A 72,089-nucleotide genomic window follows, 5' to 3' on the forward strand; every position below is an offset into this window, starting at 1 on the left:
TAAAATATATATTTGGTGATATTGCTAACAATTTCATGTGCTAATGATGTTGCTGATATCATATATTAAAAATCTCATTCTCGTCACACCATTCAAAATAATCACATGTGGCTTTGTCCCTATGAAAATAATATATTAGAAGTTCAATATTCCAACATCAATACTTAATAAAATTGACGGTGAAAATTTTTCACACTTGACATCTATAATATTGTCTTAATGATCTTTTCGACAAAGATGTTGAGTATTTTTCAATCATAACGGTATGTTTGATGGCACGTCTTGTGCCTCAAAATAATGCTTTTTAGCAAACGCTGGACGTGATGGACGCACGAAACCATATACGTATGTTATTTTCGTTCCACCCCTGTTACAAAAAGAACAGGGACGGAAAGAACGAAGATGGACGTGCCTCTCTCTCTCCTGGGAGGAGCGAAAGCCCATCCTAAGGACAAAGGTCCCCCTGAGCTTCCTCGGTCGCCCCTTCCTTTACTCGGAGATCGACCTGTGGCAAGCCGGTGATGGAGATCAAGCCCTCCGGCCAGCGACGACATTCAGACGAGTATAAGAGGTGGGTGGTCGGACGATGCATGCTGCATGTACCTCTCTCTCTCTCTCTCTCTGCGGCGGAAGACCAAAAGGGAAAGAAGGAGGGTTGCTCATCTCAGTCTCTCTTTCTCCCTCAATACCTCTTTCTTTAGTCACTCTGACTGTGAGGAGTGAGGACCGAAAAGGAGAAGGAAGGTTGATCCTTCAAAATTGTGAAGTGTGAATCATGTGGCATGTGCTTGTGAAATTTTTAATTTGTTGTGAGTTGTGACTTGTAAGTATAAGCAGCAAGGGGAAAAATACACAAAGGGCGTTCAAGTTCTAGACTTGTTAGTTGATGATTGTTACTTAAGATTAAAGCATGATAAGTTAGAATTTGTTAAAACATGCAAAAATGGTGGATGGATCCGGTCACGATCCAAAATAAAATAATCCAACCCATTATCTATGACCGTTGAAGTTGTCCGCACATTGTTATCAAACAACAAACATTTGGAATACAGTATCTGAGTACAGTCCAAATAAAAGTTGAACTTGGTACACTTGTTACAGAACGAACAGACAAATGTTTTGTTTCTTTTTTGTTCATTTCGTCCAATCATTAACAAGCCATCAAACATACCTTAAAAGGCTGTTGTATTAAAGCTATTGTTCCAGATTTTATGAAAACATAAAAAAACCACCAAATTTTTTAGCGATTGGTTGGAAGACAGTTTTACAGCACCGCAAGAAATAAAATTGGGGTTTTTTTCAAGCAAGCATCATTAAATGGATTAAAGCCTTAAATACCAATATACAATCATGAGAACAGATCTAATAACTTCATTTTTATATAATTTGATTGAACACAAACATGGAAATAACAGACATGTCCGATATGAGATAAGAGTTTTGTAAAACCATGCACACAGATAACAAGAAAACTGGATATTACTTCATAGTTCATAAACGACTTCAATAGCACATGAACTGGTTGGCATGTACAATGAAAACAATTCATATGATTGTCAAGCAACTGTCATATCAAAAGGATCCTGAAGACAAAAAATCCACTAATACACTAAGATCAGCCACATGCCCAACCAAACAAACAGGTGTGTGCATGTCATTGGGTCGTCCGATCTGAGTTGATCGAACGGCCCTCCATGGTCCAATCCTTAAACAAGGTTCCCTGGTTTACCATCTTATCAAATGGGAGAATGAGAAAGCAAAGGAAAAAAGATTAAAAACCTAACAAAATTTATAAGCAAATTGAAAAACAACAAAATAAGAAGATATCAACCAAAGAAAGAATAGAACAAAAAAGACCTATTTCTACTCCTCACCAGACGCAAAGGCCATTCATAAACCAGATAAAATACACACCCAATAATCGAATAATTGAAAAGAAACATGAGTTCAAGTAAATTCCAACAATGAATCCTTCTCTAGTTGACCCCGACAGAGAAATCTGAAGCTATAACTAGCACCATTGCTATTAGTATTGAACACTCAAAACATTGACGCCCACACACCATCTTCAAAGAAACTCCCTATAAAGGTCATGCTGCGAGAAGAACTAAGAATCCTAACCCTAAGAACAAGTTCAGAGAAATAAAGGAACAAGAAGACATTTTTCTATCCCATGATCATCCCAGCGACATAACCCAAAAATAAATCATCAAAAAATTTAAACATGCAAAACATAAATTTAATCCTAACCCTACTTCTTGACGAACGAAATAGAGAAGTAAAATCAAAATCACCAAAAGAATCACAAAGAGGAAGCTTAGGATTAAATTTGAAAGCTCTATTGGAAAAAATCACCAAAACAATCAAAATTACTAAAGAATCACAAACCTAGCTTGGAAAAGAGAGAGAGCTCAGTGACGGAGGTGTTGTGAAGGGTAGGGACGACAATGGTGGTTGCCGACGAATTAATCTAATGCATGAAATTGAATTTGAAATACACAAAAAACCATTTAGTCCAAAGATAAGCTCTTGTACACCAAAATAAATATCGGAAAATATAAATAAATTATGAATTGAATATTAATCATGCGCATGTATATCATAATGAACAAAATATAGGTTGATCATGAATAAATCAAATACATATCACAAATACAACAATATAAATTATATTTTTTTGAAAAAAGTTCTCATAAACCCTAATCGATAAGATCTACATAATTTTATTTATGATATTTAATTTTAGCCAACATAAAATCATGAATCACACATGAATATGGTTCAAATCATTCACTACATGAATCATAACATGCATTATAACATCAATAAACCATTAAAACCTATTTTTTCAAAAAGAAACCCTAAACCCCCAAAACAATTTTCACTATTCAGGTTCTTTCCTTCTTTTTCAGATTTTTTTTTAATTAAAACTACAAATATCAATTTAAATCGGGTTTATGCATGTTGATCATGTTAAATACACATCCATCATGATTTTAAAATATCGAATAAGATTTTTACGAAGAACAAAGTGATTTAGGCTTCTTCTTTTCAAAAACATTTTTGGTAAAAATCCATCTAGAACCTCGTAGCCTTCCGAAGTCACGAGATATCAGTCTAAACATGTTTTTAGGATTGTCATCTTCCAATATACATGTCTGAAAATTTAGTGCGGCATGTGTATACACCCTTGGTGCTATCCACACACAAGTCAATAAGATCCTACCTCAAAAAGGCAAAAATATGATACCGAACACCGAAATTAATTAGATTTCAACACCATAGAGGATCTCTCCTTTTGTTGTATACTATGGAGGTACAACTACACCATCTATAGACCTTCAAGCACCTTCAATAGAGGTTTGGACCTATGAAAAATTGAGGTAAGAAGAGGGAAGAGAGAGATTGTCAAATTCATATGATGAAAGGGGTTTCTTCCCCTCTATTTATAATGTTTTAAAAGAATCTATTTCTATATGGGTCTCCTCCCTCACCTCAAACTCTCATTTCAACTTTATAGGTTTCCTAATTAGATATATAGAATTTCTTATAATTAAGTTTTTAATTAATGAAATAAAAAGGAATGCCACTTGGCATCCTCACATGAAGTCCTACATGTGGTTTGGTGACAAGGTGACCTTCTGGGAGGCCTACAAACATGAAGACTCAACCAAATTCGATGTTTCAATAGTTGATTTGATATCCCTCAAAACATAAATCATCGTGATGATCTTAGATTTAATCATACTTGAACGGATTAGCAAAAAAATATTAGTTGATGTCGAAAAATATAGATTTCTAACCTACAATTAGTCATGAACTTCGGTCAATAATAAAATGCTCAAATCAACACCAATTTGGTTGTGCAGATATTCAATTTTGATGCCTTCAAAATAAGAAACGTCAAGATCAACTCTGATTTAATTGGTGAGCTATTGATCGACAAAAAATTTTGTTGAAACAGTAATGATGTTGTTTAGGGCATCCCACACTTAGTTCCCCACTGAGTCCAAATACTATATTAGACCCAATTAAGTTTCAAACAGGTATTTAAACCTAAATTAAAATTAAATACTAATTTAAATATCTAATAGAATTTCAAACCATCATTAAAATAAAATTATATTTTTATTTATTTAATAATCATGGAAAATTAATAAAAAATTATCGGGTATTATAGTATATCCTACAAAAAGTTTATGGAGATGGTGCATTGGCCTTCATAGGGAAGACCGATCTAGAGATCATAGAAAATTAGGTTCGAAAGATCAAACATATCTTTCAGGTTTTTGAGGTTCTCGAGGATCGCAAGGTTGATTACAGGATGTACTATCTAAAGGATCAGGTGGAGAAATGGTGGGAGACCACTCATCCTATGACGTTCCAAAACAGGTCAGTGACTTAGGCTCGGTTTTTGGAAGTATTCAATGTGACATACTTTCTAAAGCACGCCCGTGATAAGAAGTTACATGAATTCTTAGATCTGCAACATAAGGAGACCCTGGCGAAGTATATACCCGCTATCACGACTTAGAGCAGTATTGCCCCAACCTTTACACGATAGACCAGGAACGAGTCATGAAGTTTTCCCATGGGTTGAAGTCACTTATGTGCACAAAGGTTTACACACATAGACTGAGGACCTTGGATGAGGCCATTGAGGTGACTACTCTACTAGAGAATGACTGGTTTGAGAATCAGAGGACTCCATGGAAGAAGTGAGGACATCAACAGTTTGGCGACTAGAAGAATGATGATAAGAAGAGATCCGACAAGAAGAAATTCATGCCACCAGCCAAGAGGGGTCAGCAGTAGAAGGATATTCAGTTCCCAAAGTTCCACTGGGGTCATGAAGGAAAGCCATGTCTACAGGACACAGGAGTCTGCTTGTAGTGCCACGAGATGAGTCAATTCATCAAGGAGTGCCCACAAAAAAAGAATAATGGAGAAAAGTGTAGCATTGGAGACCAGCCTCAACAGCGTCAACCTCAGGGACATAGAAAGACTATGAGTCACATATATGCTACTATGACAGTCGAGATTGAGTAGGACGTAGATGTTAATGAAGGTACTATCCATATCTCAGGCTACAGTGTTAGAGTGTTGTTTGATATTGCAGCAACATGTTCTTTAATTGCTATATGGGACTTGTCTTCTATCACATTGGGTTATCTATTAGAAATTCTTACACTCTTGAGGGATAGGACCATCACTCATAGATATTTGTCAGATGTAGAAGTAATAATATCAGCGTAGAATTTATCGGCCAACTTGATTATTTTAGAGATGATCAGGTATGACATAATTTTGGGAATAGATTGGTTATACAAGCATTATGCCTGTATGGCATGCTGCGAGAGGTGGATCCACATTGTCCTCCCAAATCAGTCTGTCCTAGAGTAACGGGTAGGTAAACCTATAGAGAAAATTAAATTGATTGCAGCTCTGAAGGCTTAGAGAAAAGTTGAGAGTGATTGTGTCACCATGTCTTTATGGCTAGTGTCTATTTGCTTGAGCCCAAAATAACCTCATTGGAGGAGTTAGATATGGTGAGAGAGTTCCATGATGTATTTTCTAATAAGCTACCTGAACTTAGGGGTGGCAATCGGGTCGGGTTGGCGTGTCAGCATACCTCAACCCGAACCTGACCCGTTTATTAAACGGGTCGGCTGTGGCAAACACGAACCCGACCCGTTTAATAAACGGGTAACTCGACACGACCCGCCAACCCATTTAATAAATGGGTTGGGTTGGGTAAACGGGTTTTCAGGTTGGCGGGTTGACGGATCGGGTTGGCAGGTAGGTCAGGTTGACGGGTTGGCAGGTTGGCAGACGAGTTGGCGGGTCGGCAGGTCGACCCACCCGCCTAACCTGTTTATTAAATGGGTCAGGAGGGTTGGCATACCCCTAACACGAACCCGACCCGTTTAATAAACGAGTTAGGCAGGTCGACCCGTTTATTAAACGGGTTCATTTTTTCCAAACCCGCCTAAGAGGCGGGTTGGCGGGTCGTTTCAGGTTTTGCCACCCCTACCTGAACTACCCTGTGTGCAAAAAGTTGATTTTACTATTTTGTTGGTGCCTAAGATTACTGCAATCTCGAAATCCCTATATCGGATGGCACCAGCTAAACTCAAGGAGCTCAACAAGCATTTGCAAAGATTGACAGACAAAGGATTTATCTGATTGAGTGTGTCACCATGGAGAGCACTAGTTTTGTTTATAAAAAAGAAAGACAGTTCTATGAGACTTTGCATCAATTACAGGATATTAAACCAAGTCACGATCAAGAATAAATATCCTTTGTCACCGATCGATGATTTATTTGATCAACTACAAAATGCTAAAGTAAATTCTAATTTGAAATTTCTAAATTTGATCTTCTGAGTTATACCTTAAGGAAAACAAGAATCATTAAGTTAGAGATTTTAATTGTTGATTGTTTTAAAGGTGTTTTGTAAGATTGACATGGGATCGGGCTATCACCAGCTCAAGATTAAGAATGATGGTATCCTTAAGGTGATACGGGTATTTTGAGTTCGTGGTCATGCTATTTGGACTCACAAATGCTCCAACAACATTCGTGGATCTCATGAACAAGATTTTCACACTGTACTTGGATCAATTTGTGATTGTCTTCATATATAATATTATGATCTATTTTGAGAGTGTGGAAGAGTATGAAGAACACTTGAGGATCATTCTAGGGAACCTAAGAGAACATGAGCTTTATGCAGAGTTCTCTACGTGCAAGTTCTGGCTCGAGAAGATTCAATTATTGGGCCATGTGATCTTGAAGGATGGAGTATTCATAGATCCATCTAATTTGAGAAATTCTTTCTATTAATTTATAGATGATTGCATGATATTTGGGAATCCTTAAAAGTGAATCTTGATTTTTTTTGTTAGGTGGAGGTTGTGCTAGATTGATGTCAACTCAAAAATGACAGTGATATTTGCAATTTTCTTGAATTGGTGGGCTATTGTAAGCATTTTATTTATAATTTTTAATGTATTTATCTGCCAAAGACCAATCTCCTTCGAAATGGAGTGAAATTTGTTTGGAACACCAAGTGTGATGAGAGCTTTTAGTTGTTAAAATAAAAGTTCACATATGTGCAAGTATTGACCTTGCCATCAAGGCAAGGTGGGTTTGTTGTGTATACATATGCCTTTAAAAGTGCATGAGCATAACTATCCTACGAACAACCTAGAGTTGGCAGAAGTGGTGTTTGCTTTAAAATTTTAGAGGCACTACTTGTATAGTGAGCCGTTTAAGATGTTCACTGACCACAAGAGCCTCAAGTATTTGTTTACACAGAAGAAGTTGAACATATGTCAGAGGAGATTATTCAAATTTGTAAAGGATTATAAGTTCACTATTGCATACCACTCAGGAAAGGCAAATACAATGGTAGATGTCTTAAGCAAAAAAATGAGCAGTATGTTGGTTAGTCTTTAGAGTTTGATTGAGGATTTTATTGAGTGAAATCCTTTTGAATCAGATTAAGAAAGGATTAACATATCCAGTATGACCATGAAGATCGAACTAATGGATCAGATCATCAAGAAATAGAAAGAAGATCCGCAGTTCATACAAATATTGGATGCATACAAGCAGGATGAGTTGACCCTTTATCTGGAAGAAGACAAGAACATATGGTTTGGTCACAGGCTATGGGTGTCTAGTGACCTCTAAGCAAATTTGAGATGAGCTTCTGAATGAAGCCCACATGAGCAAGTATGCCATCCACTCTAGTAGTACCAAGATGTACAAGGATCTGCAATGGAGAAGAATATTTTATACATATTTAATTAAATTTATACCTACGTAATGAAAGTTGAGCATTTACCTGTACCAGTTTAACTTTTCAGTTACTGGTGGATGAGTATGAAAAGAGAATTGGCTGAGTACGTGTCAAAATGCTTGATCTGTCAGCAGATCAAAATAGAGCACCAAAGACCTAACAGTTTAATGCAGTAGATTGAGATCCCTCAATGTAAGTGAGAAGAAATCACAATGAACTTCATGGTGGGTTTACCCAAGACCCATAGGGGTAAAGATACTATTTGAGTGATAGTTGATCGACTCACCAAGTCAGCTCATTTCTCTCCTATCAAATTCAATCAGTCCTTAGAGAGCCTGACGAACTTATATGTAAAAGAGATCATTCGGTTATATGATGGGTTACTATCAATCATATCAGACAAGGATTTGAAGTTTACATCAAGTTTTGGGGTTAGTTGAAGATTGCCTATTTTGAAAGTACAATATTCTTATCTCAGTATTAATGTGATGAAAACAAATTCTATATATTATGTATTTTTATTCATGTGTTTATATATACATATATATTTTATAATATTTTCTTGAGAAAAAACATAACTGCCAAAATATTACGAGATTTTCTCGCCAAAATTTGTGACATTGGTAAGAACCACCAGTAGAAGACTAAGAGGGAAATAGGGCTTTTACTTGTGAGTTGTTTGTAGTAAATGGTACCCTTAAAATTGTACCATTTGTCAGTTCCTAGATGCTAGTCAAGAGGCAAAAAAAAAGAAAAAAGAAAAGAAAAATCACTACCTATCCTTTTGAGAAAACCATGTTCACCGTTTGAAAGGTGTGGCCTAAACTCCAAGGAATTTTCTATTAAAAGAAAACTCTCGCAAGCAATTTGATTTCTCCACTCCAAGTAGTTGTTTTTCTTCAAGCAAGTTTGAAAGGATAGTGAGTTAATGACCAAAGGCGACATGAGCCCCTCCTGGCACGTGGACACGTGTTACAAACTTCTCAAGTGTGGGGTCCATGTCACTGTAGATGCAACAAGGTTGGAAAAAGCATGACGTGGCCTAATATTTGCTTGTCATTGAAAGCTAAGAAAGACATCCATGTTGTTTCTTGCACCTGCCCATGCACTCAGTCAAGTTCCCACACCGATACTCATTGTCCATGAAGTATAAGGACAAGGTGGGTCCCACAGACGTGGGACGTTTATGAGTATATTTTTAGCTGGTATCTCTTACTCTCTCCCGTTCAAATGAGAACTTGAGGGGCTTTCATGTGTCAGAAATCATAGCTATAATTAAAGTCAGCGTTGAGATAGGTCACCTTCAACCGTTACATGTCTGTAATAAAAAAATTAAGTTATTCATATAAATAATTAAGATCCATAAACTTATAATATAGCCTATTAAAGTTCAAAGGGTGAGATGAAGGGGCGTTTCTCCATAGGACATGATCATTCCGGCCTTTATTTTATTACATAAGTCCTTGTGTGATGAATGATGACACCAGAAAAACCTCTAAGCATATAAGAATGAAGGGTTAGAGGCCATGAGCATATTACTGTCTTTCAGGCTGGCCCGCTTCCCTAGTTCCTTCACATAAGACCATATACCATAGAAAATATCTAGGCAATAATTGATCCATAGCAGCTTTATCTAGCCTTAATTGGGCTGAAAAGTTCATACACTAGTAAGTATAGTAACACTTTAAACATATCATAAAGTTATAGCTCATTTCACCAAAGATATTTGATGGTACTTCCAGTTTGCAAACCTTTACATAGTTGCAGAAAAAAAAATCTGCCATCTAAGTGGCTGGAGTTGAGAATATGCATCAGATACGATATGTTCATCTTTCAATTGCTTGTGAAATGAAAGAAATAAATTGTTTTAGATATTACAAGCATAACTTTCAATTTTCACTAAATGATCAGTTTGGTTGTGTGCACGTGCATATGTACTTGTTAATATTCATGTCTTTTGTAGGATCATGGCACGTTTGTACTGACTTTTTGTAAGGGTACTTGGAATATGATGGTGGTTTCACTTATTGATTGGAACCACTATGAACAAGCATATTCATAAAAGGTTATATATAGTCAATTAGTTGTTTGTGTGTGTGTGTGTGTGTATGTGGTTTCACTTATCGATTAGAACCACTATCAACAAGCATATTCATAAAGGTTATATAGTCAATTAGTTGTTTTTTTGTGTGTGTTTGTGCGCGCGTGTGCGTGTGCGTGTGCTAGAAACCTTCAGTACACTTGAGTGTACAAATGTTTAACGTGGCTTAATGTCTTAAACATCAGCATTTTTGCACTTTGAGAAGCCATTTTAACTTTTAAATTACTTAATATGAAATTTGCAGTGAATAAATAGATCATGGAATATTATACCTTATGGAGTTCGATCCCTGATTGAGTTTCACAATCAAGTGGTATATATAGTTCCTGACGTGCACAGTTATTGTAGATGTTAACAAAATTCTTCAACTTTTACTACCTTTAACATATTTTAAAAATTCATTATAGCATTTTATACGATAATATAAGCAAAAGTGTTCCTTATAGTTTTATATTATGTGCGTTCTTAAGGAAGTAATCATGCATTACAAGCTACAAGAACGCCTTTTGGGCTACTATCCAAGACAAAACGCTACCATGATGTTAATTTTGAAAATGATTAGCAATTTTGAAAATCGACCAACTCACTAATGTCAGCTATACATAAAGGAATTTTGACATACGGAGATGGTATTTAATGTGGCTTGATTAATGCCACCTACCTCATAGGCGTTTGGGGACCCTGTTTTGGGAGATGAGATAGTGTTGAGAGGGGGAGAAGCAGGTGGAGATGAGCCATTTTCAACTACATCCTCACATGTAGTTGATAACCCCAGCCGCGTCTCTCATTTTCTTCTCAACCCCCATCACACCTCTCCAACATCTGCTCCCAAACAGAGCCTAAATATCTCACAAATTTTTGGCTATTATATGACCTTGGTGCCACCCAACTTGAAGGTCAAGGATTAGTTGGCATCAGTGTCTAGAGTTGCAGTGCCCAATTTCTAAACGATAGAACACCCTCAATGTACCCATAGATGACTCATAGCTTCACATTATCTTCAAATTATTCAAAACCATATATGGTCCACCATGAACACCAAGTATGAGATGCACATTGTTGTGCTGGTCTACTTCAATAGGGTAGATAAGGACGGGCAATCCAACTGTTCCAGCCGAATTATCAACTCCAGAATCCAGATATAATGTGACTTCTTGCCAATGCATTAATTAATCTTCAGCCATTTTCATGTGGCCAGGGCATCCAAAGAGAGCATTTGTTGGTATAAAGGTGCAAGTGCAAGCACCTGTAACATAAAAGTCGGACATTATTTCGGAAGTAGATGATACCCATTTGCAATAGACTGTTGAAAATAAAGAAACTCGACCACACCATTGAAAGGAATAGCAGTCTGGATTAAGCACAGAACTGCAGATATTTGTGGCTGCAAAAGAAAGATCGCCAATTAAAGCCGTCCATCTTAAGATGGTATATTATGTTAAACCATGAAAGATGCTTATGCTCTCTCTCTCATACCAATAATAATAACACTTGACACCAGATTTTCAATTACCCTCGGAGGCCTTGGGATTACCTGATCAACCATCAGTGTGCAGCTTGATCAACAATTGACAGTCAACTAAAATTTCCAACAGATTAGGCATTTCAAGAGATGCATTGTTCATACCTTAAGCAACATGTTAACAATCATCATCATCATAGTCAACAAAGTTTACATGATATGTCATCACCGCATGCCTCGACCAAAACTGGATGCTTTCATTTGCAATTTACAGTTTTTGTAGAAAATAACCCTTTCACCAATCTTGGGCATTCCTATATGTGCACTACTCATACATGGTAAGCAACAACACCCATCAAGTGCCATTCTTCCCGTGATAAATAGAAAGCACTCTCTCTCAGTAAAAATAAGGGGAAAAAAGGTAGCAGCAGTCATTCGAGACACTACCACCTGTATGGAACAAAAATTGTTTCCTGGAGGCCTACAAGGAAGCTGCATAGTTATTTTAAAAGTTCTATTTGCTGAGGTTGACAACCTCCTTCAGTAATTTAGAGACCGACTCCTTTGTCTCTTCTGATACAGGGAGCTGCGGGTGGACTGAATTCAAGGCATAGATGGTCAGTACTCTGAGCACGTTCAATAACACCAAGTTTTCCTCTGTTTGCACTCCCTGGTTCCTGAAACTGCACAACTCTTTCAACTTGCAGGCTTCACAAACCTGAAAACCAAGGAAAAAAGAAACGGACAATTCATACAACTGAATGTGACATCAGAGAGGGTCAAGTTATGAACGACTCGTACAACTTGAACAGACAAAACCCTGAAACTTGATCCAACAAAATCAGCACGTCCAAAACTTCTCTAGTTATTACATGCACAAAGCTATGAACTGCCAAAGCAGGCAGTGTGATTTATATCTGTCAACAACATTAATACTAACTATAGTGTTAAAACAGGGATCCGGATCGGAAAGCAGTACACAAATCAGAACCAGGAAGAGAGAAGAAAGAAGCAGAATGAGAAATCATTTAGGAAGTGATTCGTGAAAATGAACAATAAACATCAGGATTTATGAACATAGAAATCGGGATTCTCATGTAAGGGATTGGGACTCCTTGTAAAAAAAAAATATCAAGATTCTTGAGAGAATCTGAATTCCCATGTTTGATAATAAGGATTCCAGGCAGCTTCTCGTCCCACTTCTTAAGAATTGAGACTCCTACTTTAAAGGCTTTCAGCAACTATGCTAATAAGATGCATGACCAGAAGAGCCTGCGGGAACAAGCAATTCAAACGTAGGTCAAGTCCTACAGAGCCCATTGATGCGAACACAGGCATCCTGTGACAAAGAGACTTGGTGACTGGCAGCCATATGAACTTGAGGATTCTTGGATCCTGGGACAAATGTAATTTCAGAACTTGAAACTCAGATGCACCTTTCTGACAAAAAGACAACACAGACTCAATGGGCCTGCCCTGAAGAACATGTCATTGAAGAAGAAAGACGATGCTTACACTATCTTCTTGAATCTCGAAGAATGAACGAAGCCTTTTAGCAGAAAATGCAGTTCTTTTATCAATATGGGGACAGCCAGCAAGAGCAACCTTTTTCAGCTCACTTCCTGATAACCACCTGAAAAAAGTTAAAAGAAAATGTCAGCAGAGAGATGCACAAACGAGAATGACTTGAAAAAACCTACTCTAAGCCAGACCCGTATTTGAAATAATTTTCCAAACATACCACTATAGTAGATGGTTAATGTGATGAACCTACTCTAAGCCAGACCCGTATTTGAAATAATGTTTCTAAACATACCACTATAGCAGATGGTTAATGTGATGAAAAATCACCAACAGATGGAGAAAAAATTACTAGCACGGACTGCTTTGACAAAACATTCGATGGTCATACAAACACCACTTAGTCTCAGAATGGGCAATAATAACAATAGAAATTGGGAAAGAAAAACTGAAAGACAGAAAATCAGGAAAATCTTACATAGACTCAAATTCTACACCATGATACATGCAATACAGAAAAAACCAATCATTAGAAACAGGATCACATCCCTAACTTTTGGAACAAAATCCACATTACCCTGAATCACAGTTGGCAAACCCGTCGAGTCGACTCGGGAATCGCCCGAGTCAACCCGGATCGGACCCCAACTGGGTTACTATTCAGGACTGCCGATCCAACCCATTAAATAAATTTTTTATCATGTGTTTTATTATTTTAATGCATAATTCATACATAAAGTGACTTGTTATGAAGAATCTAATATTGTTCAATGAAAAAAGTTAATAATCATGTATAATTATATGTTTTTATAACTTAGCTATTGACATATTAGCTTGAAGTTTAGTTATTTTCATGTGCTTACACTATAAAATATAGAATCCTGACTTGTCTGAGTCACCGAGTCATCCCACTGACTCAGTGACCCAGTAAGGGTCCGATCCGAGCCCGAGTCACGAGTTTGCCAACTATGCCCGGAATTGTAAATGCAGTATAACTGTAATGAAGTATGCGAAGATATAACCCAAGGATGCAAAAGCTTCAACAAAGTCCAATAATGGACAAGCAAAATGGCATAAGAAAAATACAATAAAAAAGTCCATGATAGGACAATACAAAAGCCTTAAAAAGGCAACATAAACAAGTAAAGAATATAAAGTCTTTATTGAAGAGAGCTTGAGAAGCTTAGAAATAACAAGGGGAGACATCCCCTATTTATACACAACAATAAGGAAGTGAAAGGCCATTGCGAGTTCCCACATAGAGTCGTTGGGAGCTCCCAACGGTCATATTTATGACCGTTGGGGCCCCAATGACTCTATGGTGGGGCCTCCAATGTAATTCAAAAAAGAAAACACAAAAAGCAAAAATTACATTTAAATAAAACTAAAAATCTAACCTAGTAAAATAGTTGTTTTTAGAAACAACTATGTGAAAAGACAAAAATATCCCTATCGGGCAATCTAGACAAAAACATATATATATATATATATATATATTAGCACCACCCCCTCAAACTTTAGGGGAAAATAACAGAAAGTTTGTTAAAAAGAAAAAAAAAGCGAGGAGTTGGAAGAGCTTTGGTGAAGAAATCCGTCAACGAGTACTCTGATGTGACATACAGAAAAGTAATAGTTTCTCTTAGATATTCATCACGTACATAGTGACAGTCGATCTCAATATGTTTAGTACACTCACGAAAGGTGTGGTTGCTTGCAATGTAAATTGCACTGTTATTGTCGCAGCACATCTTCGAAGGTGTAAAGATGACTATGCCCGTATCACTGAAAAGACTTCAAAGCCACATAAGCTTCATGCTATGTCAGAGGGATTCGGCTAGCAAGGTGTCGCACCCGCGTCGACGCGGGTCCAGGTGCGGCACTGGGTGCGGTCAACCCGACCCTGGGTGCGTTGACCGCACCCAGGATCATTTTTGTCCATTTTTTTTTTGGATTTTTTAAAAAAAATGCCCTATGAAATGGGCTTCGGAATTTAAAAAAATTCTTTGGGGGGGGGGGGGCGCTGCCCCCCTATAACCCCCCCGCCAGGGGGAGCCTCCGGACCCCCCTTCCTGCAAGGGCAAAAACAATGAATCAGGCTCCACAACTCATCACTTTCATCTTTGGGGACAACCATATAAGATAAAAAAAATGGTAAAAAGTAAGTTGGGCATAAAGGTCATGGACCTTAACAGCTATCATACATTCATACATATACACTATACATGTAAAATATATATATATATTACATTTTTTCCCCTGCCGCACCCCCGCACCCAGTTTTTTTGGAAGTGCCGAATCCCCGCACCCACGCCCGCACCCATGTGACATAGGCTTCATGGTTGTAGTGGCCATTGCACGATATTCGATTTCAGTTGAGGATAGAGACATTTTGTCCTTGTCTTGCATCTCCTCCATGAAATCATAGAATCACCAAAAACACACAAAACCATGTAGTTGAAACTATCATTGGGATTTTCACCCCAATCAGCATCAGTATAGGCATATAAATCAAATGAAAAGGATGAGGAAAGAAAAACCCCTTTTGTTATAGTATTCTTGATATATCTGATAATTATTAAAACAACACTTGTGTGCACAGTGGTAAGAGCATGTTAAAACTGACTGACGAAATGAACTGCATAAGCTACGTCTGGCCGAGTGATGGATAAGTATGTGAGTGACCCAACAAGTTGGCAGTAAGGGGTAGGATCTTCAAGTAGAGTCCTATCTTTGAGCCTCAATTTGACATTAATGACTTATGGGGTTTCTATCTTCTTAGCGTTTGAAATGCCAGACTTAGTACAAATGTCAGCAACAATTTTCATTTGAGAAAAATTGTACCATCTGAGAGAGTACGCAACTTCAATACCTAAGAAGTATCTTAAGAAACCTAAATCAAACATGTCAAAATTTTCTTTTAAAATATTCTTAATGTCATTGATTCCTTGCTTATCGCATTCAATGACAATCATTATCATCTATATAAAGTACAAGAATAACAACCATAGAACATGTACTTTTAACAAAAAAGAGCAATGTCATTATAACATGAATGAAAACCCAGATGAGTCATCACATTACTAAATTTATCATGCCAAGCTTTTAGAGCTTGTTTTAGACCATATAAGGTTTTTTTAAGTTTAAGATTTTTTTTTCCAATACAAACCCTCGATGGAGGATCCATGTAAACTTCTTCATTTAATTCACCATTTAAAAATGTATTTTTCACATCTAGTTGATAAATGGACCATTGTTTAATAGATACAACGGCTATGAAGATCCTAACACTAGTTATCCTATCAACCAAGATGAATGTTTCTTAGTAGTCAATTACATACTCTTGAGAGTATCCCTTGGCCACTAGTCTAGCTTTATAACGTTCTAAAGACCCATCACTTTTGGTTTTAACTTTGAAAACCCATCTCCATCCTATAGATTTTTTTCTTATAGGTAATAAAGTTATCTCCCAAATTTTAGCTTTTTCAAGAGTACTAAGTTCTAAATGCATAGCTTCAACCCATTGTGAAAGATTTTTTGTTGCATTATAATGAGATGGTTCATGAAATGAATGTAATGCAATTAAACATGACCTATATTTTGGTGTTAATGTGTCATAGGATACAAATCTATTTGATGGTTTTGAAATACGATTTGATCTCCTAAGAGAGTTTTACTCTAAGGTTGAATTTTGAGAATATTTTTCTAAAGCATTTAGAGGATTTCTTTGATCACGTTAGGTATAAGTTTGTATGGGTCTATCAAAAATATCATTATCTATGTCACACGGACTCGGCTCCAAGGTCGACGTACTCGCGTCGATACGCACCAACACGGGTGTTGCTCGGTCAATCCGACCGTGGGTGCGGTCAATGCACCCATGATCATTTTGGTCCATTTTTTGGATTTTTTTTTTAATTCTGAGCTACTGAATTTTAAAAAAAAAATCTTTGAGGGGGGGGGGGGGACGTCACCCAAGGAATCACAAGAGTTCAACTCTTCTTGTGGCAAAAGATCAAACAAAAACATATATTCAACTTCAGAGTTGTCTTTGGTCTTCTCAAAACCATTTTCATTTTCTAAAAAGTTTACATCTTTAGAAACATATAGTTTGTTGTTTTCATAATCAAAACATCTATATCCTTTTTTGTTTTCTCAATAACCCGAGAATACACATTCAATGGCTTTTGGAGACAATTTATCTCTTTTATGAAAAAGGATAAAGCACTTACAACCAAAGACCCGCAACCTATTGAAGTCGGGTGTTCTTTTAAATAATTTTTCATAGGAAGATATATTTTGTAAGGATGATGAGACCATTCTATTTATTAAGTAGGTTGACCTTAGAGCAGCATCAGCCCAATAACTTTTTGTAATGTCTTTATAAATAAGTAATGTCCTAGTGGTTTCTAAGATGTTCCTATGTTTTCTTTCGGCCAATCTATTTTGTTGGAGAGTTCTAGGACATAACCTTTAGTGACATTCCATTTGATTCTAAATAATTTTGAAATTCATTTGATAAATATTCACCATCTGAATCAGATCTAAGAATAAAGATGCTTGAAAATTGATTTTTGACAATCATATGAAATTTTTTAAAGGAGAAGACATTGGATTTGAAATTAAGAAAGTATCTCTATACATATTGATGCAGGGCAGGACCCGATTGGGTCCATCGTGCCACCCGATCCGCCACAAAGGCCAGATGAAGGACCCCGCGCATATGACTCACTTGCAGAGACAGAGCCACGACGCAGGGAGGTACCCCTGCGCACTATGTCACACGGACTCGGCTAGGGAGGTGCCGCACCCGAGTCGACACGCCCCGACACGGGTGCAGACACGGGTGCGGCCTCGGACACGGCATGGACTCGGTCAACGCCGAGTCGGACTCGGTCAACGAGTCCAGGCCGAGTCCGTCTTAATTTTGGACTCAGTCAACGTTGACCGAGTCCAAAAATGTCCATTTTTAGTACAAAAAAAAAAGATCTTTTTATATATTTTTTAAAAATATATATATATATAGCATGAGTCTTAAACATTAGGCCCAGAAAAAAAATTTATTCTTAAATATTATCATTTAATTCTCTCTCTCAATCTTAAAAGCTAATAAATTCTCATCCACGAGTACCAACACTTTTCATCCACCAAGTTCTCTCTCTTATAAAAGCTAATAAATTCTCATCCACGAGTAGCAACACTTTCTCATCCACCGAGATCTCTCTCTCTCTCTCTCTTTTTCAAATCTAGCTTTGAAAAATTAAAAGCTTTTAATGCTTTTAATTAATGTTATGAATTTTAGCAAAAGATATTTAATGCATTTACCAGAACATGCTTTTAGTTAATGCTTTTAATTAATACCTTGATGATGTTTTATTCCCATGGTAGCTAAGACTCGGCTGAGTCAATGATAAACTCAGCCTAGTTTGGTTCTAACCCAGTTATACTACTATTTTAACTCAGTTAGTTCAGGATCTGAGACAACTTGGAAGAGTCACGAGCCGAGTCCAAAATTTATATAGACATAGCCGAGTCCCCGTGTCCAAAATTTTTAAAATTGCGCCGCACCCGTGTCGCACCCGCACCCGCACCCATGTGACATAGCCTGCGCACCTACGTCAGGCGTGGTGGAGCTCGCAGGCCCCAGAACCAGCTGCAAAGAGAGACTGACCCGGATCGTGGGTCGGATCCAAATCTGGACCCACGACCCGGTCCAGTAAACAACCTTTAAAAGGCCCTGCCTAGGGTTGCGTGAAGGCAGAGAAGATTGAAACTCCAGCCGTCTTTACCTTCTTTCAGTTTATTCCTGTTTTCTTTCTGCCTACTATTTTCCTTTACATTCTTTATTGCTTATTGCATTTTCTCATTGTTCATTGAAACATTTGTTGAGTTTAAATAAAGAGTTCAGCCACCGATTCACGGTGGCCATTGTCTTGACTCCTCCTCCACGCGGCTGCATCAAAGTGGTATCAGAGCCGCACCCATCTTCATCAGCGAGATGGCTCTTGAAGCAGGGAGCGATCCGGTGCGAGGCGAGGAACGTGAAGAGGCCGGCAGCGAGGACCCATTATTGTGTCATGGATGTACTGACGAAAATCCAAGAAAACATGATGCGAATGAGTAGGGATATCGCCGGCCTGTCAAAGAGGATGGACGGGTTTGAAGATCGCGTGTCAACACTCGAGAAACCCCAAGAGCCGTCTGCAACAGTGTGCGCAGGCCTCGTCGAGGGCGCAGCAGGAGATCCACTTCCCAGCTTTACCGCATCCCTGCAGCCGGCGCAACACCAGCAGGGTCGAAGCACCGCGTTCCTGCCGGAGACAGCCCTCGCCCCTGATTTAAATAACGCGCAGCAACACCAGGGAGCCCCGATGAGCAGCAACCCTTTGGTAACAGCCCCACCATCTAAACCGCGCCTCCCTGCGTTGGGATCGCAGGTAGGGCCGAACCTGCAGGGACCTAGCAGTGTGCAGGGGACACCTGCCAGTCCCGGCGAATGGTCGCGCGTACCTGGGACTACGCTACAGGTCGACCCAAACCTGCAGGGTCACAGCCTTGCGCTGGGCCCACCTGCAGGTCCGGCCTCGTGGCAGGGCACCACGCGCGATGCGCAACAACTGGACCTGGGTCGGCAGGGCCCCAGCGTCACGCTGGGCCCAGTTGTAGACCCAGTTTCGTCTGTCCGAATCAGGGGAGAGCCATCTCTCCCTCCCGATCCCGCACGGGGAGGCTCCGAAATGGTACCTCTACGAGCGGGAGCGGGCCAGACCCATTTGGGGGGACCTGACATCAGAGGGTCCAACTCGGTTTTTGTTCCAGCAGGGCACAGGCCCGTTTCGTTGGAACCAACCCTTGGGTCCCAGAGAGCGGGTTTGGGTCTAGACACCCTCTACCCAGCCTACCTAGTTGGTTTCGGTTCGCGGGCAGCCCCGAACCAGAACCAACCCATTAATTCCGACCCTCAAAATATACCCCAGGCCAACCATAACCCATATCGGACCCGGACGGAGCTCCAGTTTGGATTTGAGCCGGGTCAAAACCAGACTCATCATCTTATGGATCGAGGATCGAGTTCAAACCAAGCTTATTATCCCCACAACGCGAACCCCGATCCAACCCATCCCTATCTGGGTCCGACGAGTAGTGTAGGAATGGGCCCGATCCACATCCCATCGGGTGAGTCAACCCATCCATATACCCACCCATACCCATACCCAAACCCAAACCCACCTGTTTACCCAACCCTGACCCAAAACCCAACTCAACCTCCAGCCCAACACCATACTCCTCACCCACAACCATATTATACCAATTCTACCTGCCAGGAACCAGAAACTCACCCGAACCCTCCCCCTTACATTGGCCTTCCCGTCATTCCAGTACCACAATACCGGCCGCAGATGGTGCTTGCCCCCGGGCAAACCAGACCGAGGCAATGTCAGTAGGAACTGGCGCGCCCTGACCGCCGACCCCGCATAGGGAGAGTTCGACATCACCAACATCCCGGCGAGCACTACCGCCCTACGGACAATGAGGCAGCATGGGACGACGACCTTTTCTGGAACGAGCATCCTACCGGAATGGTGGAGCTGCGACAACAGCGAGTACCAGACCACTCCTCCACTTATGGCGTGAAACTGGACCTTCCAGAGTTTGCGGGACGATTCGACGCGGAGCAGTTTTTCGACTGGTCTTATGCAGTGCAGTTCTTCTTCGATTATCACACAGTTGTTGAACATTGTCGTGTCTCGCTAGCTTCTACGCGATTGAGAGGCCTAGCACAGACATGGTGGGTGGAGCTACAACGATCAAGGGAGCGGCAGGGATTAGAGCGCATACAGTCGTGGGAGGAAATGCAAAGCCTGATGCAGGCAAAGTTCGTGCCTTCGGATCACGTCGAGCAAGCCTACAAGGAATACCTGACCCTGCGCCAAGGTTCCCGAACTATAGCAGAGTACACCGCGGAGTTCCATCGTCTTTCCCTGCGTGTGCAGATCGAGGAAACAGCTCGTCAGCAGGTCACGAGGTACATTTCGGGTCTCCGCCCTGTTATCTCTGATGATTTTAGTTGTGTCACAGTGGAGACATTAGATCAAGCCAGCAGTTATGCCATGAACATCGAGGACAAGCTGAAGCGGCGGCAGGAATATCGGACGACCCGTAGTGAGCCCACCAGCCGACCCAAGCCGAGTTTCCCAACCAGGGGAGCAAGCTCCCCTAGTGATTCAAAACCTAGAACAGACCTTAGCAAACCTGACCAGTCAGGCCCAGCTTTCCACACCCGGTCCAAAGCCAAACCTAGTGAGTCGACCCTTCGTTGTTTTAGGTGTCAAGAGTTAGGACATGTTGCATCCAAGTATCCGACCGTGAGCAGGAACACCCATCTTGTTGAAGGAATTGTCGAGTCCGCAAGTGAGAGTGATAGTGATGACAATTCATTAGTTGAGGTTGAGGATGAGAGGGGAGTTATAGAGTTCGACGGCAACGTCGAAAGTTTGTTGTCCATCCGTCATGTGTTGACCACACCCCGAGAATCGACTCCATCGAAATGGCTAAGGAATAACATTTTTAGGACCCGGTGCAACTGTGAGGGGCACGCTTGTGATGTCATCATTGATACTGGAGCTTGTGAGAACATGGTGTCTGAGAGTGTGGTGTCTACCTTGAAACTTAACACCGAAAAGTTGTCCCAACCCTATAAGATGGCCTGGTTCAAGAAAGGAAATGAGGTTTCCATCACTCAGCGATGCCTAGTCCGGTTTTCCATGGGGGAACACTACCACGATGAGGTGTGGTGTGATGTAGCCCCTATGCACGCGTGTCATATTCTCTTGGGACGTCCCTGGCAGTTCGATCGCCAGACAACTCACGATGGCCGCAAGAACACATACTCCTTTGTCTTTAATGGCCATAGAATAGTCCTTCTACCTATCAAGGAGACTGGTTTCCCCACTGTAGACAAACCTGAGCGAGTTCCCCGAATCGCAGGCCTCTCGTACCGGCTCTTCCTGGACCACTGTCAGGAAGATGGCTATTGTTATGCCCTAGTGGCAAAGCCAGCGATGAGTTCGTCCGTGTCCATTCCCGCGGACGTTGTCCCTCTTCTAGAGGAGTTCCGCGACATTATGCCGGATGAACTACCTGATGGATTACCTTCGGCAAGGGTAGTTCAGCATGCCATTGACTTTGTGCCAGGGTCGAGTCTACCCAACCTGCCCGCATATCGCATAAACCCCACTGAGCATACTGAGTTATTAAGACAGGTTCAGCAATTGCTGCAAAAGGGTTTCATCCGCGAGAGTGTTAGTCCTTGTGTCGTTCCCGCCTTACTTACTCCTAAGAAAGATGGGTCCATGCGCATGTGTGTCGATAGTCGTGCGATCAATCGCATCACAGTCAAATACCGTTTTCCCATTCCTCGTTTGGACGATATGTTTGATATGTTATCTGGTGCCTCCATTTTCTCTAAAATAGATCTAAAAAGCAGGTATAACCAGATTCGTATACGCGAAGGGGACGAGTGGAAAACAGCATTCAAGACGCGTGATGGATTGTACGAATGGTTAGTCATGCCGTTTGGGTTATCTAATGCCCCAAGTACCTTTATGAACATGATGACCCAGGTCTTGCGTCCGTGTATTGGGAAGTTTGTTGTTGTCTACTTTGACGACATTTTGATCTATAGTTCCTTATTGTCCGAGCATTTGAGTCACCTGCGTCAAGTCTTAGATATTTTGAGAAAGGAAAAATTGTATGCCAATGCCAAGAAGTGTGAGTTTATGACGTCCAGTGTCGTGTTCTTAGGGTTTATTGTGTCATCTGATGGCGTCAAGGCCGACCCTGCAAAAGTCCGCGTTATTGTCGATTGGCCTACCCCCAAAGACTATAGAAGAGATCCGTAGTTTCCACGGGTTAGCCACTTTTTACCGACGTTTCGTGAGAAATTTTAGTACCCTTATGGCCCCCATCACGGAGTGCCTAAAAGGTACTAGTTTTCATTGGACGGCAGCGGCTAGCAAAGCCTTTACGATCATCAAGGACAAAATGATCAGTGCTCCTGTCTTAGCCCTCCCAGATTTTAGTGCTGCCTTTGAGGTTGAATGTGATGCCTCTAAAGTGGGGATTGGCGCCGTCTTGAGTCAGAATCGTAGGCCCGTTGTTTTCTTTAGCGAGAAGCTGACTCAGGCCAGGTGCCAATACTCCACTTACGATGTTGAGTTTTATGCCGTTGTACAAGCCCTTCGTTATTGGAGACATTATCTCATTTATAAAGAATTTGTCTTGTACACGGACCATGAGGCATTGAAGTATCTGAACAGTCAAAAGAAGTTGAGTGCTCGTCATGCCAAGTGGGTCAGCTTCTTGCAAGAGTACATCTTTTCGCTTCGACATCAATCGGGTACCCTGAACAAGGTGGCTGACGCTCTAAGTAGGAAGAACAACCTTCTGATGACTATGTCAGTGCAGGTCATTGGTTTTGAGCAATGCAAAGAGTTATACCCTACGGACCCTGATTTTCACAAAGTCTGGGAAAGGTGCACTTCTTCAGATCGCAACCTCGACCCCCGTTTTTGTATTCATAATGGTTACCTCTTCCGTGGTAACCAATTATGTGTGCCCAATTTCTCCCTTAGACTTCAGTTGATTTCTGAATTACATGAAGGAGGGTTAGCAGGGCATTTCGGGCATGATAAGACATTCGCTCTCTTAGATGAACGATACTTTTGGCCCAAAATGCGCAAAGATGTTGTCAAGTTTATTCAAGGCTGTCATGTGTGTCAAGTGTCCAAGGGTCATCGTCAGAATAGTGGTTTGTACACCCCGTTACCCATTCATGAACGGCCGTGGGAGCATGTATCCATGGATTTTATCGTGGGCCTTCCCCGCACACCACGTCGTTTTGATTCAATTTTAGTAGTTGTTGACCGGTTCTCCAAAATGGCTATCTTTGTTCCGTGCAAGCGCACCACCGATGCCTCTTTAGTCGCCTCATATTATTTCAAGGATGTTGCCCGTTTCCACGGTCTACCTCACACAATCACTTCCGATCGCGACACGCATTTTATGAGCCACTTTTGGAAATCGTTATGGGCCCTGTTGAAAACTAAGCTTCAGTTCAGTAGTGCGTATCACCCCCAGACTGATGGCCAAACCAAAGTTGTGAACCGCACCTTAGGAAATTTGTTACGGAGCCTCGTGGGCGAAAATGTCAAAACTTGGGATCTCGTATTGCCCCAAGCCGAGTTCGCCTATAACAACTCCATTAACTGTTCTACTGGTAAATCTCCGTTCCAAGTAGTGTATGGTCGGTCTCCCACCCATGTTGTTGACCTAGCCCCTGTGTCAGATCTCTCAGCTCCAGCTCCGGATGCCTTTGATGCCGCTGAATATATGCGTGACGTTCACAGAGAAGTCCGGGCCAAACTTGTTGAAAGCTATGAGACCTACAAAGCTTTCGTAGATCAGGGTCGTCGTGATGTCCATTTCGAGGTCAGTCAACTTGTCTGGGTGTATCTGCGTCCAGAGCGTTTTCCTGTAGGCACCTATAGCAAATTAAGTCCTAAGAAGTATGGCCCTTTTAGGATCCTTCAGCGATTGGGTTCGAATGCTTACCTCCTTGAGCTGCCCGATGATTGGCATATTTCCCCTATTTTCAACGTGGCTGATCTATATGCTTACTGTGGCAACAACAAGTCGACAGAGCCGACTTCTTCCCAACCAGGGGAGAATGATGCAGGGCAGGACCCGATTGGGTCCATCGTGCCACCCGATCCGCCACAAAGGCCAGATGAAGGACCCCGCGCATATGACTCACTTGCAGGGACAGAGCCACGATGCAGGGAGGTACCCCTGCGCACCTACGTCAGGCGTGGTGGAGCTCGCACGCCCCAGAACCAGCTACAAAGAGAGACTGACCCGGATCGTGGGTCGGATCCAAATCTGGACCCACGACCCGGTCCAGTAAACAACCTTTAAAAGGCCCTGCCTAGGGTTGCGTGAAGGCAGAGAAGATTGAAACTCCAGCCGTCTTTACCTTCTTTCAGTTTATTCTTGTTTTCTTTCTGCCTACTGTTTTCCTTTACATTCTTTATTGCTTATTGCATTTTCTCATTGTTCATTGAAACATTTGTTGAGTTTAAATAAAGAGTTCAGCCACCGATTCACGGTGGCCATTGTCTTGACTCCTCCTCCACGCGGCTGCATCACATATCTAGTGAAATCATCAATAAAGGTTACATAGTATGAATATCTTCTTTTGATACGACGGGAGAAGGTCCCCACACATTTGAATGCACTAATTCAAAAGGTCTCTTAGAAACGAATGTTCTATTTGGAAAGGGAGTGGATTTCATTTTTCCAAATATACAATCCTTCTGGCAAAATTTTTCACATTACAAAATTTTTCCAAAGAAAAAAAGGTACATCTTAAAGAGACTTGGATGTCCAAGTCATTTATGCCAAGTTTCAATATTTTTATCTTGGACATAATTACAAAAAGATTTAGTAGGAAGATTTAAATAGTTCATGTAGTAGAGATCTCCCTTCCTATGGCCTTGCCCAATCAGCTTGCCGGACTGAAGATTTTGCACAGAGAAACCCTTAGATGAAAAAGAGATTTCACATCCATGATCGAAAATTTGTAAAACGGAAAGAAGATTTAAATTTAGTTGTGGAACAACTCTTACATTTGGCACAAAAAAGTTTTTAGAAGAATTTAAAGTTCCAACACTTTTAATTTGTAAAGATGTTTCATCGACAGTTGAAACAGAAAAGGTTTTTGAATTAGTGCATAAGTCAGATAAACTATTCTCAAGAGGTGTCATATGAAAAGAGACCCCCGAATCAAGGATCCAAGAAAACATACCTGCAGGTGAAGATGAGGCAATTAAGGGACCCGATGTGGATTGTGGATTTTAGTAGAATTTAAAGTATCGCCGATAATTGAGCAAGCAAAAAATAGTCATTTCATTTGATTGGTTCTTCCTTCCTTGGTGTAGTTTCTTCGACAGAAGCAACTTTATTCTTTGGGGTATCATATAACTTGGGACAATTAGTCCGTATATGATCTAGTTCATGGCAATGATGGCAAATGGCTTTCCTATAGACTCCATTATATTCATTTTGCCTCCCAAAGTGTAGAGGCTTAGGGATGGCAGTGGACCGAGGTGAGGGCGGAGGACAAGATCTCGACCCGAGCCCCATTTCAAAATCCGAACCTTTATCCCCGCCTCCATCCTCGTTTCATGTCCTCCATCCCCGGTCCAAACGGGGGGTGAGGCGGGGATGGGTCCCGTTTCCCCTCGGTCTATAGTCATAACTTAAAAGGATTGGGGACGAGGCGGGTGGGGAAAGGCGGTGATTGAGACGGGGACAGGGCGGGGGAAAGCGTAAGTCCATCCCCGCACGGGGATAGATTTTAACCTTCATCCCAGTTTCATGCCCTTCATCCCCGATCCAAACGGGGCGAGGCGGGGTGGGGTGGGGCCCCGTTGTCCCCCGGTCCACTGCCATCTCTATGGAGGCTTATAAGTTTTAACGTAATTGTTGAGCTTGGATATGGCTAATACTCTATTCCTGTTATCATGCCAAGACGAGTTTCCTCTTGGCATATTTCGGCATCGACATCCTCTAAGAGAAGAGACTTAGATCTATGAAGGAGGGAAGATTTAACTTGTTCATATTCGAGCCTAAGGCCATGTAAAAATTGGAAAAAGTGTTCTTTTTTCATTTACTCTCTTCTAAGTCCAACATCTTCAATAGCAATCCATTTGGGTTCAAGAAGAGATAATTAATCCCGTAAGAGACTAAGGGTGCTAAAATAATCACGGACACTCACGTTCCCTTTCTTAATGGTATGTATTTTTTCTTGAAGAAAAAATTGTCTTGCAAGGTGTTTTTGTGTATACATACATACCTTTCATGAAAAATCATGTTGTGTTTGACTTGCAAAATTTGGCTATGTTGGCACATATCATGAGCTCCACGTTATTCATAAACCATGCAAGGATTTTTGCATGTTTACTTTCCCAACCCTCTATCTTGGATTGATGATCTTCAATAGCTTTGGTGCGAGCATTTCCCTCTAGAGCCTTTTCTTGTCCTCCTTCCATTTTGGTAAGTTTGAGTTGTGGTTCCGGAATGGAGCTCATCACGTATCCCCAAAGCTTTTTGCCTTTGAGGTTATTCTCCATGACGAATGCCCACATCATATAGTTGGTGCCATTTAACTTTAAGAAAAAATCAATCTTATGCTCATTCTCCATAGTGACTTAGAGAAAAGATGAGCAAGAAATATGGAAGAGATTTTCTAATCACAATCTATCAAATAGCTACCTTCAACAAAATCAAGAGCACAACCTTGCTCTGATACCATGTAATGAAGTATGCGGAGATATAACCCAAAGATGCAAAAGCTACAACAAAGTCCAACAATGGACAAGCAAAATGGCATAAGAAGAATACAATAAAAAAGTCCACGATAGGACAATACAAAAGCCTTAAAAAGGCAACATAAACAAGTAAAGAATATAAAGTCTTTATTGAAAAGAGCTTGAGAAGCTTAAAAATAACAAGAGGAGACATCCCCTATTTATACACAACAATAAGGAAGTGAAAGACCATTGGGAGTTCCCATATAGAGTCGTTGGGAGCTCCCAACGGTCATATTTATGACCATTGGGGCCCCAACGACTCTGTGGTGGGGCTCCCAATGTAATTCAAAAAATAAAAAGCAAAAATTACATTTAAATAAAACTACAAATCTAACCTAGTAAAATAGTTATTTCTAGAAACAACTATGTGAAAAGACAAAAATACCCCTGATGGGCAATCTAGACAAAAACATATATATATACACATATATTTTAACAATAACATCATTAAATGCTAGACAATTAAATGATTAGGATACATTTCTCCAGGAAAATCAATTAATGGTCCCAACATGGAACCCTTAGATTAGGTCAACATCCACTTCAAGATTGAGAAGTTTTTCTGAAACCAGCAATAAAAAGAAATCAATCTTTTCACAATAAGGGAAAACCATCAAAGCAATCAAAGGTTGAATCCACACATTGCTTCTAAAACACACTCAAATAACGTCGGAACTGAAACTGAAAGCTTTTGTTGTAGTGGAGGTAGACATGTAACAACTGGTGCATTGTTGGAGATGATTTGCTGGCTCCTCAGCACTAAATCAAAAGTGCATATTATCAGATTGTTTTTAAAATTTGAATGCAAAATAACATAGGAATTTGATACAATGGAGATATATTATCAGAATGTCATCTATAATTGATGAGAGCCATTAAAGCAGATTCTGAACAAGCATTCCTGTGTAGAAATCGTTAAACACACAATATCCTCCAAAATTTTATAGAATGGACAGGATGCACAAGCAATTCTAGCAGACTATTGCCATAGGTGGTTTCAGGAACAGAATTAAGGCACAATAGTGAACATGCCCACAATGCATACTGAACCCATAAAACAGAATAAATCGGATGGAAGGATTTACAGGCAAATGGTAAATGAATAAGCACCTTGCACATAACAAAGTTGCAAAAGCCCATCACCATTAATTCTGTGTGGTGGTTCACGTGGCTGAAAAGAATGACACCAACCAGCCTTGAAGTGGCACACAGAGAACAGGATCCATTACTTTTTATTATCTATTTGTATCATCCAAATAGATGTTCTGGCCTATGTTACTAAAATATGGACAGACACCAACCAGCCTTGAATTGGCACACAGAGAACAGGATCCATCCCTTTTTTATTATCTGTATTTTGGTGATGCGCATATAAGACAGGGTTTTCTGGGTTAATTGTCTAACTCGGTTAACCCACAACTTGTCATAACTTGCCCTCTGAGTTGCATCAACAGGTCCAGGTCACAATAGACTTGGTATTATATCAAGGTCACGATAAACTTGGCATTGTATTTTGCAATTTAGACAAACAAGGTTGACTGGTGCCTCTTAGATCCACCCTGAAATGAAGATCTAAGATTCATTTTAATGGAAATTCATAAATCTGTGGCTCGATTGTTTTGTGGATGGTGGGGTAGGTTTGAGTACATAGACCTTGCATTCCGTTTAAGATCTAAGCATTTCAAACACACCATAACTATAAACCTGGTTTTGAGCAAAACTAAGGTTGTGTTTGGATGACAGGAGACAAAAACCAGGTTTTCTAGAAACCTGGTTTTGCTTTCAAACCTGGTTCCAGGTTTTGTTGGCGTTTGAATGACCCAATACCTGAAACCTAAGTTTTTGGGTTCCAAAACTTGAAAAGGAAAAAAAATTAATTGTGCTAAAAAAGCCCAGATCCAGATACAGATCATATTTGAACTTGATGACTGTGTATATGCTAAAATGGATCCGTTCTCAATGCTAAATAGATATACACTGACTTGGATCTAGTTTGAATAAGATGTTTGGCTCCAGATCCTGATCTAGCAAGGCATATGACCCCGATTTGGCTAGGAGGAGATGGATCTGATAACATGTTGCATTGTATTCGGGTCAGATTTCCGATCTTCTTGTGTCCTTAACCAGCCACATGCAACATCGAAAATGGTGGTTTGGAACTTAATGAGTTTGGGTACTTCAAGAATGAATATGCAATTCGAAAATACTATACAAGGGTTTTTCTATGGATGTCAGGAACAACTTCCACAAAAGTGAATACAAGAAGCTCAAAGATTCACAACCTCCTTTATCAACATGAGCAATAGTTTTCCAACTGATCAGTTGAAAAAAGTGAGAAACTTCTCTATTGTTTGCTTCTTTAATGATTTCTCTATTGTCTGTCAAAAGAATCAATTTCATATAAGTGATACTATGATAGCCAGCAAGGTTCCAACCCTCCTGGATACTGTTCTTCTGCAAGGATTTTTCACACTGGATGCTGTTCTTCTGCAAGTAAAACACTCTCCAGTCTCCACCAATGACCAACTTTTGATGCTTGAAACATCACAATTTTAGTATCAGCGTCCAGAAAACAAGTCTAGCTTGAGAAAGACCCCGGCATTGCTCAACTGATTGAATAAGTCATCACGGTAGCCCCTTCAACTAGGTATAGGATGTCCAAACCCTTAAGAATATCATCAATGAGCAACCCTTTGCCCACCATAAATAAAAAACATGCATAACAAACTTTGATTTTTAGAAACCCGAGCCTGATTATATTGGTTGCATCTTTATATATATCCCCAAGGCTACCATAGATCGGAATTCTTTGGAAACAGTCCATATCAAACCACACTCTCTGGAAGGGTCAAATGCTCCATTCTTGTATTAGTAAACAATCCTCACCTAATGAGAAATCTACAAAATAAAGTTAAAACCCTTAGGAGACAGAGAAATGCAACACAAATTTCATGGGAAGTGCTAAGCGTTTTCATCAAAAAATTGATTCCCCAGCAAAAATTTTAAGAAGGCTCTTTGTCTTTGCGCAACAAAAATTCTGGGAAGGTTTTCAGTCCTTTCAATTTCTTAACAGAAATAGTTTTCTCTTTGCTACTCTTTCTAGGAAAATAAAGAGGAAAAGGGGAAGAACACTGAGAAACCATTGATTTTGTACAAAATCTACATCAGCTTTGTAAAGGATGAAAGCAAATAGGGTCATATTTTCAAATGGCAAGGAACTTATAGAACTTGTTATCAAATAGAATAAAGAAAGGGGGATGACAAAGGGTTGTCCATTAAAAATGAAAAGGATACAAGAAAATATGAAAAAGGAAGTAATCTAAATGTGTGAAAAATCATGTTCCAACACAGCAAGTCCCAATCAATTGTCAAACCAAGTCATTTAATGTTGTCCCAAATGTAAATCTTATGGTGGACACTACGTAATTGCAGGTACCTCAAAATCTCCACAAAAATATGGTTATTTCTCTCTTTCTGAACCTCCCATGGAGCTGACAAGAGACAGCATCTTCAAAACCATGGTCACAAATCAATATATCGGCAATTTATCATTTTATTACCGATAACACGTATCACCTATATATCCCTAATTTATTGACAACTTCCCAATACACAATATTTGCATAAATCTAGTTTACATGACTTAACACCATTTAACAAGTTTCTTTTATGAAGTTCCATTATACCTCTTTCACTCATATGCCCTAGCCGCATATTCCAAAGAGTGATCTAATTTGCACTAGCGCCTTCATTGATGGTCACAGTTGCACCACCTGAAATTGTGTTCCCTATCAACCTGTATAAGTTCCTTGTCAACTGGCCTTTCATGACTAGCAAAGCTCCTTTAGTTACCTTAAGAATTCCATCTATTGTTGTAAACCTGCAACTACTTACATCTAAAACACCCAAATATATTAAACTTTTCTTAAGTTCAGGCACATATTTTACATCAATCAAGGTTTTTATCACCCCATCAAACATTTTGATTTTTACTGTTCATATTCATGTGATCTTACACACAGCATCATTACTCATAAGAACAGAACGACAATCGTAATCTTGATAGATATCGAACCAATTCCTATGCAAGCACATATGGTATGAGCATCCAAAATCCAGTGATATGAGAATTAATTTATACCTACAGAAACTGACAAAAAATCTGCACCATCACCTTCATTTATGTCGGCTACCACACTTGCCTGTTATGAGCTCTTGTCATTTTTCTCTTTCTTCTCGATGTCCTCTTTGCGCTTGCAGTCCCTCTTCAAGTGTCTCTCTTTCTTGCAGTAATAACAAGAGTGCTCTTTCCTCTCGACTTTGATCGGTTCCTGTTTTCAGGACCTTGTGACTTCGATCTACCTCTTTCTTGAAGCCCTTCTCCTTGAGGTCAGTCGATGCTGGGCATTTTCCTTATCTCATTCAAAAAGAGCCGCAATAGCCTCATCCAACTCAAGTCTCCTTCCCGAATAAAAGAGTGGTCACAAGGTGATAGTAAGATGGAGGAAGAGAGGTCAAAAGTAACAAAGCTTGATCTTCTTCGTCAATATTTACTTCGAGACTCAACAACTGAGTCAAAATCCTATTGAAGACATTCAAGTGATCTTGCAAATTCGAGCCTTCCACCATCTGAAGAGCATATATTTGCTTTTTCAAATAAAGCTTATCAGTCAACGATTTTGTCATGTATAAGCTCTCTAATTTCAACCATAGGTCTAGGGCAGAGTCTATATTCATGACATTATCCGCAAGATTAAGCCGAATAGCACTAACCGCTCTTTCACATATGTCATCCCAATCATCATCATACATCCTTAGGTTTTTTACTTTTCCCATAGAGGGCTTTAACCAGCCCTTATTGGGTCAAAAGATCTTTCACTCTACGTTGTCATAACCCAAAGTTCATCTACTCATTAAACTTTTCTGATCCTTTCATACCCATCGTGAACAATCCCTAAGATCAGGTCTTGCTCTGATACCGGTTTCAGGGTGCAGGAAGCGTGCAAACACACAATGCACTGAAAGAACAAATAATCAAGCACACAAGACACTGAATTTACGTGATTCAAAAAAACCGCATACGTCCATGGGGAGAGTACAAGAGAAATCTTTATTGAAACCGGTAAGTATGCGATGTTGCAAGGCTCTAAAAAACAAGAAGAAATACACTAATATGCAACCAATATGGATTACCTCGAGCAACCCTTCACCCTTGTGAACCAAAATCTACATCATTTCATTTCCCCTCCCTTGTTGCAATCTGAACAAGCAACCCTTCACCCTTGTGAACAAGAACCCTCAAAGAACCTCTCTTGAAATTCACCTCCTTGAAACCACCCTTTATACCTCTTTATATAGAGGTCTCACACTAAGTTTCCAAAAACCCTCAATGAGGTTTCCTTGGTAACATAGGAGGACTCTATTTGGGGTTTCCTTAGTAATATAGGAGAGGGACTCTAAGTGGTCCCATGTCTTATGTGGCAAGACAAAGCCACATCACCCCAACATCAATATGCTCTGAAATTGTGTAAGTTTATAACTGCATGATAAAAGATAATACCTTCAAAATCAAAAGTATTATGCATGGAATTTATCGTTTCTATTTAAGAAATTATGCATGGAATTTACATTACTTTTTTCCCCTAAGAGATGGCTTAAGCAAATGCATTAATAGGAAAAACAAGCAAGCTTGAAATAGCATGAATTTTTTCATGAAGCACAAAGAAAATCTGTAGTTATGTAATATTGCAAAACTACCAAAGAAAAATAAAAAGTTGCTAATTTCAATATATTGTGGAAACTTATAGAATATAGATGAAAAAGGTTGAAAATGTGAGATTCTCCAAGCAATCAAGCACGACCAGCCGACAAATTGAACGGTAAAAGTAAGAAAGAACATGTAAAAAGCAAGATAACAAAGGGAAATGGCAAAAAAAGAAACTTTCTGTAAAAAAATGAGGTAGAAAATGCCAAGTAATCCTGGATTTCCCCAACTGAATTCCTAAAAAATCTGCCTATTGCTTCATCCATATCCTTTGAACGATGAAACTAAAGAAAAGGAATAAAATGTCAAATATCATGATATTCAATCACAAAGTATCGTGATATATCACGATACCTAGTTTTTAGGTGCTTTTTTAGGAAATTTACAGGTTCACCAAAACCCTATTTATCAAAATAAATAGGTGATTCTGTTACCATGTTCAAAATAACATAACTAATTCACAAGAGAACCCTGAACAACCCTTCAAACCCAAAACAACCATCAGGCCCAAGGACCATAGTCACATGAACAGATCAAATTCTAGAGACCCTGCTTTATAGAACCACCTTCAAATCTGAAACCATAATCACAACTTCTGTTCTCAGGAATTTCTTAGCACACAAAAATCACAGAGCTGGCTTTTCCTCAAAATGGAATGCATCAAGAATATCAATGTGATAACTTGGCCTCCGAAAAAGGAAACATTGAATGAATATAATGTACACTATGATATTTCACTATTCCTTCTAGGGGCTTTCACTCCAGGAACTCCTTCATTATGGAAAGTAGTGGGAATTGGACTTATGTAGTTAAACTCAAATCAAATATACATTATTCATTGAGCTCAATCAACTTGGAATCCCTTCAAGGAAACTTAATTTGCACCAGTGCTAGCTTGCCATCATCACTAGAGGCCAATTGCTTCACCACCTTTTCAAATCTTAACAGGCAAACCATCTTCATCGTCACAATATAGTCAGAAGTGGGGGCATAAACCAGAACCACAACCATAACAACACAAGCAGTAGTCGAAACACCACTATCAACATGTGTTGCATATCTAATTGTTAATGTTCTGACGCAACATATACTTCTCTGCTTTAATTTGATGAAAGATTCAATGGACTCTTTTTTTCATCAGAAAACAGATACATATTTCATAATATCATCTTCTCCATTTATCATTATCGCCTTACCTAAAGCTCAATGGTAGATGTGGTTCCCATTTCATACTTCACAAACACTTCTACAAGCATTACCTCAATCATTTATTCCCCTTCAATATTTTTTGTTTAAAACAAGTGCCGCCATTAACAAAAGGCAACTACTTAACTGTAAGCATATATGCTAGGTAGCAGACCTCATAATACTAGGCCTTCAGATCTCCTTTCCTTTTATTTAACTCCTCACTGCATCAAAAATGTCATTTTGCATTACAAATTTGAAAAGTTTCCAGCTTTTCCTGACTATGAACAACACATCTTACAATTTGGGAATATCTTCTACCATCAGGTTATATGATAATCATCAATATGATGTTCTAAATGTACTTTGGGATTTTTCAAATATCAACCTTGCCATAGTATATGAGTTTGGCTCATCGACCATTATAACTTTAGAGATGCCAATGAATCAAGTTATATCCGACCAAAACTTGATCCCATTTAGCTGCATTTGGTAAGCCAAAACTATATCCAATTATAATTGGATGCGGATATGGTTTCGATTTTTTGATAACGAATCCAACAAATATCTGAACTTGACGGATATCTGAATTCTTTTACATACATGCAAAAAAGCAGATCTGATATGAACTTTTCACTCTCCGAAATCAAATCCGAATCCATTTAGACAACATTGGATTAGACAATTATGGTAGTGGCCACATCCGATCCGAATCCGAACCGTTTACTGTTAAAATGTATCATTCAATCTTTGTAATCTTATATATATTTTATATATATAAAGGATGATACATATACATATATGGTATATATGCATATGTATCTTCCTAATTATATATATAAAATATATATTTCTCTATTATTATGCATAGGGGTAGTTTAGTCATTTCCCCTTTTTTACGCACATTCCATTTGGAATATGTTTGTAATTTTATTTTTATTTTTCTTTTTTTATTTTTTCCATTTTTGTGGTTTGCGCCACCTAGGGAGGCTCCCCAAAGAGTCGTTGGGGAGCCCCCAACGGTCACATTTTGTGACCGTTGGGGGCTCCCAACGACTCCTTTGGGAGCCCCCTATGTGGCTCCTCTCTTGTTATAAATAGGGGTCTCCTCCTTGTAATTAATTCACACCTTTGGAGGAGCTTTTGCTCCATGTAATGGATGTTTACACCCTTCCTCTCTTCAATGATATCAACTTATGCCTTATAGGCATTTTTGCCTCTTTGTGGGTTTATGTGTTAGCACATTATGTGCTTGTGTTTTCCCCTTTAGTGGGTATATTCGCACTTTATGTGCATGTGTATTGGTTCATTATTGAACCTAATATATTCAAAGTCGTTTCCTTACATGGTATCAGAGCAAGGTTGGGATCGAGTTGCTCTTTGTTACATTGGGAAGCGTGCTATTCAAGAAATTTTAAAGAAGAATGGTGAAGTTCTCGTTTCTCTCTTTTGCTTCTTAAAATTATTTGGTATGCATTATATTTATTTAAGTATTATGCATTATGAAGAATTAGATATGTTTTTGCATATGTGTTTCTCTCTTTTGCTTCTTAAAATATTTGGTATGCATTATATTTCTTTAAATATTGAGCATTATAAAGAATTAGATATTTTTTGCATATGTGTTCTCCATGTCATTATGAGTTTGGATTCTTAACAATTCCATTGAACTTTTTATATTATTCTCTTTCGTATGTCTTTTCTTGAAAAATAAGTTTTTTAAAGAAAGTTATGTTAGAAGTAAAATGTTTGTGAGAGATGTAGCATTGCTCACATACTCTCATCATAATTATTTCATATTAAAGGTATGTGTTTACCCTCTAAGATGTCCTATATGAGGTTTTTTCATAATAACATGTGTCTTTGAAAAATGATGTTTTATTTTCCTACCTAATGAGTTTTTTTCATACGAGCAATGTTTGATTAAGAAGGCATTTTTATAATATCGGTTGAATTAAGTTTTAAAAATGATCTCATAAAATATGGTTATTCTCTTTTCATTCTTCAATTCAATTTCAAAAATATGTTTTATTATAAGATTTATGGTCTTCATTAATGTTGCATACTTATTACATATGTTTTAAATATTTCATGTTGTGTTTATTTAAAACATATTCATGCCATTGGTTATAATCTTTTAAGTCATATAATATTATGAATTTTTGTTTATAGATTTATGCCATAACGCAATCCTAGTATTCTCTTTGGGATTTTCTCCACAACAAGATTTCATGATTGTTATAAGCTTCTTTTTAATATTGGTTTTTTATGAGATTTTTTAAATATTACCATCTTTGTGAAAGCTTGAGAGTCTCAAGCATTTGCTCCTTTTATAAAATACATGCATTATTGCATGTTTGCTATTATTATGCTTTTTGCGTATTTTGTCCAAGTGTTGTGAGAGTGTCTTCGTACACTTCTTTTATAAAGTATTCATGCTTGTATGTGTATTGTCTATTCATAGACATTTTCACATGGTACTCTCTTTTCAATAAAGAGATGATATATATTGTCTTCCTTAGGGTTTGTCCCTTAGTGGACTTGTGAGATTGTTTCTTTTATCATTATAAGTGCTTCCACAATATCTTGTTACATGTTGCCTTAAATTTGCTCATTTAAGATTATTGTCATTCTACATCTTGGTGTGCATATAATTGCAATTTATAAAAGCTTGATTTGATTCTTGGATTATTCCAAATCCGTCCTCACACATGACATTGCTTAAATATTTCATGTTGTGTTTATTAAGTCTTTTGATAATGATCATGATTGAACATAATTTCGTATTTATGCAAAATTATTATAAGGCATATTGTTGTGATTAATTATGTTGGACCTTTGAATCGGCCCTCTTTGTAAAATCACATATTTGGAAAATGATTCCCCTAAGTGTTCTTTGTCTTTTTATGACATTTGTTTTTATCCATCACAAGTTATATAATGCATCAATCCTTTTTGTATGGCCTTATTGTTATATTAGAGATGATTGTTGAGGTGAGTTAAGGGCACCTTGTGTTATGTCATTTTAGATTGTCCAATTACCATATTAAAGATGGTTGTTGAGGTGAGTTATGGGCACCTTGGGACTCTAAGATGATTTGTTATATGATCTCTAATTATGAGTGTGTCACTCATTTTCTTTTGGCCATTGATCTTATGGATGCTCTTATTTATATATAAATGTGATGGATATATGGTGTTTTGGAACCTTAAATGTTTTAAGGTATATTTAATTCAATGATGTTGGGGATTATTGCCCAACCTTTTATTGCTTATGAATCTTATGAGTGCATTTGCACATTTGTGATTTAGTGTTTTGTGCTTATGTGCACAAGTGTTCCAAGTGTTCTTGTTGTGCGTATGTGCACATATTTATTTTCAAAATATTGTCCAAGGTTTTATTTATATGTTTGTCATTACAAGTTTTATTGCTTCAAAAGTCTTCTCCTCTTATACCTTTTATCTAAGTGTCATCATATGTAGACAAGACATTATTACACCATCATGTGTTGGTAGCCCTTTGTTGGCTTTGTTCTCTTGGTCTAGTAGCTGAACACACTTAACTTGAGTGTTATTATATGTAGACAAGGCACGTTGATTCACACCATGGTGTGTGATCTTTAGTCTATGTTGGCATTTGTGTCCTTGTTCTAGTCGCTGAGATGTATGCCCATGGTTGACTTCTTTCACTCATTTCAAGTGTCATTTTATGTAGACAAGAGATGTATTGTGTTTTAGCCCATGGTTGGCTTGATACTCTTGTTCTAGTAGCTGAACATACTTGGTCTTGAGTGTATTTTTACGTAGACAATAGATGCTTTTGGTCCATGTTGGCGTGTATTCTCTTGGTCTTATCGTTGATGCACTCATTTCAAGTATTATTACATGTAGACAAGAGGTTTTTTTTCACACCTTTGTGTGTGTTCTTGGCCTTTAATGGCATTATATTTATGTTCTTGATCTAATAGCTTATACACTTGATTTATATGTTTTGGAGGACTAATGAGATAGTTGCTTGTAATGGATGAATTATTGATGAAATTTGTGAAATTTCATTCATATTTTGTCTTTTAAAGATACAAGTGAATCATATCATTAATATGCATATTTTAAAATCAAATTGATTTTTTGGTCACCTTTTATATTTGATATGCAAAATGAGTTTTTGTAATTGCAATCATTTGAGTGAGATGTTTCTAAATATGTAAGGTTCTCTACTCAAATAACTCTCATTATTTTGCCTCTTAAGTGGACTTAAAACCTTTTGAACTCTTGTGTTTTATACACTCTTTTTTTATGCTCTTGAGCATTTCCCTCTTGAAATCGTTTTCAAAGGACTTGCTAAAATCAATAACACTTATCTTTCTATCTTATCGGCTCATGTAATATTACTTGACTAAAGTATGATTGGAGCATGATCATTAATGACTCTTTTAGGTATTGATTCATTTCATGATATTGTATGCATATGCTCATTATGGCCTTTTGGCCCTCATTCAATCAATTATGTGCAACTTATGTCTCTTCGTAGGCTTCTTGTGGTGTCCCTTGTGGACAATTATGTTATTCCTCGTTATGAGGTTATGTTTGTCCAATGTTGGACTTTATGAATGCATTATGCATTCTTGTAATTCGTTTTCACTCCCTCTTCAACATGGTATATGATTATAAGAAATTGGATTTCTAAAATCATTTTGCATACATAAATAATTATCTTGTTCCATCAAATCCTGTGATGAATTATGCATAGAATATCTTTTTGCACCATTACTTTTGGAAGAATTATATGATATGATTTTTTGGTTAATTCATCTTATTTGGAATATTTCACTTGATTAAAGTGCAAAGATATCTTTTACTTGGACCTCTTCTTGATTTGTTCCACAGGATCTTGAAGATGAGAGGAAAAGAAGTACCTTGGATAGATCATGAAAGGTGCTCATCGTTAAAGACTTTGGAGGAAGACATTTGCAAATTTCAATGGCTTTCGGACTGAAGGCTCTTGAAGCCTTGAGATTCTTCCTCTTACATTCTTCAATCTTTTCGTTCCCCCACGCAAAGTTTGAGGGGAGGTGTTAAAATGTATCATAGAATCTTTGTAATCTTATATATATTTTATATATATAAAGGATGATACATATACATATATGGTATATATGCATATGTATCTTCCTAATTATGTATATAATATATATGTTTCTCTATTATTAGGCATAGGGGTAGTTTAGTCATTTCTCCTTTTTACGCATATTTCATTTGGAATATGTTTGTAATTTTATTTTTCTTTTTGTTTTTGTTTTTGTTTTTGTTTTTTTATTTTTTCATTTTTGTGGTTTGCGCCACCTAGGGAGGCTCCCCAACGACTCCTTTGGGAGCCCCCTATGTGGCTCCTCTCTTGTTATAAATAGGGGTCTCCCCCTTGTAATTAATTCACTCCTTTGGAGGAGCTTTTGCTCCATGTAATGGGTGTTTACACCCTTCCTTTTTTCAATAATATCAACTTATACCTTATAGGCATTTTTGCCTCTTTGTGGGTTTGTGTTAGCACATTATGTGCTTGTGTTTTCCCCTTTAGTGGGGTGTGTTTTCCCCTTTAGTGGGTATATTCGCACTTTATGTGCATGTGTATTGGTTCATTATTGAACCTAATATATTCAAAGTCGTTTCGTTACATTTGCATCCCTATATAACTTGAACTATGATCCCTATTTTTATCAAGTTCAGAAATACATAATCATATGTTGAAAAGACATTTCCATGATTCTATTTGCAAACTATTAACATCAAATGTAACCCTTAACTAACCGGTCAAGGAAAAGGCATACTATTTTTTCTTTGGTAAATCTATCCAAATACCAGACACAATCAAGCAACCCAAAGTGACCATGTACCCTTACTTTATCTAGTATAAGTATCTACTATTGGTGGATTTCTTCTAATAAACCACTTAATGTTGAACCATGAAGATGCATCATCAGGCTTTGAAACCATCATGTGGCTCTCTAATTCTACTGACCTATATGACCTACAGCACACTAGAGATACCTATAACATAAAATGGAGGGTATCAACATGTTCTTTCCAATGCACCTTCATGGGACTTTCCATGATCTGAAATCATTTATGTCCAGGCATCGGTTCTTTCACATATCAACATGATTAAAACATAAACCATATATTGGAAGGAATAAACCTGAAGAAGATGAGGTTCTCCCAAGTCCACTTGATTTTCTCATGCAATATAACTATATAAGATTTCAATTCAGTCTAAAATCGGTAAGGAAAAAAGGAGCATGCACAAATCCAGAAATGCATAATAACATTGCAACAAAATAGCGTTGAAAGCAAAATGAATCACGAAAAGAGGAGGAAAAAGGGAGACAGAGAGAGCAAAACCAAATAGTCAAAGCCAAAGAATGGCCTATTTTATGCACAATAATATTGCAAGAAAATAGCTTTCAAAGCAAAATGAATCACGAACAGAGGGGGGAAAAGAGACAGAAAGCATTGCTTACTTTATTCACAATAATACAACAACAACAACAACTACACCTTCATCCCAAAACAATTGGGGTCAGCGATATGAACCAAAAAAGAAAATCATTCTGGGTCTTCCACATGAATCCTTCTCCTCCAATCATTTCTATCCAATGCCATGTCATCGGTGAGGTTCAAAGCATTCATATCCTTTCCTATCATCTTCATCCAAGTCTTCTTAGGCCTACCCCGACCTCTTTTAACTAATATATTTTCTCATTTCTCCATCCTTCTAACTGGAGCATCATTAGGCCTTCGCCGAATATGTCCAAACCACCGTAAACGATTCTCTCTCATCTTATTTTCAATGGGTGCAACGCCTACCTTCTTACGTATCTACTCGTTCTGAATCTTATATTTTATTGTATTTCCACACATCCATCTAAGCATACGCATCTCAGCTACACTCATTTTTTGAATAAGATGTCTCTTGGCAGCCCAACATTCCGTACCATATAGTAAAGCGGACCTAATAGTCGTCCTATAAAACTTTCCCTTCAACCGCAATGGCATTCTACGATCGCACAACACTCCAGTTGCACTTTTCCATTTCATCCACCCAACCTTTATCCTATGATTTACATCTCCATCAATTTCTTCATACTTTTGAATGATAGATCCCAAATATTTGAAACAATCATCCACCGGTATTTCTTGCTCACCAAGCTTCACTACACTCCCATCACTACCTCGTTGCTTACTAAACCGACATTCCATATATTTTGTCTTACTCTTACTCAACTTAAAACCTATTGCTTTCAACGTTTGTCTCCATAATTTTAACTTAACATTAACCACAGCTCTAAACTCATCAATCAAAACAATATCATCAGCAAACAACACACACCACAGCACATTTTCTTGAATTGATCTCGTAAGCTCATCCATCACTATAGCAAATAGGAAAGGGCTTAAAGTAGATCCTTGATGTAACCCAACCGTTATAGGAAAATTAGTTGTCACCCCTCCACAAGTGCGGACATTGGTTACTACTCCTTCATACATATTTTTAATTATACTAATGTACTTGAGAGAAACACCTTTCTTCATCATTGTCCACCAGAGAACGTCCCAAGGTACTCTATCATATGCCTTCTCCAAATCAATAAAAACCATATGCAAATCTTTGTTCCTCTCTCTATATCTCTCAATAAGTTGTCTAAGAAGATGTATAGCTTCCATAGTTGATCTTACAGGCATAAAACCAAATTGATTCTCCGATATCATGACAACCTTCCTCAACCTAGACTCAATCACCCTCTCCCAAAGTTTCATAGTATGACTCATGAGTTTTATACCACGATAGTTTGTGCAATCTTGTATATCACACTTATTCTTATATAGAGGCACCAAAGTACTCTTCCTCCACTCATTAGGCATCTTATTTGTCCGTCAAATCTTGTTAAAAAGATTTGTCAACCATTCTAAATCTTTCTCTCTCAAGCATTTCCAAGTCTCGATAGGTATACCATCTGGGCCAACTGCCCTTCTTGATTTCATTTTCTTCAAAACCTCTATAATTTCTTTCTTTTGAATCTTGCGCATAAAGTCACGATTCATCTCATGAAAAGGAATGGACAAGTCTCTAATATCCTGAGCATGACTTCCATTAAATAGCTTAGCAAAATAATTTTTTCATCTCTCCTTAATCTTCTCATCTTTAACTAAAACCCTTTGCGTTTCATCTTTGATACATCTAACCATACCCAGATCCCTCGATTTTCTATCTCTCATCTTTGCAAGCCTATAAATATCCTTCTCGCCCTCTTTGGTATCCAACTTGTCATAAACCTCCTTATATACCTTATCCCTCGCGTTTCGAACTACTTTTTTAGCTTCCTTCTTTGCTATCATATACTTCTCCAAATTCTCATTATCACGACTCTTACTTAGATTTCTATAACATTGTCTTTTAACCTTAATAGCTAATTTGACATCCTTGTTCTACCATGATGTATCCTTACCTAGCGGTGCACCGCCTTTAGACTCACTCAGTACCTCCTTAGCCACCTTTCTCATGTCACCCGCTATCTTATTCCACATTAATTTTGAATCCTCCTCGAGACACCAATCAGCTTCCTTAACTACCTACTCTACAAACATTCCTTATTTAGCTCCTTTCAGTGCCCACCACTTAATTGTAGGATCTATCTTATGTCTATCATTTTTGCGGCATTGTCTAATTCTAAGATCTAAAATTAAGACTCTATGTTGTGTAGCTACACTTTCTCCCGGTATAACCTTACAATCGATGCAACAGCCTCTATCTCTCTTTCTAAGTAGGAAAAAATCTATTTGACTCGTATTAACCCCACTTTTAAATGTTACTAGGTGAGACTCCCTCTTCCTAAACCAAGTATTTGCTAAGATCATATCATAAGACAAACCAAAATCTAAAATCCTTTCTCCACTTTCGTTTCTTTCTCCTATACCATAGCCTCCATGGATACTCTCAAATTCATCCCTACTAATGCCTACATGTCCATTAAGGTCACCGTCGATGAAAAGCTTTTCTCCATAAGATATCCCTTGTACTACTCCATCTAAATCTTTCCAAAATTGACGCTTAATGGAATCATCTAAACCTACTTGAGGTGCATAAACACTAATAATATTAATAATATTCGTACATAATACTAATTTAATAAGTAAAATCCTATCACCTTTCCTACAGACATCAACTACATTATCTACAAACTCACGACTCATAACAATCCCTACTCTATTCTTATTCCTATTCTTATTTATTCCTTTATACCAAATCTTATATCTCCAAGGTTCTATCACTTATATTTTCTCACATACTCATTTGGTCTCTTGTAGACATAAAATATCAATCTTTCTCCTATGCATAACATCTACTAACTTTATCAACTTACCAGTTAAAGACCCTATGTTCCAAGTGGCTAACCTAATTTTATGGTCTTGGACTAACTTCTTTACCCCCACCCGTCCAACAAAGTGAGGGAACCCTTGCTTATTTGACACCACACCCGGGCGCCGGTGTGACGCATCGCTTATGGGCAACGACCTAGCAACCCTTGCCCATTTATCACCGCCTCCGGGCCTATAGAGTAGAGTGCGTCGCTCAGTAGGGAACGCCCCAACGAAATTCTCATATTGGGTATGACTAAGTTTTTATGCTGGCTGTCACTGGCCTACAGCAACCCTCCTCCTTTATCCGGGCTTGGGACCGGCAGTGTATAACTAAACAGTTATACACAGGCGGAGTTCTTTATTCACAATAATATTTCAACAAAATTGCTCTCAAACCAAAATGAATCACGAACAGAGGGGGGAAGAAAGAGACACGGAGAGAGCAAGATTAAATAGCCAAAGCCAAAGAATCGCTTACTTTGCAACCTCTTGGTGATCATGCCCAAACTTCTCCGCAGCCGACCTCACGAAATCCCGCGCATAAGAGGAGCACAGCAAGTCCAACTCCAGCTTCCCATTGTTCAAAAAGTTTGCGCTCTTCATGTACCCTTCCTCGATCAGCCGCTCGACGAACGAAACCAATTCGGGCGGGAAGTCCTTTGCGCTAACGTACCCAGGAGCTAAACCCGCCGATGCATCAACGCCTACCAGCTTCGAGCTCCGCTTTGCTTTCGGCGAGTTCGACGCTTCAAACAAAGAAACCAACTTCTTGGACTTACCACCAGATCTCTTCTGCAGATTCTTCATCTTACGCTCCAAAGCCAGAAGATTCCTCTTCATCTCATCAATTCCCTTCCTCAATTCCTTCTCCTCCTCGTTCTCTTCCGCTTCCAATTCCTCGCTCTCGTCGGGTTTAGGGATCAACCCTGCGGATTCGCTAACGAATTGATGCAGCGGTTTCTTTTTCCTCCCCGGGCGGGAATCCCTCTTCCTAAACTTCCCATTCTTGGACTTCTCGTTCTTGGAATCAGAACTCCGCGTCTCGCTGCTGAACAACTCAAACAAGGCCTTCTTTTTCCCTTCGGAAGTGGCATCGATGCTCTCGGTTTTCCCATCCTCTGAGTCAGAATTCTCCGCTTCTTCGTCGGAGATTGTCGCGGAAGTCGAAAGGGAGAAGAACCTAGGGTTGGGAAACGTGGGTATCGAGTGGCGGAGGCGAGGTAAAAAGGGGGTTTCTTGGAGAGGGAAAGGGAAGGGAATCAGAGGGGTTTCGATGGGTTTTCTGTGCGCGAGCGAGTTACGGAGGGCGTTGAGATAACGAGCTCTGGGGAAGAGATGGCGAGCCATTCTAGGGTTAGGGTTTCTCTGGGGTTTTTGGTTCTCTCTCTGTTGAAGACTTGTGGCTCCAGGAGGATGGGTGTAACTGGGTCGGGTATACCCGACTCGACCGACGTTCCGAACCGATTATACCGGCCCAACCCGATTTTAATAGATCCATGGGTTTAGTTCGGATCCAAAAAATAGACCCGTAACAAAAACAGATCGGGTCTTGTGTATTTAAATAAATATCCAAATCTATTTCAACCCGACCCGTGTTTTATATCCGACCCAAATGGTTCTACATAACGTAAAACTGAACTACCCCGAACCTTATTCAAATTATGTACCCGAATTCCTTTTATTCTTGACCCGGCCCAAACCAGAACCCGCTTCACACTTGAACTAATTATGTACCCAAGCCTGTTTTATATGTGAACCAACCCAAACATAACCCGTTAAAACTCGACCCACTATTATAATCCAAACCCGTCTTTAAAAATATGATATATAATTGATATCTTTTAATTTTAACTTGAAATGATTTTGCTGGTATCGAAATATTTTTTTTATACTTAGATTTTGGCATTATTTACAACAGTGAATAAACTTTTTATTTGTTAGCATATAATCTTCTTAATGAATAGCTGATTTTATTTAGTTTACATATTTGATGAGTAGTTAGGTTTAAAATACCAATCATGTCAAGACCTGAGCTGAAACTCGAACCCATTAACACCGAATCGAGCATACTCAAACCCGTTAACCATATTGGTGTACAATTTTTTACCATACCCAAACTCGAACTCAGACCCGAATCAAAATGAGTCGGTTCTTGGTCTAATTCTTAAACCTGATGAGAAAGCAGGTCTAGTGAAGACTCGACCTGACCAGATACATACCCGAACCCGTTAACTTATATGAGTTCACAATTTTTAGCCGTACCTAAACCTGGTCCGGAACACAAATTAGTTTGGGTCGGGTTTGAGTTCAACTTTTGAACCCGATTCAAAATCGGGTCTAATAAGACCCTACCTGGTTACACCTGAACCCTGGCCGCAAATGGATTGGATATGGTTTGGATCTGAATTAGATCCACTGATGTAAAGTTGAATCTGGATCCAAACTATGTTGAGGAATACTGGATCCCATTAAAAATGAGTGAACACAAGGTTTTTACATGTAAATGATACAAACGGATCAGATCAGACCCAAATCCAAACAAAGATGATTCAAATGCTGTTGTGAATCTGATTCAAATAGGTAAATCCGAATCGGATCCAAATAACATTTCAGATCTTACTTTAAGAATCCATATCCACAAATATAGTGTTTGAATCCGACCGAGTCTGATCCAATTACAGTTGCAGCCCCAGCCACTCTGAAAACCAGATTGGATATAGTGCGGTCATTCTGACCCGACACTGCTGTCCTTACCGAGTGCATACAGATTGGGATCTGGATTTGACTTGGATCTGTGGTGAAACCCTGGATCTGATTAGAATCTAAGTTTTGTGGTAATGGATCTCTGGAAAAAGAACAAAGGGGGTAAAATCTTTTGTTCTATCGAGGAAAAGGGAAGAAAAGGTTAGATTACACCCAAATCTGACCCGAATCCGATTATATTTTCTGACCTGATTCCGAGTCATGTGGCTACATTTGGTCGGGATCTCATTAATATGAACCAGATCTAGGTTGGAGCTCCAACCTGTTTTGCAACTTTGGAATAAATGACACAAATCTCATTCCCATAAAAATCTTGACAAGGGAAAATATCACGATATTTAAAAAATGTAGATGGTTGAAGTGTCAGACTTAGGAGTAATGAGTTTAAAGTTCAAAGCTTAATGCTTACAACTTTGAAACAATGTACTTTATATAATTGAGCCAGTTTGAGCTTGTCTCTGCAGGTTTAGAGTCAAAATTCTACTATTTTCAATTTTTAAAAAGTATTGTTTTGTAAATTAGCAAACTCAATCTCGGCTCAGGTTCATCATGAGTTTGAGTTCATCTCAACTTAGCTTGCCACAAAAATTCAAGCATTTATTTGGGTAAGTTGGGTTGGATTTAGACTACCAGATTTTTCTTGATGACTGAGGAACCCTTGCCTAGAACCAGGTCACTTAATGGGCTAGAGCTGTACGAGGTAAACCCGGAGTGGGTTCACCAATACACAAGCCCTTATGAAGCCTAACAGTTAAAGGCACCCACACACCTGGTGAGAGTCAAACCTAGGACAAAATGGTCAGCACCTTTTCCCCAAGTCCGCCGCGCCACTCGGGCAACCCGGGCAGGTGTTGGATTTAGAGTAGCACATTGTGATACGAAAATGGGCATAGAGTGACTTACTATCCATACCCACTAATCTTGGATGTGGATTTAGCCTAACATCAAGCCAACCCCCAACATTCACAAAGTTCAATTTTCATCGAGTTACATACCCAGCGATTTGGTTTCAGACTTTCATCGTTAGAAGGGTTTGAAGTGCTGTCAATTGGTTGAGGCCTTCTAACGTTTGAACAAGATGCATGGATATGGTTAATTTGCCCATATCCTCTTCTATGAGGTCCAATCCAATTGTACACCTGGTTCTTACGCGACCTATTCTAGCATATAATCAAACCCTCATATGCAAAATGGTCAAAACAAGGGTTTTACGCTGCCAGGACAGTGACCGTAAGTACCGCAGGCAAAGCCAGCACAGCTAAGTCTCTGATCCTGGGGTTGTTTCTGCGTGTAAATATATATATATATATATATATATATATATAAAGAACAGTTTGGAGCAAGTGATGAATGTATCTAGATCAAAACATTCCTGAAAATAACCCACAAAACACCTGCTTAATTCCACCTGTTTTTAACAGCAGATCAGAAACAGATCCATCTAAGAGATGTCTGGTCTAGATTTAAACGATGGATCCAACATAATAATCTGATTCATCACATGAGTTTTATGTTCGGTCACTTTTGGATTGAATTAAACCATTTTATTGCATTGACACAAACAGACCCAAAAACAATTCTTCATGGGCTCCACCCTCATGGTTAGGAGGGACCATGGTTTATCACTTGACATGGGATGACCACAGTTCAAAACCCACGTGCGCGTCCTTTGCTGCAAGATCGAAGCTTGATGTACTCCTGGTAGGTAGGGGAGAACCTCAAGAGTTTTACCAATTGGATGTGCAGTCGGTGATTTGGGAAGGAAGGGGGGAGGAGGGTGGGGTGAGGGGTCCCTTTGGCCTAGCCCAAAAAAAAAGTTTAACAAAGTACCAGATGATGCATCAGTAGTAGGGGGGGGGGGGGTGCAAATGAGTCGGATCCAAGATGGAGGTTTTGCAATTCTGACTGCTTTTATTAATCACATTACAATAGGATGCATAGAAGAAAGGAATTACTGGCTAGCATGTAAAAAAGACATTAAGGCAGCAGCTATGAAATGTAGAAGCAAAGGCAAGTCATTTAGTAAATAGGTAAGCCATCTTGGATGCATATAAATTGGCAGAGTAGGGGAAATTTTGGCACCCTCTGACAAAAATCAGAAGTTGCGAAACCAACTATCTTCGCCCAGTTAGCAAAAGAACTGATAACTAAACATATAGCAGTTAATTGACTTAGCAGAGTATGAATCTGGTGGATATTATGGCAAGTTGCTTTTTATGCCACAATCCAATTGGTTGCCCTCGTTTCTAAGACCATGTAAGATTAAAAAAAAACATTAAGTGAAGACTATAAACAGAACTAAATATCAAGGTTCTTCCCATCAGAAAATCCTTCAAATAAAAACATGAGCAGAAGTTTGGTCCTTGATGCTAAGTCGTAGCTTAGGTGGCATAGAGGAGACGACACCATATGCACAATACCAGCACAAGCATCTTATGAAGTAGTCTAATAATAAAAATGAGCCATCATTTTAACATGAGAACCTTTAAATGATAAGCATGAGCAGAAGTTTGGTCCTTGATGCTAAGTCGTAGCTTAGGTGGCATAAAGGGGATGTCATCATATGCACAATACCAGCACAAGCATCTTATGAAGTAGTCTAATAAGAGAAAATGAGCCACCATTTTAACATAAGAACCTTCAAATGATAAGTTATTCAAATGCTAAGCGTCAACAATATATCCCCACAACAACATTGATACAAGAGAATCGAGATGACTAGGGATGCACACGAGCCGAGTTGGAGCCGAGCCTGGACTGTTCGAACTCGACTCGGTGCAAAACATTTTTGTCCAAGCTCGGCTCGAGCTCGGAGCCGAGCTTGAATGACTGTCTGGACTCAGCTCGGTTCTCGAGCCGAGCCGAGCTTCAAGGCATTTCAAAAAAAAATATTTTTTAAAATTATTGTTGAAGGTGGGTTTCAAACCCTAACCCTCTCTCAAGTTTCCCAAGTGACCCACCACTAAGCCAAAGCACATATTTTAGTCATTAACACCGAAAATAATATAGTACTTTATATTAACAGCAGGAAAAGTGAAAAAATGGGATTCGAACTACGAGCCTTTTGATAAAAATCCAACAGCCTACACATTACACTAATAATAACTTGAAAATAGAATTGCAAATATATTATATATACTTGTACTGAGTCTTATCGAGCTCGGCTCGCTTGCTCGTCCGAGCCATAGAACCATGTTCAAGCCTGGCTCATTTAAAGCACGGACGAGCTTCGGTTAGTTGTGCATCCCTAGATATGACCCATCAAAAGAAGCATAGGGCATAAATAATACAATGACCATAACAAAATACAGATATTGCAAGTCAACATTAAGTTCTACTCAGCTGGTGTTAGTTGGCCCATTTGCTCTGTCAGATGAACAACATTTTTCTTGTTCCACCAAAAACTAGCATTTGCAGTTGGTTTACTATCCAACTTTCCATCATCACTACCTCGCATTTCAGACTGGACCTCTTGAGTATCAACTGAACCTGGCATCTCGGTAAGAAACTGTTCCCAAAATACATCATTTACTCCAGCTGGGGCTCCAGCACCAGTTGCCAAACCATTACGTGGCTCCTTCAATGCTCGAAGTTCGGTAGTAGTAGGCATCAAGTTCATGTCCATCAATGAACTCTTTAACCAATCTGCTAATGGTTGAGGATATACTGTTTGTTCAGGTGGAGCAAGGGCTGTGCTTTCTCGGTGAGTTGTGGATTCCACTAACTCGGGAGATGTGTCAAAGTCTGTTAAAGCAGATGATGATACATGCGATCTAGATGATTTGAAACGTGAGACTGCATCTGCATACCCAGATATTGCATGGAATTCAGTAAGAATTGCTACAGAAGACTGACATGTATCACCAACAGTATCCATTTCTTCCCCAGAAGCATGACCAACATGGCAAAAAAAGTCCTCCAGAAAGTTCAAGGATGATTCAATGTTGTCAAATGCCTCTATGCTCAATTGCTGCCCAAGCCTAAAAGGAGAACTCTCTTTTCCGGATGTCTGGAAAGCCATAATTTGAACCTCTTCCATATCAGCCTCCCCTAGAGAATTATCAGGATTGGGCAATCTTCTCTTTTTATTAGAAATTGAGAGGAACTTAGAATTTTCACATAGCTGAACTAAATTGGAAATAATCTCAGGTTTGCCAACAACTTGATCCAAGAAGGCCAGTATCTCCTGTTGACGACATTCTGTAAGCTGTAACTTCTCCACCAAATCCTGTGATTGCAAATCTAATTTGTGTTGCTGATGAATATGTCCACGTAACTCTGACAATAGCAGATTCTTATCACATTTCAGTGTTTCTATTTCCTCCTCTAGCTCTTGCTTTTCTGTCTCAAACGATGCAGCTGAAGAACTATCATGTCCTTGGTTTTGATGAAGAGAATGGCTGTGTATTGGTTTACGTCTATGAATATTCTTCAAAAGATGTTTTTGGCCTCTTATAAAATCATCATTTGCAAATTCCCACTGATCATGGCCTACTTTTCTGAAACCCTGGCTCAAAAGAATGGAATTATTCCAAAAAAAAATATAGCATTCATAACGGGCACATTTCGAAGTGGAAAAATGATAGAAAAAATGTGAGTGGAAAAGAAAAAAGTAGTCTTTCCAATTGTTCCAAATGAGAGAGAGAGAGAGGCCTATGAAACTTACATACCAAAGTTGTACTGATTAATGATCATGTAATTTGAATTTGTTTTAATAAGTAAATCATGTAATCTGTAGAATTTACTTTAAATTGTTGTTTCTAATCGATATGGACTTAAATTTTCATATTACATTCTTTTCCAAATTTTCCAAACTTTTCTTTTTCTTGAAGCTTACACCTAAACCATTTCAAGGCTTATATGTTGCCTCAAACGACTAAACTGACACCTCCACATCAAGAATTCTTTCAAACCTTACTCCACGTATGTTTGTCTCACCATGTGCCATCAACGTCCATTAAAGAAGCCTTTAGTGGATTCCAACAATTTCATCACATATTTTTGCCCCTAATAAAATTGAAATACCATTGATGTAGTTGCATGCATTTGGGTAACTAAGTACTTTTATAAGATTAGTTTGTTTTGAGAAGGCATATAGATGGTCACCCTTAATATACTTGCAAATGACAATTGACACAGAACAACTGTAGTATTTCACAAGTTGCTAGAAAGAACTACATTTTGTGAACTTTTGTTTATATAAGCTACATTCACATGTGCAGAGTTTGGAACTCTGAAAAGCAGCATAGAGGGCATGCTTGGCTTCCAAAAAACTTGCACTTCCTTATCTTACATCTTATTTTCTACAACTTTATTGTTTTCACCACCTAAACAAGCCTACAGTACAAAAAGGAAATAAATAATTACTAATTTATATTATGATATATTGAGTATTATTAGGATAACGTGGTTATCCCAATTATGTTCACACAGTGTACCAATGAAGTATGTAAGCCATGAGGTCATCTGGTTTTCTTGTGAAAAAATTGGCTTATAGACAATATTAGCAACCTGTTCCAATTGAATCAGTTCAACCAGCTGGTCCATTCTGACTTTGAAGGAATTCCTATAAATGCTAATCATTTCAGCTGCCACTCAATGTTTTAAGAGCATAATCATCCATTCCTTGAGACGTAAGCTTCAGAGAATATGAAACATAAAGTGCATCATCTGGATAATTTTGATAGCCTGTAAATATCCCATCCTTAAATCACCATTTTTATAAATAAAAAAAAATCATGAAACTCAATTTCAAGCAACTTTAAACGTTTTCTTGTATTTATGCTTGACTCTTCATTTTTGAAGCTTCTGCTTTGGTACAATTCAAGGATTACACCGTGTCTCAGATTACTACTGCCTTGCCTCACTTTTTGACTTGTAAAACCTTATTGACATCTAGAAGTTGGCACATGCAAAAGAATGCATGGTCGTGGTAAGTAGACAATGTAACCATATGAGGTGGAATGTGCGTTCACTATTCATTTATATATTTACCAAATCAACCAAGTTGACTAAAAAAATTGATAAAATAAGCCACTGGGTACCCAGCAAATCAAAGTAATTACACCCTACTGTTGATAAGAAATTCAATAAGCACCACCATAACATCAATCACACAATAAGAAGTACAAGTACCACAACTCATCAAATAATCATACTCTGATCAGAACCATCAAAAGATGATTTCAGTAAAAGAAAATGATAGGAAACCTAGATAAAAACCTATGGTGTGTGAAAAGCATCAAAATAAGAGAATAGTTTTATGCTTACATATGTGTTAAGCTGCCGAACAAAGCTGGAGAAATTGTTATGCTTGAAATATTTGGGAAGAAGAACCCTTGAAAACTCTTCCTGATTCCATACAATGAAGCTGTTTCCGCCTTCACTCCATGAGACAATAGAATCTGTTGATGAGTCATCAACCATATCATATGTCTTTGTGAGAAAAGGAGGAGAAACACTTGTACCATTCTGTGGTCCATCCATTCTCCAATCAGCAAACCGGAAATATTAAAAATACCAACCTCCAAACCGTGAAAACTCTATTCAAGAAAACCATCTTATCATGCTGACATAAATCCTTAACCAGTAGTTCAACAACTCGATTCTCTCAACTAATTGAAGTTTAAGCCACCAAGAACGCCCACAGAATCCCCTTAATTTATGTGCTTTGCTTGCTAATTGAAATGCCAATCAGTTAAAGTTTTACTTCCGAGATAAAATTGCAGATAACATAATGGCCTTCACATCACCAAAGAGATCAAGCATTTCCACACTGAATGCAGTACCATTTTAAGTATGGCAGCTGCATAAACAGGAAAATAAAGTCCTAAAAGCTGAAAGCTAAAAAACCATCAATTTTACAAACCCCTCAATTCTGACTTTGATCAATGACTAAAAGCTACCAGTTCAGTAGCTCAAACTCATCAACAAGCCAACATAAACCTCCTCTCACTCCTTCAAGGCCCTTCAAGAAGAAAACCATAAAGATCATGAACAACATCAAACTAAATTACTCTCCGTTTGCTTTCCATGGTCCTTGTCACATGACCAATTGAAGTTCAGCCAACAAACGACCCTTCTAAAACATGAAAAGCATTGTCTTCTCAAAGCTAATTCCATATAAATCAATACTGCAAAATGAACCTATTTCCACTTATATTGCCAACTGAAACAATATCCACTTCAAACTCATCAATTTTCGATGCCCAATTCACAAGCCTTCACGCCACATATCAACAATTACACAGCAAAAACTCCACAAATTCAACGAAAACACCGAAATAATTTATAAAAAAACCGCAATTTTTCAACCTCAGGACCAAAACGAGGTACCAACTATCTTGTGATCAGCTCATCAGCCAAATCCGTATAATCAAATCTACACCAAATCGTATCCGAGGATTGAATAAACAACCAATTCACCAGATCCGGCAATCCGAATGGATAACCCGCAAATTCAATTCGACGATCAAGGCAATCCGAGTGTGAAAATCACTAACCAAACGTGACCAGGATCGAAATTCTCCCTTTCTTCCCCACATAAGAATCGAATTTTCCTCCAAATTTTATGCTACGAAAAAGGGAGAAAGAAGTCGAAAACGGAAGAAGAGTTACCTCCAACCAAACGGGAGAATTGGGCACTCTCTAGAACTCCTTGGAAGAGAGTCTCGGGCGAGCAGAATCGGCGGGGGAGGAAAATTGTGGCTTTTGGGAGGATGATGAGAGAGAGAGGGAGAGTTCTGACGAGAAGGCTCCAGAGTTCGCGTTTGGCTTTAGGTGAGAGGAAGGAAGAAGTTCGCGTTTTTGGGAGTTACAGTTTTTTTTTTACTGAGCGGTCCTCCGCTGGGCAATCCTTTCTCGCCGAAATTACGGAAATGCCGCTTTGTTCACACAAGTGTGTCAGTACTGGTTACAAATTTACAATACGCGATGTTTTTCCAAAAATATCCAAAATAAAAACAAGTTGTAAAAGTTTAATATATCATGACATGTTAGCAGATAAATCGTGATATCGTGAATGTTCATGTAATTAAAAATCACGATTTATCATGTGTCGTTAAATCATGAAACACTAGTGACATGCCACTTATCTTTAAATGTTAATATTTATTATATGTCAGAAATATTGTAATAAATTTTTTTGAAGGGAAGAAATATTGTAATATTATCGTGTGATCTGAAAAGATCATGGTTTAAAATAATATTTACATTTTAACAAAAGATCTTGAGAAATTTTGTTTAATTTATCTTTCACAATTTTATTTATTTGTTCTTTTTCTTACACTTCAAATTTTAAATTGTATTGTTTACGCTAAGACTTTTCTAGGAAAATTTAAAAACTGAAAATCTTAGGAGAAATTCACAAGCCCAGTAATGGCTGCATATAAACTTCCAGTTCGGTATGGTAAACAGGTTGTTTCAGTTTGGATCTAAACGTTACTGAATCCAACCTAATTGGGTTTTGCATAATGGATTTGGATAGGAAAAACATAAAAGCTAAATTTGACGTAACCAGCTTAAATAGCTAATCAGATCAGATATTAGATGTATTTGGATTCGGATCTGTGTCAGATTTAGATTCAGATTTGGATGTAATACTCTAAAAAAATTCCAAATCCGATCCTTAATCAGACCCAACTTCTACCACCGAATCCAACTAGACAGATTCAGATTCGATGGAATTCTGATGAATTATCTGATTTAATTGATGATACCCGGATTGCAAGGGTTTAACTAAATCAGATATTGACCAAAATTTGGCCTGGACAAAGCCTGCTCCTGTCTGGGGCAGATGTGATTCAGATAAGTAGTTCGATGTGTTAAATTCTCATCTAAAAGGGAGCCAATCAGTGCTTAACTTAAACTATACTGTTCAAGTTTTACATGCAAGACACGCAAGTGGTCAAGGTTCCATTCCCACGGGCGTGAGCCCTTGCATTATAAAGGGCAAAGAGTATTATGGCCCTTACTCATGCCGAAGCAAGGCGACTTCTTGGGAGCAACAAGTGTGCCACAAGTTTACTCCATATGGTAGACATAACCAGCGCTACTAGGTCTCTGATCTCATAGGTGGTTTCTCTGTTCTTCACGGAAAAAAGAAAAAAAACATGTGTACAGGCACACAAACCAGAACCGATTAGCAGCTTTTAAAATTGCCAAGTTTTCTGCTCATCTGGTAGGGGCCACTAGTGAATGTCACCAAGCTGAAGGCAAGGTGCATGTCCCTTGCTGCGAGGGCGAAGCTGGGTGTAATCAATGATTGTTTTCACACCAATGAGCTCGTGAGTGCGGTGTTTTTCCTTGGTTATCCAAAAAAAAAAAAGATGCCAATTAAACAACAAAATACACAAGATACAATACCAAATCGCATGGCATGGAAAAAGAAGGCAAAAAGCACATGAAAACAAAGAATAGTAACAAAAAATATAAAGCAAATAAAATCTTACAGTAGCATGTATATTCCTCGTGAGAATTTAATATACATGATGAGCATATGAACTCTACCAAACCTAGACAAAAGCTAAGGTATAAAGAACACTGAAGCTCTCATATTCCACTGAGTGAATATCCCTGGCTCTTCCCATTCTGATGTATGGTGAATGGAATTTTTGATAAAAACTGAAAACCACCCACAAAAAGAGCCAGAACCCATGAACCAGCAGTCTTGAATGATACGCTGCAAGCGATTTAAGAACCGGAAGAAAACGCCATCGAGAAAATTGAGCAGACATCTGCTAATCAGTTTAAGCTGGCAATTGAAGCTTTGAGCTACTCTTCCAGCTGCAACAGAGAAACAGTACAAAGATCAGTCAATAGTACAAAAGAACAGCGTGAGTCGATGGGAGCATGGTTCACGATTTTGATAAGATCACATATAAGTCAGGCACATGCAAGGCACACTTGAAGTCAGGCAACTGAGGCCTGCTTATCCAAGTCCAGAATTAACCTGTCACACAAATACTCCATTTTGACTCTCATTCTCTCTCTTTATGTGTTGGTCATAATGAAGATTTCACAAAAATAGCCATGTCCCTGTATCTGGAAGCAGATCCAGTGTTCAGGGCAGAACACTTGTACAAGTATTTTGTATGTGGCTGCCGCCCTATAACAAAGCCTGCAGATCCATCAAATCTGGCCATCTCTCTCCCTTCTATGACAGTCACCTTGAGTTGGATCCGATCCAATTGACAACTGACTTGATTCACGCTTGATATGAGTCAAACCAATAAGCATCAAAAAAGGGTAATTGAAGTTACAAATTTGCCTACAAACGGTGTGATACAATATATAAAAAAAACCATAATAAAATATTTAATTGAGGTCATAACTGTAATTATAAAAAATTATTACTTAAATATGGTGATGGTTTTTTCTCTGATCATTTCAAATAATTTTTAAATATAAAATTAAAATATTACAGAAATTCCATCATTATTCACTTTTTAAATTCAGAAAAAAAAACGAAGATGCCATTTCATATTTATGAAATGTATGACATCTTATATTATGTTACATTATATATAATTTATTTTATTATATATTTACAGATTACAATTATATTATATAAATGAGCAATTCAGCTCAAACATGTTTGTGAGTTTAAAACGAGCCAAACAACATTTATATTATATAGAAAAAAAATAGACATTTCTTTTTTTTTTAGGTAACCGTGTAGAGCATCTAATTTGTAAAGGGAGTTATCAGTATGTTATGAAATGGATATAGAAAGAGATGAGATTTCCAGGTATGCCCTGCAAAGGTAGATTATGAAAAAATATAAACACGTTTTATCTGTGAAGGTAGATTCTTTTTTGTTCAAGTCATGTTTGTACTATAACTTATAATTGCAATGTTACAATATTCAATCTTATAGGCTTAGAATTTTTATAAGCATATATGGAAAATCTGACGTTGTTCATGCTTCAAAAGAACAGAAGCTGACATAGTCCAAAACACAATTGTCCAATACTCAAAAAACATTCTCAATGTCCAAAATTTTAACATAAAAGCTTTAAGCTATGAAAATGAATACTGTGAATTCCTTCTTTAGAATTGGTATTGCTCACCGTGATATTTCCTACCTTCAAGAAGGCAGCCTAGTTACATGAGATAGAGAAGAGCCATTTTTAAGCCTCTTTGTTAGTGTCTTTGCTATGAATACTGGTTAGGAGATAGACAGGCCAAAATCTTTTAACGTTGGAGGCTCTAGCTTCCTTGAGAATTGTCAAGCTCATCAAGTAATGTCAGCATAGAACTCTTGTCTTGGATTCACTCAATGGATTTTCTTTGTTTTGGCTTTATTTCATGTGAGTTGATATCTAATCTACTTCATAGCACAATAAATTTTATTTTTAGTGGAGAAAACACAACATTTGAATCCTAAAAATGGAAATTCTTGAGGAAAACTGCAAGTTTATCATACGAAAAAAGATAAAAAGAAAAAAGAAAAAGAACTATCCAAAAAAATACCTATTGGTAGAATAATACATGCAAATAACTTATTCCAAGAAAAGTATAATATAAAGTCACTGGACAGAGGCTGCCAACTAAATTGACAATCAAAAGCCATATTCATAATGGCATCCATACCCAAGAAAGAAGACATACTTCCCAGTCAAATTGTTAAGATTTCCACTTCTTTGCAGTAAAACCAACTGGGGAAGAATTGCCACTTCCTCCAAGTATATAGAAAATGTCCAAAAGGACCTGCAATAAAAAAGAAGTCATAACAGCATAAGTTTAATGACAGATGCTATGCTGCCTCTCGAGCAATCATCGGGAAAGTTTAACTGCTTCACATAAAAATTTAAATCCCAGACCCACCACATAGTTGGAAAAGAAAGGGTTCTTAATTATCTGACAGAGACTAAGTCGACCTGTTTTCTGAAAATTGGGCAAAATACAACCAAGGGTTTGCAAATCCACGCACATTAATCTGCAAATACAGTTACAACAACAACAACTACGCCTTCATCCCAAAACAATTGGAATCTGCAAATACAGTTAAAGGAGAAAAAAATAATTGACAGTGTATGCACATATAAGGAAAGAAGATAACCCACAAGAAAGAAACAAGTATGAAACTGTTTGAAGAGACAATTTAATGTAAATTTGTATCATTAACTCTAGCTGGAAAATAGATCCTCAAGAGAAAGGATCTCCAAGCAATTAACCCAAAGAGAAAACTACCCCAACATTACCTCTTTAATAGTCAAATTTTTCATGAATTAACAATGCTAGAAAAAGGGAGGCAGCTAAGAAAATAATGGTGGAAGGTATCTTGATCCTTGTCATATGATTGTCTAACAAGAGGATGCATGTGCATACACCAAACAATTGCCAGAGAGCTTGCAATGAAGACTAGTTTCATGACAATATTGTAGAGTGAGATGAAATCAGTCAACAGATCTAAGGATCGAGTGATGAACACTAACACATAAAGCTCTTGAGTCTTAAGAGGGATCCCTGATCACAAAACAAGAGAATTATAAGTACATATAGGAAAATCAACAATAACTTCTACGAAATCAAGATATTAGTAGTGACCAAGCATGAAGGCCCATCTAAAATTTCACGGTGAGATAATGTGACCACTTATGGGATTGAAAACTCCTAGATCAACTGCTTGATAAATGATTTCATGAAGACTTTATAAATTCAGACTTTGGAAGCATAAACACTGATCACATTAACTGAAATTTCAATTTCAAACTATAAGCATTATCAATCCTATGATCAACAATGCAAGAGCTTCAGTTTTTCAAAAAAGAATAAATAGTCATATCCTTTCATTTGGATTTTAGATGTGTAGCTACTAAAAAGCACTAAGTAGTATGAGAATCCTGCTTACTGTGAAGCCTATTCAAGTCGACGATTGTGGTCCCAGTAGGAATCCCAAGTCCCCATGTTCAGGATTCCCAATTCTTGAGATAAATGGATTGAAATCCGAATACTCTTAATCCCTATTCTTGTTGCAAAAGTTCAATAAGTTTTCGTGGGCTAAAAGTATTATCTATATGTTGTAATGTTTACTTAGATGTGCTATAAACCATTATGGAATATGTACCTATTCTCTTCAAAGGAAATTTATTATTCATATGCACGTCATTTTCTGTTGAAATACTGCACCCATGATTTATTTTTCTTATGAATGATGCATGTATATTTTCATAATGTTCCTTTAAATAAAGTGACAATAGGAATGTCTCATATAGCTTTAGATTTGGATATCTTTTTTTTTTGTATCTTTTAATTGCCCATCAATTCCCACACAAATCCTATTTTGCTTGTCAAATGATTCTCCACATGGCTTGTTTTTTTTTTCTCTTTTTTGACTTCTTGACTCCTTAAAATTTAATCTTGTCACTTCCCACTTTAGATACCTGCATTCCTTCTCAGTTCCACTTCCCACTGTAGCAACTATGTTTGGTGCCTTCTGGTCCCATAAAGAGTAAAAGATACATGTCTAATTTGTGGTAAGTGGGTCATAACTCAGCGCAAGGGTAAAGTTCTCAGCCTCGCAATGTGGAAACAGGATCCGAGTCATGAAAGCAGCCATTTCTCGCCAAAAACAGAAGATTAGGACCACCTCCAAACTGCCCCTCCCCAAAAATTCCCAAATGAAGTACTGTGCAAGAACCTGTATGGCCATTTTTCCAAGTCTAGCTCATGGCAACATCTGTTGGAAAGAGTGTTTGGTTTTCTCTGATTCTTCTTTCATTTATTGATCAATAAGGCTATTGTCGTTTGCAATCTTGTATAGTTCTTGGGTGCTCAGCTTGCTGATGTTTGTGTTAATGCACGTTTGTAAGGACTTTTACGGCCTTATCACATATTTCGATAGAACCCAATTCCCAGTAGAATTCATTTTCACCAAATCAGGACACAAGCTCGCGACAACTATTCCCTTCCACACATGCGTCCATAGCAATGAATGCAAACAAAAACAGCGCGAACAGAAAAATATGGTAATTTCAAATGAAGTGAAAATCACAGGCATGTTAATGCCCTTCAAAAACTCATGTGTTTATAGTGGAGCTACGCTCCTAAAGCTTAAATCCACCCCTTTTTCCCGAAAAACGGCATAACCTACAATTTTTAGTCGCAGAAACTGATGCACAAATTGGCTTCAAAAGAATAAAACCCTAAGCCGTCGTTGCTAATAGAAAAGCAGAAACAGCAATTAGGAAGAGCAGCCAAATAAACGAATCCATCCAAAATTCATAAACCGGAAAGAGAACTTCTACAACATAATGCACGAAAACCGCATTGAGAAAATCAACCGAAATACATCAATCAGCAATGACGATCACTTGGAAACGAACATGCAGTGCAACATCAAACCCAACGCAATCCGAAGAAACCCTAAAGAGCCCAACCTCCAACTCTAGCAGAAATCAAAACCACTCCAATCAGGTAACATAACGAGTACAAAATCAGCCAGAATTTTGAGAGGATCGATCCGCCAAGTATCCTCCACGAAAGAAATAGAAAAAATATCCAATGGACCTGCAGGAAATTACCGACCCGCGCAGGATTTCGTGGCGTAGATGAGGAGAAGCACGAGGACGCTGATGGAGGAGAGATATGGAGAGAGAGGTGGGAAAATAGGGTTCTAGTTCCCTCCTCGCTCTCACTTTTGACACTCTTTCGTGGGCATCTTTGGTGGGATTTCAAACGGAGGGAAATGGATGAAATACGTGGGAATTTGCAGGGATACGGGAGATCGTGACGGTCATGCTTTTTTGGTCTACGTCTTTATCACAGGGACACGATATTTTGTTCGTGTGTTTTCAGTGACACGAGTCAGACATCCTTTAACATGCCGACCCTGACATGCACGAACACTGTTTTAATATTATGTTATATTTCTTCCTATTCTAAAGCACATTTTAATCATTGTTTTTTATTGGATCCTGTCTTCGTATTCAGCTCATATCTAATTCTTTTGTCATCTTTACATGTAAAAATGATTGTCTCCAACAACCAGATCCCGTATCAGTGTATAAAATTTGGATCTGGGTTCAGCTTTATCTAGTTAGATCTCATTTGAAATTGAATTCTGAATCAGACCTATTAAAATTTGGATTTGAATGGGCCATGAACTGACGATTGGATTGGAACCCATCTGCATCCTACCTGGAGCCAAGTGAGCCCCACAATAGTAAATTTTGCCACTTTTAGGTTTATCCTGGATCATGATCCAAGACTGTCATGTATCACCTCCAATCCTCACAGCAGTTATAGCGAAGAGACTTGTTGTCTTATATATTTGCATACTACTTAAATATGTTTACCAACCAAATATGAATTTTATAAGTTTTTTTTTTTTACTTTTCTTGAAAATTTCACTTTACAGATGTGATTTAGATACTTTGTTTTATAAAAACAAACTCTTGAATAATCCAATTACAAGGATCTTTTAAGAATTGAAAATTAATGGCTTAAAATTTTCATAAATATTTAAGCATAAAAATTTTCATTTCCTGAACTGATTACTATTAAAAGATATAATTTCTCTTCATTAAATGAGAATTTCTATAATTGAAAGCCAAGGGTTTGACTTCCCAAATATTATTAGTGCATCGTCTTCACCCACCAGTATTTATTCCAAATAATCATTAATTTAGTTATTTCACATCGTTTATGAATTTGACTCAACCGACACGGTATGCTCAGAATCATCGTTATCATTTGATTTTGCATTGAGCTCATTATCGTTGCTAGCGTAAAATGACTCATCTGTTGCATAAAATAAATCAAAACTCATTGTATTTATAGTTTTTTTTTTTTGCTTTAAAAAATGCAACATTCATGTATTCTCAACTTTTAACATTAACCAAAAAAAATAACACCTCCATTTCAAACATAAATTAGAAAGACCATCAACCATTACCTAGATTTATTATCTACATTAAAAGGTTGAGTGTCATACAATATCTTGCGATGAAGATCACCAGTATTGGTTTGTTTAAGTAGTTTCACATCGTTTGCAGTGATCCTTTGATCATTAGCTATTGGGAACAATGAGATGTTCACAAGAGGTTGGCTGAGACAGATGCACATTATCCATAAGATTTTCATAATTGCATTCTTATGCATCACTTTCAACTACTTCTTGTTTAATTATGCATCCTCAAACTTCTTATTTAACTTCATAAATATTGTCAATCCGTGTAGCTTTACTAGCAATTAAGTAAATGTTATTCCTATATAACATTGACTATATACCATCGTCATCCAAGAGATGTATCAATATATCTTCACCATCTAATTTAGAGTACACTTATATCAAAGGATTATTAATTCTTTCATATATATGGTTTTATGAGACATTAATGCTACAAATTACTTATAGCAATTGTTTTTAGAGACCATTATAGATCTTCAAAGGGGTTGTTCAATGCTACATTAATTTACAAATACCATTTCAACAACCATCTTAACTACATATGCCAGCCACACAACGTATCAATCAGTTAACAACTCTGAAAATTAATAATCCACAATAAATCACAATACTCCCACAACCCCTATTCAATATTTTTTTATCAAAAAAATAAAAATGAAAAACTATTCACCTGAATGTCATCAAAATGTCATCCAGAGGATTGGGAACCACCAGTTGGAGACCATAAAAACTCTAGGTTGCGAAAACAGGCCATTTGAATGCAAATAAGGGGTTGAGAAACGAAGCAGCATTTATAAAGAACAAAAAATTGGCAAAAGCAAAAGAAATTTTACAATACTCTGCGATACTCATCACAATTTCACAATATCATACTTTCGCAAGTTTTTTATAATTTTGCAATACTTAATGTGATACTCTTTTAAAATTTTGTAATGTACGAACTTTCACAATATTTACAGGATTTTTGCAATATACCTGGTGATACTCATCATGAATTTTGCAAGTGTTTTAGAATTTCATAATTTTTTTTGAAATATCACAACCTCATATGCTATTTTGGTGACGAGTTTTGTGGGTCCATCCACTTTTAGTGACTAAAAAAGGAGAAGGAATTACCATTTGGCAAATTTGGTAAATTACAAGGCATTTTCTAAAGCACACCATTTGTTCGTACAATACAATCACTTTTTGTACAATGAATAAGTCGGGCCCACAAATTTTAAGGGTTCTACATAATTGTCCATCCCAACTTAGATAAGCAAGTTGCATTATGATCTCTTAATGACTTTATCCCTAACCCACCTTCCACTTTAGGTCTATATACTTGGTCCCATGCAATAAGATGCACTCTTCATTTTAGTTATAAGAGAATGAAACAAGATATCGCGATGACTGATTTGATAAGCACTAATCACCCTGCCATAGATAAGACTTCGTTGTTCCAGTTCTCTAAAATGTTTTAAAACTTTTTCAGCAATGCATCACATAACCTCAATTTCAATTGACCTTTGAATAAGGGTAACCCCAGATATTTGATAGGTAAACAACCCCTTTGTCAACCACTGTATGCTAAATATGGCTTCCTTGAGTTGTTCTTTTTTTATCGTTGTTAGCACAGGCTTCCTACTTTGCACCTGCGTTGCATGCGGCTTAAAACTATGTCTTTTGTCCTCATGAATGAGGGCGATCTTGACCCTGCCGCCCAGCTTTTGCATCGGACAATTGCGCCTAGCGACACTTTCTGCACCAAATCTCTTTATCGTTCTCTTCTTCCTCCTGATGCTGACTGACTACCTGAGCATTTGTTATGGACTAAAGGCCCAACTCTGCGTTCTCGGTTCTTAGCTTGGTTGATTATGCATGATCAGGTCTAGACGTACAACTTTCTCAAAAGAGTAGGTTTTAAGCTTTCGAGTCAATGTGTCCTATGCAATGTGGTGGAAGAATCCACCTATCATCTGTTTTGGGCCTGCCCCATCTTTGTGGATCTCTTTAAGTGTACGCGGAACAAACTAGATGTCAACGTGCGACAAGACTCCTTCATGCTCGATCTTCTATGGGGCTCACCGTAGGTGCGCAGTTGCAAGAGATGGCGGTTGATCTAAAGAACTTGGCTCCTCACTACCTGGTGGGTTGTTTAGATGACCTGTAACAATGCGATATTCCGTTGCAAGCTTGTGCATTGCATCTTGGCTGATGTGTATGCAATTTTGCGTCTCTGCTGCTCTGGTCTCCACCGCCTTCAGTCGCCCTTTCTTCCTCTTGACCCTGGCTGAATTTGTCAGAATTTTGACTTCTATTCTTATGTTTTTTTGTTTTTACTTTCTAGTTTTCGGCCCTTGCTTTGAGTTTGCTGTTTGTTTGCTCGTGAGCTCAACGTTTGTTGATCCTTTGTCTTAGTAATGTTGATGATTCAATTTCTCTTTCTTTCTCTTTTATATATATATATATATATATATATATATATATATATATATATATATATATATATCCCACGTGTACTTTCCCTCCGTCCACATGGCCCCTCTCTGTCTCTGTCACAGCTGCACCGCTCGATCCACCCTTTCCTCACTATGGGTCCCACCTTCCCGGCTGAGACAGAAGACTCTTTACTCCCACAATAACACAGGTTGCAACCCACAACGGCATCCAACGGCACGACTCACCTTAAGCTCCGCTAAATTTTGCCTCATAAAAATCTTAACACGCATCCAGCTGTCTAAAGATGCCAAGTTGCCAGAGGAGGTCACACGCCAGCTTTATTCACGCTTATTAATATCTTTAGATAACGAGTAAATATTTGGTACTAATGAAGGCATGGAACATCGGGTGGAAATTGTTTTTATTTAATACTTTTTAATTTTTTTGGTAAATTGCATTTTAAATCATGTGATTGTGACATGTAAGCAAGAGTTTCAAAAATCAGCTATCCGCAATTAGGGGTGTGAACTAGTCAATTCTTAAACAAAATGGGTGGGCCCAAACCCATATACAACCACACTGTAATGATACTTTTTAAGTTTTTTAAATGATATTCCCAGTCCATACTGAATTAAATGATATTTTTTAAGTTTTAGCATTGAAAATTTGTATATCTTAATTGAAACTCGAGTCAGATCTGGGTTTAGTACAAAATTTCATAAACCATACCTAGCCCATTTAGGGTTCAATTCAAATAGTTAATTGGACCCTTTCCTTTGTTACCAAAACCTAACCCTACTGGATCTAGCATGTGTAGAGATTGGGGGCGTACCCAACAAGTTAACACACCTATCCCCAATATACCAAAATTTTATTACTCAAAAAATCATATATTTTTATCTTCAAAAGCACAATTCAGGGCCCAATCCTAAGTAACAAACCATGCTCAACACACCAACCGGTGCTCCGTGTGATTGGTAGGCAATGGGGGCGACAAGGGGCTCGAGACCCTCCTAAAATTTTAATTTTTTTTATTATTTTATTATAAAAATTTATATTGCCTCCTTTTTATATTCTAGTTTTATATTTTATTTTATTATAAAAAAATTTTGCCCTCCTTTAAGAAAGTTTTGAAAAAAGTTATTATTTAATTATAAAAATTTATATTGTCCCCTTTATATTTTAGTTTTATATTTTATTTTATTATAAAATTTTGCCCATTTAAGAAAAATCCTGGATATATTTTAGTTTTATATTTTATTTTATTATAACATTTTTTGCCCCACTTTAAAGCAAAATCATGAATCAGCCACTGTTGGTAGGAGCTGTCAGTGCACGTCTCCTTGTGGTGGGATGTCCAGGTTTAAAACCTAATGGTAAGTTGAATAACTGGTGGAGTGCTTGCCAAAAAAAAACATGCTCGACAAATCTAGGTGGTTAGATTAAGTTGATACAGCTTGAGCCTACGATTTCTAGCTCAATAATTATGTACATTTCTTGTCCACATTCACACTGTAAGGTGTTTGGAAGAACCAATGGCCGCTTCTTAATCATGACATTAAGTGTGTCCAAGAAAGACATGGATTGTCTTTTTCTCTTTCTCTTTCTTTGGTTGGCAGCCGAGGGTGTCATGTTAGACTGTGTTTTGAGAGAGGCCCAACCATTTGACATGAGCATTGGACATGGAAGTGCATATGAATGAGCGAGCCTAAGGACATGTTTGCTTTGGTCGCATATGAAAATGAGTAATCACAGCTGAGAAAGTAGCTGTGATTGTTGGTCACAAGGTCAATGTTGCCACCAACTTTCTCAAGCTTCAAAGAGAAAACAACCGCAGCTGGCAATCAAAATCAAAACTTGTAATTTTCTTATGTTTCATTAATCTTGAAAAAGTGTTTGATTGCGATTTACAATCAGGGGATCTTGAAAAAACCCAAAAATCACCGGGCATTGCAAATGAAATATAATTAGGTGTGGACATTGGGTCGTTGGGCTGGTAAACAAAACCGAGCACAGCTTGTAGCTTGACCCACACTAAGCTCGTTCGCAGTTGTCAGGAGGGGCTCAGCGAGCCAAGCCATGAACAGCTTGCTTAGCTTGATGTGGACGCCACGCACATGAGCTTGTATGGCAGTAATATGTGACAAAAAATTATTCTGGATGGTTAAGAGTAGTGTTCGAATTTCATCTTTTTCACCGTTTTGAATGCATATGGAACTTTTACCATGGGCCAACTCGAACATGTCATAAGCTTAAGCTTCGCTTGTGACTAGCTAGCCTGAGTTAGCTCTAGTGGTACATGAGCTAAGCCCGAGCAAAGCTGTGCTTGGCTCGTTCGGCTTGTGTATCAGCCCTATCAGGCTAGCTCAATCCGTCCTGACTAGGGTCATGTTAGGATCTGACAAGCCTGCGTCAGACCCTGGCCGAGTTCCACGTGTCTTCTTAGGCCGAGTTCCACGTTTGTCAGGTTAGACCCTAAAAACCTAACTAGGAAATGAGTCAGCTTAGGTCAGGCTTTATTGAGATACCATTTTTGTTCCTGACCCAAGCCAAACCCATTTCTTAACCGGGCCTGATTGGGCATGACACCTATCGAACTTGCGGCTGCGTGAGGCAGTCCAAACCTGACCTTAGGGCTGTCAACGGATTCGGTTTGCATCTGGTACCCGACCTGAATCCAAATTCCTGGGTATGTTGCCATTGTAACATGATAAACTAACACTTTTTCATTCCTTATATTTTTATATTACTTATTTTATGTTTCACTTTCCCAATGCTTTTCTTTAGAAAAACAAAACTTTTTACTGAGATTCCCTTTGTAGAGAACATCATATCATAGCATAAATAATATATAAGTAAACATAAGAGTAGTCCACACCAAAAATTTGATTCTTTATATATTTTTTTCTTCTAAATGACATTTATTATGTGTGTTTTACGGATGTAATTGCAATTTGATTGCGATGTATTAAAAAAAAAAAAGTATTAATGTCGTTGCATACCTTTTTTTTTTTAACTTTTATCTCTTTCTCTTAGTGGCCGCATATGATTTTACCTCTCATCTTTAGATATTCTCTCTCTCTCTCCACGTTTGAAGAGTTAGCATTGTAATTGCTAATTATTTTAAATAATAATTTTCTACCAATATTACTTAGGATTTTACCTTTCATTTTTATATAACCACTTTATCTATTGCCTTACTATTTTTAGATAATTAATTTACCAATGCTATTGCAGTTTTTACTTGCGATCTTTAGTTAAATACTTAATATATTTTTCTTGAGTAATTAAGTATATATTTTTCTTCTTGCTTTTTCTTATTTTATTAATTATTATTCTCTTACTCGATCACAATTCACAACTTTTCTCTCTCTCTCTCTCTCTCTAACTAGTCATATTTGGAAATTTATTATTGCAATTAATGGATCTTTGTACTCTATCCAGATCCATGTCCTTATCCCATCACAGTTTTTATGGGACGTTGGGAACACATCACATTTGGCAAGCGGACCCCTCCCAACCTAATCCGAGCCGGTATACGTCGCTTCACCGCGGAAGGAATACTTTTGTAATTTCCCGCAAAAACCAGTCCTATATGTTACCGATCACAACCGCCCCAGTCTTCGCCGACCCTCGAGTCCCTACTCCCCCGAGCTGACCTCCGAGCCGCCGCGAAACCCGCCGGACTCCGACGTCTCGGCACTCCTCCTCCTCCGCGGTGGCCGTCCGATGATCGCCGTCGAGTCCTCCTTCTTCTGAGTCGCTCAATGGCGGTGGCTCTTTCGTCTTAGTTTCTCCGACTTCGTTGCTCTTTCTCTCTTTTTTCTTCTTTTATTTTCATTTAATTGTTAAAATTAGGTGGAAAATGGGATGCGTTGGATCTTCGCCGAAGAATGCCGAAGGTTGGTCGATTAATTCATTTTTTTGAGCTTTCTCTAATTATTTCCTTGGAATTGGGCGTGGATCTTGTCTATCAATCTTCTTCTCCATCAACTTCTTCTTGTTCTTCTTCTTCTTTTCGTGTAACGTTTCGACGAAGATGACGATAATTTTCTTGGATGCATGTATTTATATATTTGCTTTTTAATATTCAATTCAGTGGAATTTGATTTAGTAGTGCTCGAAGATATGGAAATCCGCCGATTTTTTATTGTCAGATGTCTGCCATCAAGGAATGTGCCTGCTGACAAAGAAAGAAAGGGGAACAAACTCTAAGTTTTCATCTGGTTGGAACCAAATTGAAGATTGGAACTTTTTTCCACGAGGAACGGTGAAACCAACCCCGGGATCAGAGACCCAGTTGCGCTGGCTAAACCTGCCGTACTTACGGTCGCTTCGATGGTGTAAACCTGTGGCGCACCTCTTGCACCCAGGGATTCGCCCTTGCCCATTCTTATATGCAAGGGGATGATGTCCGTGAGAATGGAACCCTGACCACACGCCTAGCAGCCTAGACACCCTCCCACTACACCAAACCCCTTGGGGCTAATGAAGATTGGAACTTGCTTCTGCAGTTTTTATCTGAAAAATGATCCAGATTGAGGTTTATTGAGTTGGACCATGATTGACCACCTTGACCTTGATCTGTGTTGGTTATATTTGCAAGATGTCAGTCATATTGATTTTGAACTCGATCATATGGATACCTTCAGAACTTCATTGACTCTGTTACACATATATATACCTGGAATTTGAGAATTAAGCATCTTACTGAAGCCAAAACTTAGTCAGATTGAGAATGTTGTAGGTGGATTTGAAATATAACAGGAATTGACTAAATCCTAGTCACATACATCAACCTAGATGGATATTAAGCAACTTGGTGTGCAGCCATTAGGGTCTGGATGGTGTGGGACCGACGGATGAAAAGCTTGGTTAGGTCAGTTCTTATATAGATCTGAATCAGAAACAGCCTAAAAATAGATATTAATCTGATCTTAGCTGAATTGTTCAGATTTGAGGCACGTATTGACCAAGATTTGTGTAGGACTGCAGCAGAATCTGACTAGAATAAGCATGAAAACGTGTTTTCACTAGCTGTTATCATAATACTTTGTTTTGGGAAGGACTAAAAGAAACATTGATCTATAGGTTTGTCCATAAGATGTTTAGACTTTAGAATGTAGTCATTTAAGTATCCATGATATTAGGTTTTAGGGCACAAAAACATGTTGGAGGAGCACTATTCCTCTTCATCTGCTTCTTCTTAATGTGATATAGTTAATGTCATTCTCATGTGTGGTTACAAGTTACAACCCTTGACATCAGATTACTTAAAATCCAATAACGAAGTTATTGGAAGGAAAAGCACTTCTAATATGAACAAGCATAACCCTCAACTTCAAGATGTACTTGCTAGTATTTTTTTTTCAACATATAGAGTTAAAAAAAATCTTGTCTGTGTGGAGCTGTTCTTCTAGTGCAACTTAAGAATGGATTTTGATCCTTAATTGTGGAATTCAAGCCATTCCTTTTTTTCCGGATGACAAGGAACCTGCCTAAAAACAGAGGTCACTTATTGGCTTCCCATCATAGATAGTAAACCTCGGGTGAGTGCCTTAGCGCCATAAATCCTCAAGGAATTCAAGCCAGTTGTCAAGACAATAATGGAGAGATTGTTTTGAGGGAGCCCATCATTCTTTATAATCCCCTTACTTGAAAAATAGAAATGCACGATATAAGTATAAATCATAGATCTTTCATATAGTGAATTCTCTGTAAACATAAGAGGAAACCCCCTCTCGACACATTGAAAACTTGTCACCTCTGACCTAGTTGAGCTAGATGATGACTTTGAATGTGCTGTAGGATATATTGTTCTGATGATTACTTCTGCAATAAATTCCTGACCCTGACCCAATAAAGATTGTATACATAATGGACATCCTTTAGCATACCATTCAAGTTTTTATCTAGATGTGAATTGGTAAGTTCAGCGGAAAAGGAACATCCAATGGGGGTCTTAGCAAATACAGTCTCTCTCTCTCTCTCTCTCTCTCTCTCTCTCTCTCTCTATATATATATATATATATATATATATATATATATATATATATATATATATATATATATGCCACACTGTTTATACAATTACACCCTTAGTGGCGCTATCCATGACATGACACTCCCATGGAATTTTTAGAATTTTGTTGTGAGACATCCTTTAGCATACCATTCAAGTTTTATCTAGATGTGAATTGGTAAGTTCAGCAGAAAAGGAACATTCAATGGGGGTCTTAGCGAATATAGTCTCTTTCTCTCTCTCTCTCTCTCTCTCTATATATATATATATATATATATATATAAAGAGAGAGAGAGCAGTGGGAAGCTACCCGACTGCATCCCTACCAGATGGTACCAGATTGCTTGGGACCATCAAATTTCGGTGTTTTTTTCAAAATTCTGACCTTACAGATTTGTTCAGCATGATTGATTTACTAGAAATTGATACTTGGATCATTTGATTCTGATGCATGGATAAGTTTTTATAAGGTTCAAAAATCAACGGTCTACAATTTTCATAAATTTTTGAGGCTTCAAATACTGTTTTTTCCATCCAAAATGCATGATCCATGTGTCAATTTCTAATAAATCAATCACGCTTAACACATCTGTATGGTCAGAATTTTGAAAAAACACCGAAAAAATTCTTAGTGGGTAGGGTTGGTACGTTTTCTATCTGGTAGGTTTCCATTTCTCTCTCTCTCTATATATATGCCACACTGTTTATACAATTACACCCTTAGTGGTGCTATCCATGACATGACACTCCCATGGAATTTTTAGACTTTTGTTGTGAGAAGTGGTGATGAACTTGTTAATCTACACTATGAAACATGGATAGCGCACATAACTAATTGACATCTTTTTTATTCTGACCGCCATGTGATATTTCTTTTTTCGTTTTCCTTTTTGAAAGTTCATGGTGGTGCCTTGTATTAGTTGGCTGGATTCCTCTGATCTCCTATTTTGTGCTGTAGTTTCCATGTTTCCTTACATGCTAACATCTAAAATATCTGTTATCATTCATTATTGTTTCATTTTAGTTTGTAAGTTCCAAGGATAAAAGCTTATTTCAGATACATCAATAGTTTATGTTTCCTGCATTTACATTAAATAGAATAAGGTGAATTTGTTGGAAAATGTGGTAAAGCAAAAAGAAATTGTTTGTTTCAGAGACTACTAAGAAGCTGAGGAAGCCAAAGGCTTGGAAGCATTCCCAACCACTTACTAGGACACAGCTGAGACAAATGCGTGATGAATTTTGGGATACGGCTCCCCACTATGGTGGTCAGAAAGGTGACACGT

The 72,089-nt window shown here is 38.2% G+C and overlaps 3 protein-coding genes across 3 annotated transcripts in view; 1 reads left to right on the top strand and 2 right to left on the bottom strand.

Moving 5' to 3' along the window:
• Positions 1–11,477: 11,477 nt before the first annotated feature.
• Positions 11,478–45,031, bottom strand: LOC149819778 (uncharacterized). The gene is made up of 3 exons (XM_089983755.1): positions 44,163–45,031; positions 12,887–13,004; positions 11,478–12,089 (listed from the first exon to the last, which is right to left on the bottom strand). The coding sequence occupies exons 1-3, from the start codon at positions 45,029–45,031 to the stop codon at positions 11,886–11,888; spliced, it is 1,191 nt and encodes a 396-aa protein (XP_089839881.1). The 3' UTR covers positions 11,478–11,885.
• Positions 45,032–49,519: 4,488 nt separating this feature from the next.
• Positions 49,520–54,214, bottom strand: LOC149819779 (heat stress transcription factor A-4c-like). The gene is made up of 2 exons (XM_089983754.1): positions 52,718–54,214; positions 49,520–50,954 (listed from the first exon to the last, which is right to left on the bottom strand). Exons 1-2 carry the CDS (start codon positions 52,931–52,933, stop codon positions 49,782–49,784), a joined length of 1,389 nt encoding a protein of 462 aa, XP_089839880.1. The 5' UTR covers positions 52,934–54,214; the 3' UTR covers positions 49,520–49,781.
• Positions 54,215–68,412: 14,198 nt separating this feature from the next.
• The window catches only part of LOC149819780 (uncharacterized), a 9,660-nt gene continuing 5,983 nt past the window's right edge, over positions 68,413–72,089 (top strand). The window contains exons 1-2 of the mRNA XM_089983206.1: positions 68,413–68,683; positions 71,958–72,080. Of these exons, the coding sequence (XP_089839332.1) occupies positions 68,647–68,683; positions 71,958–72,080 (160 nt within the window). The 5' untranslated portion in view covers positions 68,413–68,646. The remainder of the gene's footprint in view (positions 68,684–71,957; positions 72,081–72,089) is intronic.

This window comes from Nuphar pumila, chromosome 12 (assembly GCF_984573655.1).
Source record: "Nuphar pumila chromosome 12, dmNupPumi1.hap1.1, whole genome shotgun sequence".
NCBI lineage: Eukaryota > Viridiplantae > Streptophyta > Magnoliopsida > Nymphaeales > Nymphaeaceae > Nuphar > Nuphar pumila.

What these genes read in the sequence shown, in the direction of transcription:
- LOC149819778 (XM_089983755.1), bottom strand. Translation starts at nt 45,031, where the DNA reads ATGGCTCGCCATCTCTTCCCCAGAGCTCGTTATCTCAACGCCCTCCGT. An exon ending in GATCACCAAGAGGTTGCAAA is followed by an intron (nt 13,005 to 44,162) that starts GTAAGCGATTCT and finishes AACTTTTTTCAG; the next exon opens with GTGGTTATCAGGAAGTGAGC. An exon ending in TCGAGATTCAAGAAGATAGT is followed by an intron (nt 12,090 to 12,886) that starts GTAAGCATCGTC and finishes CTTGGTTTTCAG; the next exon opens with GTTTGTGAAGCCTGCAAGTT.
- LOC149819779 (XM_089983754.1), bottom strand. Translation starts at nt 52,933, where the DNA reads ATGGATGGACCACAGAATGGTACAAGTGTTTCTCCTCCTTTTCTCACA. An exon ending in TTCGGCAGCTTAACACATAT is followed by an intron (nt 50,955 to 52,717) that starts GTAAGCATAAAA and finishes CTTTTGAGCCAG; the next exon opens with GGTTTCAGAAAAGTAGGCCA.